The sequence below is a fragment of the Vigna umbellata genome, chromosome 1 (genome assembly GCF_029865625.1).
Source record: "Vigna umbellata cultivar VRB3 chromosome 1, Vumbellata_1.0, whole genome shotgun sequence".
In the NCBI taxonomy this organism is placed as follows: domain Eukaryota; kingdom Viridiplantae; phylum Streptophyta; class Magnoliopsida; order Fabales; family Fabaceae; genus Vigna; species Vigna umbellata.
Window position 1 is genome coordinate 37,166,460 of NC_142165.1, and position 72,089 is coordinate 37,238,548.

At 38.1% G+C, this 72,089-nt stretch overlaps 2 protein-coding genes across 2 annotated transcripts; one reads left to right on the forward strand and one right to left on the reverse strand.

The window, feature by feature from the left end:
* The first annotated feature begins 18,408 nt into the window (after positions 1-18,408).
* LOC124841097 (uncharacterized) lies at positions 18,409-45,295 on the forward strand. The gene is made up of 4 exons (XM_088104140.1): positions 18,409-19,246; positions 19,502-19,925; positions 20,016-20,408; positions 45,139-45,295. Exons 1-4 carry the CDS (start codon positions 18,409-18,411, stop codon positions 45,293-45,295), a joined length of 1,812 nt encoding a protein of 603 aa, XP_087960266.1.
* A 191-nt stretch (positions 45,296-45,486) lies between these two features.
* On the reverse strand, positions 45,487-49,991 carry LOC148205274 (uncharacterized). The gene is made up of 4 exons (XM_088104143.1): positions 48,491-49,991; positions 47,744-48,181; positions 46,648-47,659; positions 45,487-45,547 (listed from the first exon to the last, which is right to left on the reverse strand). Exons 1-4 carry the CDS (start codon positions 49,989-49,991, stop codon positions 45,487-45,489), a joined length of 3,012 nt encoding a protein of 1,003 aa, XP_087960269.1.
* Positions 49,992-72,089: the final 22,098 nt, after the last annotated feature.

Consider the following 72,089-nt stretch of genomic DNA (forward strand, 5'->3'; position numbering starts at 1 on the left):
TCAACAGCTTGAAGAATTAACTATGAAACTTTCTCAAATACCACAGGAAATACAACAGGTCTCAATGGTTCAAGTGCAACAACCAAAATGGCAGATGCAATGTACTCCAGTTGAGAAAACAACAAAGCTTGAAGAGACTTTCCAAAGATTCTTGAAGACGAATGCGTCTTATTGTCATAATGTAGATGTTCCATTTAAAAAAATGGAGGTTTATGTTGAGAGAATAGTTGACGAGATGAAACATGATAATCTGGGAAAGGAGTGTAAAACTATTGTGACTAGAAGTGGTAGAGTGTTAGAGGAGAAACAAAAAGAAAGAGAAGGGTAAGAAAATGAGAGTGAGAGTGAAAAAGAAACATGTGAGTGGAAAGAAAGAGTTGAGAGAGAGAAAAAGGAAAAAGAAGAAGAGGAGAGGAGAGAAAAAAAAGAGAGAGAAGAGAGACAGAAAGAAAAAGAGTATGAAAAGCCACTTCCTTATCCAAAGAGTTATTCGAGGAAGGAGAAAGAAAAGCAGTTGGAAAGATTCATGGAATTGTTTAAGAAGTTGGAGATCACTATACCATTCTCTAAAGCATTGCAACAGATGCCAGCATATGCGAAATTTTTGAAGGAACTCCTCACAAAGAAACACAAGTACATTGAGAAGGAAACTATCAATATACAGGGCAACTGCAGTGCAATCATACAGAAACTACCTCCTAAACTTAAAGATCCAGGAAGCTTCACTATTCCATGCACCATAGGAGATGTGAAAGTTGGAAGAGCATTGATTGATTTGGGAGCTAGCATTAATCTAATGCCGCTATCCATGTGCAGAACAATTCAGGGGCTGGAAATTAAACCAACCAGAATGGCTCTTCAATTGGCAGACAGGTCTCTTAAGTATCCATATGGAGTTGTTGAAGATGTTCTAGTGAAGGTTGACAAATTTGTATTCCCAGTGGATTTTATTGTGATGGAGATGGAAGGAACTAGTGATGTTCCTCTTATTCTTGGGAGACCTTTTATGAAGACTGCTAGAGTTTTGATTGATGTAGAGAATGGTAAGCTTAAATTGAGAGTTGACGATGAAGAAGTCACTTTTGACGTATCCAAGGCCATGACATATCCAAATGATGACAAAGCATGTTTTCAATTTGATGAACTTGACGAAGTTTGTATGGTGCAAGAAAGGATGGTGCGAAATATTTCTCCATTGGAAAAAACTCTCATTGATGCGTGTGAAGATTTAGATGAAGAAGAAGAGAAATTGATTGATGAATGTCTGATGGACTTGGAAACATTGAAAAAGAGTCCAGAGGAAGATCCAAGATTTGAAATAATTGATAAGGAAGAAACAGTCAAAACACAGACACCAGAATTAAAAAGATTGCCATCACATCTGAAATATGTGTTTCTAGAAGAAGATGGAACAAAGCCAGTTATCATCAATAATTCTTTATCTCTACAAGAAGAAGAGCAATTGATAGAAATTCTGAAAGCCAACAAAGAAGCAATTGGGTGGTCAATATCAGATCTCAAAGGTATTAGCCCAACTTACTGCATGCACAAAATTTTTATGGAAGAAGATTATAAACCAAGTGCTCAACCACAGAGAAGATTAAATCCTGTTATGAAGGAGGTTGTCAGAAAAGAAGTGTTGAAACTGTTAGAAGCTGGTATCATCTATCCAATCTCTGATAGTGAATGGGTGAGTCCAGTACAGGTGGTTCCAAAGAAAGGTGGTATGACAGTAATTTATAATGATAAGAATGAACTTATTCCTACTCGGACAGTTACTGGTTGGCGTATGTGCATTGATTACAGGAAGCTGAATAAAGCTACTAGGAAAGATCATTTTCCTCTTCCTTTCATGGATCAGATGCTAGAAAGGTTATCAGGGCAGGCTTTTTATTGTTTTCTAGATGGATATTCTGGATATAATCAAATTGTGGTGGATCCAAAAGACCAGGAGAAGACGGCTTTTACTTGTCCTTTTGGTATCTTTGCGTATAGAAAGATGCCTTTTGGATTATGTAATGCTCCAGCTACGTTTCAGAGGTGTATGCAGGCAATTTTTGCGGATCTTTTAGAAAAATGCATTGAAGTATTCATGGATGATTTCTCAGTTTTTGGAAATTCTTTCCAAAGATGTTTGGCTAATTTGAACACTGTCCTCAAAAGATGTGTTCAGACAAATCTTGTTTTGAATTGGGAAAAATGTCATTTCATGGTAACTGAAGGAATTGTATTGGGGCACAAAATCTCTGCTAAAGGAATTGAGGTAGACAAAGCTAAAGTAGAAGTCATTGAGAAACTACCTCCACCAACAAATGTAAAAGGGATTAGAAGTTTTCTTGGTCATGCTGGGTTCTATAGAAGATTCATCAAGGACTTCTCAAAAATTGCTAAACCATTGAGTAATCTTTTGATGAAGGATGCACCTTTTGTGATGAATGAAGATTGCTTGAAAGCTTTTGACACATTGAAGAAGAAGTTAGTGTCAGCTCCAGTAATTGTAGCACCAGATTGGAATCAAAACTTTGAATTAATGTGTGATGCAAGTGATTATGCAATAGGAGTTGTCCTTGGTCAGCGGAAAGAACAAAAGTTTCATCCAATCTATTATGCTAGCAAGGTTCTGAATGATGCTCAATTGAATTATGCTACAACTGAGAAAGAATTTCTTGCTATTGTGTATGCTTTAGAGAAATTTAGACCTTATCTTATTGGATCCAAGGTAACTGTCTATACAGATCATGCAGCTATCAAATATTTGTTGACAAAACCAGATTCTAAGCCACGTCTGATTAGATGGGTTTTACTATTGCAAGAATTTGATGTAGACATCCGTGATAAAAAAGGAAGTGAAAACTTAATTGCTGATCATTTGTCACGGTTAGTCAATAATGAAGTCACTAGTAAGGAGTCTGAAATCTGGGAATCTTTTTCAGATGAATCACTTATGTATATTCAGCAGAGACCCTGGTTTGCTGATATGGCTAATTTCAAAGCTGCAAGGGTTATGCCGGAAGACTTAACTTGGCAACAAAGAAAGAAATTTTTGCATGATGCCAAGCAGTTTGTTTGGGATGATCCTTATTTGTTCAAAATTGGAGCAGATAATCTTTTGAGGAGATGTGTTACAAATGAAGAAGCAGAAGGAATTCTCTGGCATTGTCATGATTCACCTTATGGAGGACATTTTATTGTCATGATTCACCTTATGGAGGACATTTTAATGGAGAAAGAACAGCAGCAAAAGTCCTTCAATCAGGATTTTATTGGCCAACTTTGTTTAAAGATGCTCATAATCATGCTAAAAATTGTGACAAATGTCAAAGAGCGGGGACAATCACTAAACGTCATGAGATGCCTTTACAAGGTATTTTAGAGGTTGAGGTTTTTGATTGTTGGGGTATTGACTTTGTTGGACCCTTCCCTCCATCTTTCAACAATAAATATATTCTGGTAGCAGTGGATTATGTGAGTAAATGGGTGGAAGCATTAGCTTGTCCTAAAAATGATGCTAGCACGGTAATTAAATTCCTGAAGAGGCAGATATTCTCACGTTTTGGCACTCCAAGAGTGTTGATCAGTGATGGAGGATCTCATTTTTGCAATTATCAGCTAGAGAAAGTACTCAAACACTATGGAGTAAAACATAAAGTAGCTGCACCTTATCATCCACAAACCAATGGACAAGCTGAGGTATCTAACAGGGAGATAAAACGGATCCTGGAAAAAACAGTGACTTCATCAAGAAAGGATTGGTCTCTCAAATTGGATGATGCTCTTTGGGCTTATAGGACAGCAATGAAGACGTCTATGGGATTATCACCATTTCAATTAGTCTATGGGAAAGCATGCCATTTGCCTGTAGAATTGGAGCATAAAGCATTATGGGCTTTGAAATTCTTGAATTTCGATCCTTATGAAACTAAATGCACACGCAGACGGCAGATTTTGGAGCTTGAAGAAATGCGATTACATGCATATGATTCATCCAAGGCTTACAAAGAAAAAATTAAATTTTATCATGACAGAAAGTTGGTGAACAGAGTTTTCAATCCAGGACAACAGGTATTATTGTTCAATTCAAGATTGAAGATATTTCCTGGGAAGCTGAAGTCAAAATGGTCAGGACCATATGTGATAAAAGAAGTGCATCCGCATGGAGCAATTGAAATATTTAATCCAGTTGCTGCTGATCCACAAAAGAGTTGGGTGGTGAATGGTCAACGTCTCAAACCTTATCTAGGGGGAGAGGTGCAACAATTTTCCACAATGATGTTGTTGGTTGATCCTTGAAAGTTTTGGTCAGGCTCGTGACGTTAAACAAGCGCTCACTGGGAGGCAACCCAGAGTTTTGTAAGTATTTTCTGTTTTTAGATTAGGGCTGATGTACTCTATTTTGAAACCTGGTTTCTTGTGATGGTTTGCTATTAACTGTGATGTTGTGATAAGTAATTCTGAATGATGCTTATGATTAACTGATGTTGAGATGATGTGCACATTAAAATGCTTATACAGGTGATTCACAAGCTTTGTGAACAAATGCATGATATCATGATTGTGATTGTGAAATTAAGCAGGATATGTATGTTAAATGTGAATGAGCTTATGTGTGAGATTTTGAGCTCCAGAGTTGTTATTGTTGAATGCTATTACTTTGAAAGCATGAATGATTTTGCCCAGGTTTTCTATGATTGAATCAATTGCTTGTTTTGCATCACATGATCAAGGCCATTTGTTGAAAACCTTTTTATTGGCCAAATTTGTAAAAAATTAGCCCACTAAAAGAGAACACTTTGTGTTCTATCCTTTGAACCCTTAGCCTTGAATATACACTGAAAACCCTTAGTTGAAAATCTTTACCTTGAGTTAAGTAGAAGATCTTGTGTGGTATTTTTTAAATGTTCAAGTTTGGGGTTGTTGGGAAAACATGAAAAGCATTGAGCTAAGAGTTAAAAAAAAAAAAAAAAAAAAATATGCAAAGAAAAAGAAAAGAAAAGAAAAAGAAGCAAAGCTCAATGCAAAGGCAAAAGAAAGTTGGGAATGAATAAGATGATTGTGTTGTTATGATTTTATTAACTCAAGGATTTTGTGATCCAGAAAAACCAATTTTCTTGTTAGCCCAGCCACATTATAAGCCATTGAAAAGTCCTTGTGATGGTGCATGCTTGTGAATGTTTTTGATTGTGGTAAAATGAAAGGCAAAGTTGATTCATGTAACATTGTGATAGTAGAGTGAATGAGTGATCATCTCTTATACACTTGAGTGTGAGTGAAACACTTGACTTAGTGAGGAAATATCACATGAACACATGAACATCCATGTTTAATTGATTGATCATTCATGAAAATAGCATTTGTTGGAATTTAAATGACTTTGTGAACACTAAAGCATGTGCACATCTTGATTGAACTCTTGGTCATAAGTTTGAGTGAAGTTTTTGCTTATCTTGAAAAGAAGATTTTTGAATGAAGTGAATCATCATATGAATTGGTTGAAGATAGAGTTACATCTTATTTGCTTGAGGACAAGCAAAGTTTTAAGTTTGGGGTTGTGATAACAGTTGAAAAACTGTTATTTTCATGATTAAAATTGACACTAAAAGCAACCTTCACACTTAGAAATTAGCTTGAAATCATGTTTTTCTGTATATTTTTAGAAATAAGAGAGTTGGACAGGTTTATGCTTGATTTCAGTGTTTTTGTGCAGGTTTTAAGGTGAATTTGGTAAAAGAAGTGAAGAAGGAGAGAGATGAAATCAGAAAAGACAACAAAAAGTGCAAAAGGAGAAGCCGAAGTCACCGCTCAGCGGCAGTTTACCGCTGAGCGGCACTCAGGAGTTTGCGGGAGGTCCGCTGAGGGGCAAATTGGCCGCTGAGGGGAGAAAACAAGTCACGCACTCACCGCTGAGCGGTATTTTACCGCTGAGCGGTATTTTACCGCTGAGCGGTACTCTGGAGGTCACGGGAGATCCGCTGAGGGGCAAAATGGCCGCTGAGGGGAGAAAACAAGTCACGCAATCACCGCTGAGCGGTAGTTTACCGCTGAGCGGCACTTTAATGGGCTTGGACTTGACTTTTTGTAATTTACGAATGATACATAAGCTTTAGGGTTTCCTAGGGTTAGGTATCTCTGGCTGGAACGAGGCAAACACTCTCTCTACCACCCCTTTGAAGGAGGATCTTGGATGCTGAGGCTTCCGCTTCACCTTTTTAGGGTTTATTCTTTCATTCTTTCATTGTAATTCAGTTAGGTTCACCATGAATATGGTGAACTAACCTCTTTATGTTTGTTGGGGAATCAATGTAGTCTTGTGAAACTCTCATATATGGAATCTGTGTTTACATCTTTTAATTAAGACTTATGCTTTCTTTCATCATTAGTTAGGGTTTTTCCTCTTTGTTTAATGCTTGCATGGTTTAACTCATTCGATGCATGATTATTGGTTTTGTCGATACGGGAACGTACGGGGAAGTCTAGATCCGGGGAATTTCTCCCAATTTTATATTGGTTGTCGTTAAGCTCCTGAACTTATGAACTAATCATTAGGAATGCTAGGAATTGTATGAACTCGTGATTAGGGAGAAGCCTTCTGGAAAGGTACATTAGAGAGTGGCATTAACAATGGTGATTTGATCGTTGAATTCCTAAAATATATGAGAGTGGATAAGATGAAATTGAACCCCAACAACATATCCATACATAAATTTCATTGAAAGTGTTTATCTCTTGTTTTGCCATTGATCACAATTCATGCATACATGTTTATTTTCTGTCTTGCATTTTAAACCCCAATTAATTCGTTTGTAAGTCTTAGTTAATTAAGAAATCACATAACTAAACTAGGCCGTGAGTCCTTTGGGAAGAACGATACTTGGTCTTACCAAGTTTTATTACTTGAACGATTCGGTCATACTTGCCGATTGAAAACAAGTTTGTGACATCATAATTTGGTGTTCATAAATTTGTCCATCAGATACCTAACCCTAGGAAACCCTAAAGCTTGATAAACAAATTTTTAATCCCCGGCAACAGCGCCAAAAACTTGTTAACCATCGCCAAGTGTAACCGAATCGTATCAAGTAATAAAACCGGTAAGACCAAGTATCGTTTTCCTAAAGGACTCACGACCTAGACAGTTATGTGATTTGTTGATTATCTAAGACTTGTAAAACCAATTCTTTGAGATTTTAAATCCAAATTACTAAAAAGTAAATATGAATGCATGTACTGATCAATGGAAAAGAAGAAGCAAACCACATGATTTGAATTAAATGAATGATTATGTTGTTGGGGTTTATCAATTTCATCCTATCCACTCTCATGTATTCAAGAATTCACCTTTCTTCATTAATGTTAATGCACTTTCTAATTTACCTTAAACCCGATGTCTCGGCGAAGAAAGCCTAATCTTAATCACTAGTTTACAATGTCTTGTTTCCCTAGCAATTATTCAGGCATTATATAGCACAAACGCTTAAAGGCAACCAACCATCATATTCCTATGTCTAGGTTTATACTACTATTGAGAGAGATTCCCCAAATCTAGATTTCCCCGTTTGTGTCCATATCGACAAAATCAGTAATCATGCAATAAAATGAGTTAAATAAAGCATGCACTCAGCAAAGAGGAAAAACCCTAACAATTAATGAAAGAAAGCATATATTATAAAGAACCAATTCAGTACATGAGAGTTTCAAAGGATTACATTGATTCCCCAACAACAATAAAAGTTTAGTTCACCATATTCGTGGTGAAACTAGATGAAAACAATGAAAGAATGAAAGATAGAACCCTAGAATTCGAAGAGTGGAGCTTGAGCATCCAAAATCCTCCTCCAAGGGGTGAAAAAGTGTGTTTCTGCTTCGTTCCAGCCAAAGAAGTCTAACCTAGGTCGACTAAAACCTTATATAGATTTCTAAAAATCACAGAAAAGTGGCCCAAGGCCCATTAAAATGCCGCTCAGCGGTAATTATCGCTCAACAGTAAGTGCGGTACTTCAAATTGACGCTCAGCTGCAGTTTTGCCCCACAGCAATGATTTCGGCACTTCAAAACTAGCGTCGAACGGTAATTACCGCTCAGTGCAACTTTTTCTGGACTCTAGTTGACTTTTCTGCATCTGGTTGACTGGTTGAGTTTTTTGGTTGACTTGTTGAGTTTTCTGGTTGACTGGTTGACTGGTTGGCTTTTCTGGTTTCTGGTTGACTTTTCTACATTCCAACCAGTCGGTACTTTAACTCTTCATTCAAATCATTCAATTAGCCTACAAAATCAAGGGAATCTATCAGAAAACCATTAAATTCACCTTCAACTCTCTTATTCACAAAACTAAAGCAAAAACATGAGTTCAAGCAAGCTTCTAAGTAAAAAAGGATTGATTGATTATCAAAATTAAGTATAAAAATAACGGTTTTTCAATCGTTATCATCCATCACTGAAACATCTGAGCATCTGACACATATGAACATCTGTGCACACCATACGGCATCGGTTAACTAAGACCTGGTGTATAAAGTTGCTCTACTACCTCGGTCAGCTGGGGACCTGAGGCGAGAGGTGATGTCCGTCATTGACACATCTGAACGTGGGCATGAAATAGATCTTTATGCCTCGGGTGATTGGTAAATTGAGGCTTATAACTTGTTTTTAGGGGCATATTGGCATCGGTTATTGGGAGAACTGATGCATATAGTGATTTACTGCCCCGTTTTTAGGTTAACCAAGGTAGTAGAGGTGCTTTATCTTACCTCAAGACGCGTAAAAACACTTTTACTCTACTGTTGTTCCTCTTTCTTCTCCCCGCAAAACTTGTCTTTCTTCTTCAGTCACCGCCACCGCAACCACTGCACCGCTAGACCGCGCCGCCACCGCCACCGCTACATCGCTGCCACGACGTTCTCTGTTCTTCTTGGTAAGTTTTCTTAAAACTGCTTCCTTTGAAGTTCCATTACCGCCATGTTCTTTATGACTGTGTTGGGTGAGAAAGAATTATTTTTAGTTTTAGATTAGGAATGAGAGATAAATTGTAGCATGACAGGAAGATTCTTTATATTTGTGGATAGCGACGATGCCTATGGATTTTTGGAGTATTTGCCATTAGGCATTGGAAGCTTGGGAGGGGAAGGGAAGGGTAAGAGAAAACAGGAGAAGAAGGTGGAAGAAGATGAAAGGTAGAAGAAGAAGGTATTTGTTTTGTATAATTGGAGTAAGTTTGTTTTGTTGTTGCTATTTATAGATAGACATTTTGAAGTTATTGATAAGTGTTAAAGGAAAAATAAAATGAAACTGTTGGATGCAATATTTTTGGAAGTGTGGTTTTTGAGAGTTTGTTGTGGTGTTGTTACTATGGCAGAACTACAATGTGATTGGTTATGATGAGAAAGTGATGGATGGGTTTTATGATGTGTTTAGGGTTACCTCGAATTTGGTTGACCGAGGGAAGATTCCATTGTTGGTGGATCTACAGACGGCTCCTGTCTCCGGAGATGTCGATTGTGAGGTGATTTTGGTGAACCATGTTGTAGATCTTGAGCTTCATCAGCTTGAGAGGAAGGCGTGTAGTTTGGTTGAGGAGTGTTGTGTTTCTGAACTGGGGTTGATTTTGAATGGCTTGCTTCAGAAGCTCGCGGATGTTGTTGTTAATAGAATGGGTGGACCTGTTACTAATGCTGAGAAACTTACTAAGGCTCTTGGTTCACTTGAATGGATTTGGGGGAGAGTTATTGAGGAGATTTGAGAGAATTTGAAGGTAAATTTTGTTGTTGTTTATTTGAGTGGATTTGGAGGTAAATGAGAATGGATTTGGAAGTAAAGTTTGTGAGAATTAGTACAGGATTTGATTGATGTGACAGATTAAAGAAATTTACTTTCAAATTTACTCTCATTTACCTCCAAATCCACTCAAATAACAAAAAAATCTACGCCTTATTAAGATATTTTAATGTTTGAACATGTTTAATTTTGAATGAGATCATGCTACATATAAAAATAAAAACTTTATTTCTCGTGAATGGTATAGTTTGCCATAAAATAACTCAATGAAATTCTCATTTTTTTTAAAATGAATAATTTAATCATATACTAATATAAATAAATCAACTTCCAAAAATAATGACATACAGTAGTATTGCTGGGGTTGAATTATTATAATAAAATTGTTATAATTAAATAAACAAAATTAATATTGTTATAATTAAATTGAATTTTAGGATTGAATTGGTGATGAAATAAATTTTATGGTTAGAAATCATTAAACTAACTAATGTGTTCTTTGCTTTTTTGTGTAGATATTATATTTTTGTGATGAGATATTATACGCGGACATTTGGTGAGATATTATTCTTAATACTTGACCGACTTTCACGCTCCCAGGTTCATATTCTTAAAATTGTTTGCTTGGATATGTTGCATGTTGCATATGTAATTATTTATTTGCTTGAATATATATTGTTGTTGTGAATTAGCCTTAGTTTCCCGTTTGAGATTCAATACAAAAGTTATTTACTATCTCCAGATTTTTTGAACAAACTTACTTTTTACAAATGAAAATAGAGGAGATGGTAATAATAATTTACAAGTATTGAATCTTCAATTGTCCAGTTGGACAGTTTAAGAAGAGTAATAACTTTTTCATAGTTTATTATAACATATCAATTTTAATATACATGTCTTAAATTTCATGAAATCTTGCAGTTGTGTTTTGTATAAATGTATTCTAAAGTAATTTTTTTTAATAGTTCCCTTGCAATACATATGATGTTATCTGAGAGATCTACTGCTACAACTAAAAATCTTGCATGGGTTGCCCTTAAGGTTTGGTATTTTAGTCCATACTTTGTTACATTTGGTTCCATTCAAATGATGTTACTTAACATTTTATAATTATGATGATATATTGTAGTGTAATAGACAAACGAGGTCATATGAATGTGGTTACTACATCATGTTTTGGATGATGACCATTATTCTTGCACATTACACTAGTGGATGGGAAACGGTAATATTTAGGTTTGAATTTTATTTTGTCTATAGTTTAGATTTCATTACACTAATTGAAATCATTGTGTTTTATGTAGAGATTCAATAGGATTGCTCCAATTCCAGAGAAGTCACTTCAACTCGTGAGGAAAGCATTGGCTAAATATGTAATTTAGTTATATAATAGTATCTAGTAGATATTAGGATATAGTAAGTTCTAAGTTTATGTTTCTAAGTTGTTTTATGCTTCTCTACATTATTATTAGTTTAACTTTGTACATTGCATTGATTTATGCTTCAAACTTGATTTATGATTACATTGGATTGATTTATGCTTCTAAGAAGTTGGTTTATGATTCCATTGAATGTATTTATGTTTTAATATAATTTTCATTCAAAATATACGTTTCTGGATTATTCTGGACTGTTCTAGCTGTAAATATATATGTAGGTTTGTTTCTGTAGTTGGGAATGTAGCAGAAACAAACCTCATTTAAAAAAAAAACAAGGGAATATGCCTCGGTTGAGGTCATAACCGAGGTAGAAAAGCCCCATATGGCCTCGGTTAAGGTCACACCCGATGCAGAAAGGCTGGCGGATGAAAAAAAAATATGGGCTTTACTGCCTCGGTTAGGGTTTCAACCGAGGCAATGATAACATTTGAAAAATTGTTACTTTTATACTTAAATTTGACCTTAAAGACAACCTTTATGACTTAGAAACTAGCTTGGAATCATGTTTTTGTTGAAGTTTTGGAAGTAAGAGAGTTGGACAGATTTTATGCTTGATTTCCTTGTTTTTGCAGGTTTTTGAGATGAATTGAGTGAAAGAAGTGAAGGAGCTAGGAGTTGGATTCAAAAAAGGAAGAAAAAGTGCATAAAAGGAAGAAGCCGCAAGTACCGCTCAGCACCATTTACCGCTGAGCAACACTATGAAGACCCGCAGTCACCGTTGAGGGCCAAAACTACAGCTGAGGGGCACAATAGAAGTCACGCACTTACTGCTGAACGGTATTTACTGTTGAGCGGCATTCTTATGGGCTTGGGCTTACTTTTCTTTAATTTTGAGAATACTATATAAGGTTTTAGTGAATCTAGGTCAGTCATCTTTGGCTGGAACGAAGCAGAAACACACTCTTTCACCCCTTGGAGGAGGATTTTGGATGCTACAGCTCCTTTCTCACCTTTCTAGGGTTTTATCTTTCACTCTTTCATTGTATTTCATGTAGTTTCACCATGAATATGGTGAACTAAACCTTTATTGTTGTTGGGGAATCAGTATAATCCTTTGATAATCAACAAATCACATAACTATCTAGGTCGTGAGTCCTTTGGGAGAATGATAATTGGTCTTACCAGTTTTATTATTTGATACGATTCGGTTACACTTGCTGAGGGTTTAACAGGCAATAGAGGGGGACCTACTGCCTCGGTTCAGAAGGAACCGAGGCATAAAGTCCTACGAAAAAAAAACCAAAACATCTACTGCTTCGGTTAATGCTGAACTGAGGCCAAATCCTCCCCTTTTATGTCTCGGTTCGCACCCGAGGCAAAAGGTAGACTTTTTTCCTCGCTTGGATATGCCTCGGTTCGGGAACCGCTGCCTATTGGCAATAATAACCGCTGTCATTTCCCCTGACTGCACTAGTGAGTCATTCAATTGCATGATGATTGATGTTATCTATATCGACACATATAGGTAAATCTAGAACTGGGGAAATTCTCCCCGAAGCAATATTACCTAGACATAGGAATAGGAGGATCGGTTGTCTTTAAGCTTCTGTGAGAATGTAATGCATGAATAATTGCTAGGGAGACAAGACATTGTAAACTAGTGATTAGGAGTAGACTTTCTTCACCGAGACATCGGGGTTAAGGTAAATTAGAAAATGACATTAACATTAATGAAGAAAGATGAATTCGTGAATACATGAGACACTAGTGCAGAAAGGGCTTTAGACGTCCGTTCTTTGGGCTTTTTCACGTCCGACCTCCAACGGACGTTTATGCGGGTGACGTCTATGTAGACGTCCGTTGTGTCAGGCCGGACGTCTATATAGACGTCCGTTGTGTCAGGCCGAACGTCTATATAGACGTCCGCTGTGAACCTCTCGGACGTCTATACACTACTGCAGAAAGGGCTTTATTAGACGGGTTATTTAGGATTACGGGTTTTGGACGTTTGTTTGTGCACTGCAACACGTCTGAAGAGCAGATTCGAAATGAAAATGGAGGGAGATAGAGGAGTAAACGACCTAAAACGTAGGCCAAAAAACGCCGCCCAAGAACACGCAACAAACTGCACCAAAATGCACCGAAAACGATTTTTAATCGGTTTAAATGAAAGATATTTCATCACTGAACAATTTAATCGGAATAAAAGTAAGATTAAATGATCCAAAACAGATAAAAACAAACCTGGAAATGCAAGGCGCAGAGAGAACTCTCACGGGTTCGCATACCTCCTCGCGGGTTCGCGTTTCGGTGTGTATGTCCTTATTTTAAACGTCTTTTGAACGTCCGTTGTGGCGAGGGCCGGATGTCTATAATATAGTAGACGTCCCGCCCCCTCCAGGACGGACGTTCAAGAGGCTGACAGGGTAGTTGAACCCGTCAGCCTCTTGAACGTCCATCTTGGAGGGGGACGGACGTGTACTGTATATAGACGTCCGTCCCCCTCCAGGACAGACGTTCAAAAGGCTGAATGGTGGAGTTGAAGAGTTGATTGCTTCAGACTTTTGAACGTCCGTCCTGGAGGGGGACAGACGTCTATATATAGTACACGTCCGTCCCCCTCTAGGACGGACGTTCAAGAGGCTGACGACTTCAACATACCCTGTCAGCCTCTTGAACGTCTGTCCTGGAGGGGGACGGACGTACACTGTATATAGACGTCCGTCCCCCTCCAGGACGGACGTTCAAAAGGCTGAAGCAATCAACTCTTTAACTCCACCAGTCAGCCTTGTGAACGTCCGTCCTGGAGGGGGACGGACGTCTATATATAGTACACGTCCGTCCCCCTCCAGGACGGACGTTCAAGAGGCTGACGGGTTCAACTACCCTGTCAGCCTCTTGAACGTCCGTCCTGGAGGGGGCGGGACGTCTACTATATTATAGACATCCGGCCCTCGCCACAACGGAGGTTCAAAAGACGTTTAAAATAAGGACATACACACCGAAACGCGAACCCGCGAGGAGGTATGCGAACCCGTGAGAGTTCTCTCTGCGCCTTGCATTTCCAGGTTTGTTTTTATCTGTTTTGGATCATTTAATCTTACTTTTATTCCGATTAAATTGTTCAGTGATGAAATATCTTTCATTTAAACCGATTAAAAATCGTTTTCGGTGCATTTTGGTGCAGTTTGTTGCGTGTTCTTGGGCGGCGTTTTTTGGCCTACGTTTTAGGTCGTTTACTCCTCTATCTCCCTCCATTTTCATTTCGAATCTGCTCTTCAGACGTGTTGCAGTGCACAAACAAACGTCCAAAACCCTGTCAGCCTATTGAACGTCCGTCCTTGAGGGGGACGGACGTGTACTATATATAGACGTCCGTCCCCCTCCAGGACGGACGTTCAAAAGGCTGAATCTTCAACTCTCCTGTCAGCCTTTTGAACGTCCGTTAGAGGGGCCGGACGTCTACTATATTATAGACGTCCGGCGCCCTCCAGGATAGACGTTTCCACAGTCAATTATTTACCTTTATGCCACCGGTCAATTATTTACGTTGGAGTTTTGGTGGACGGACGTCTATGGGGTGACGTTAAAGATCAATTCTGCACTAGTGAGAGTGGATAGGATAAATCGGAAACCCCAACAACATCATCATTCCATATTTTACATCAATCTCTTTTGCTTCTTTCAATCCAATTGATCAAAAACTTGCATTCATGTTTATTTTTCGCAACTCAAACACAATGATTTTGTTTACAAGTCTAATTTAATCAAGAAATCACATAATTGTCTAGGCCGTGAGTCCTTTGGAAAACGATACTTGGTCTTACCATTATTACTTGATACGATTCGATACGCTTGTCGAGTGTTAACAACCACCCCTAACCAACCATTGTAGGACCCACAGTATTCAATGCTCATGAATTTAACCTATTCCCCCTTCTCTCTCCCTCACGGTCATGCAACCCCATCCTCGCTACTTCCCCTTTTTCATTTCTTTATTCACTTAAATACTAGGCATCATACCCTTCTTCCATTTATTTTTTCTTCTTCTCCATAGAAATTTAAAACACATTTATCTCCTGCAACCCAAGATTTCACATCCTACCCCCTTACTCTCCCCCATGCTCCTTTTTATTGAAAGCCTAATATTACTTACCCCGTACCCCTACTCAACCGAAAACCCCTTTTCTTTATTCCACCCCCTGCATCTTATAAATAACATATTCACTCAACTCACGCGGGACCTGTCAGACCTCATTAAAACGCACCCAAAAACCCCTCTACGCGGACGCCAGGTGTCAAGCAACGAGGATCAGAAATCAGATAGTGGAAGGCAGGTGTCGGCAGATGAGCGGACGCTCGTTTTGACGTGGGAAGAAAACTGATTTTTTGAAACTTCCGTCCCACTCTCTTCTGCATGCACCCTTCTTCCCAAACTCTGAAATTCTCATTTTTCTCCTCCTTCTCTCTAGAAGCTCTCCCTTCTCTCTACCAAAACTCACCCTTTGTCTTCTCCGATCACCGTTCAGGCACCGTAGGAGCACTCCCGGCATCCCAAACTTCAAATTGAACCGAACAGTTTCGAGTTCTGAAACTGGTAAGTTCCTTATCCTTAGTCGTTCGTTCACTGGTACACGCAAATCAAGTATCGGTTGCATGCTGTTATCTTGTCTGAACCACTTTTGGTTTTTTTGGCTGTTTGGTTAGTTTAAAGAGTTGTGGAACGTAAGGGTAGAAGGAAATCCAGTCAGGCGAAACGTATTTTGTCTTTAGGACGTTTGTTCACGCTCCAAGGTAAGGGAAGCTTATTAATTTAATTTATATGATTATGTGTTGCATGAACGCCGTTGATTTTATTGGATATGAAAAATGATTGTGCTAGGTTATGATGCATGAAATGTATGAAATTTCTATGTTTGGATGGTATGAGATATGAAAAATTGATTATTGTATGAATGTATAAAGGTGTGAAAGTATATGTTAAGAACTGAATTTGAATAATAATGATTCTGGTAAGAAATTCCCCTAAGAAAGTGTACGTACGTTACTGAACGGTCCTTGACCGATCGGTTTTCTAGTGAATTTGGATTTGTAGTGGATTCTTTTATTTGGGAAGAATCCTAGTCGAGGACGAGCGTCTACACTTCGAAATACTGTGCTTGAGCGTTCGGCCAAGCATAGTTATGTTTTGATATCCTGGTATAAATTTAAGTATATATATATATATATATATATATATATATATATATATATATATATATATATATATATAAAATTATATATTTTAGTTATGCTTAAATACAACCCCAATAGTATCTTAGCATAATTATCAAGCCTCTTTTATATAAGTTAGTAACACCTGGTCTTATACCAAGTGTTCGTCCTAATAAAGTGTTTGGTCTTACACCGGGCACTCTTTCTATCCCCTTAAACAAAATTTTCTAATACTAGCGTTCGTTCAAACCACTAAGGTTCACTCCCTATAGTGTTCAGTCTTTAACTAACATTCGTATTACTTAATACTAAATCTAAATGATCTAAGTCCTCATAAACGCTCGGTTTATTCATCAGAATTCCTCTATGTATTATTCTTTGAATCTCTTAGAGTGTCTGTGTCTATTGGCTTCGGCCTGGAGCTTTGGTGCTGAGTATGGTTTTCTTTTTAGATGCTCGGTTAAGGTTCTTAAGAGTCAATTCATCTAATTGACTCATTTTGCAAGTTACGTTCGTTCCATTCATTGGTAGTGATATTAGATTGTACTTTGTTTCTTTCTCAAACCGATAGTAAACCTCTTGGTCTAAATTCATTCTGGAATTGGATGCCCTCGGTCTCGCTCCAAATTGTTCAGTCTCGTTCTGAGTCAGAGTTGAACATTCGGTAAATGGTCTCCGAACGGGTCTTGTTGTGAAATGGTTAAGTAAGATGATTATTAAAGAAAAATGAAGATAATGAGATATGGAAAGGTTGTGGTTTTTGGACGAGCGTTCCGGGGAGGAACGACTCATGCTTGAATATTGAAATTGGTAAAGTATGACTGTGGGCATGCTAAGTTGGCTGTTCATCCTGATGTTCCGTGGGTACTCGTCTTCACGTAGAGGAGGGTAGGTCATGTGTGGGAACGGTAGGAGGTCCTAGTCCTTAGGGGTACTTTGGATAGATAGGGCTAACCTCGGGTGGCAGCTGTTGAGTGCATCCTAGTTACTACATCACACGGGTGCACGAACGCCTGTAGCTACACAAATTTCATACAGTCCGGACAGTCAGTCTAGTAATAGGCTTTGTATGATTCGTATGATGAAATTTATCTCGTGTGTTGGATTGTTTGAAATGTATGTGTACGTATGAATTAAATTACATAAGCTTACCCTGTGTTTTTCTTGTGTTGTCTCGTCTTGTACGTTCGTCTTGTCGTTGCAATGATCATCCGTGTGGATGTGAGCAGAAGGAGAAGCACTGTTGGAAGATACGCTGGAAGAAGAAAATTTGGTAGAAGTAGAAGTAAAGACCGAACAATAGGACGTTCGGTCAGTAGTTTAGTTTTCGTAGTAAGGTGGTCGTTCGATCACTTTCCCTTTTGTTTATATTTGACCGTTCGGTAGATCCTTTTGTAAACCGTTCGGTCAAACTTGTACTGCTGTATAGTTTCAAATGGTAACTCTTTCTGTAAGGCCGTTCGACCATGCGCGTACGTTCTCTTAGTGTAAGACTGAACTGAAATATTATTAATTGTAATTATTCTATAATATAGTATATTGCTGTATTTTTGGGATGTTACATTAGTGGTATCAGAGCAGTTTTGTTCCTTAAGGAACACTGTAGGTTATGAGTACACCATGTTTTTGTTGTGTGCTTAACGTTCGTTTGATGAGTATTTTAAACTCTTTGAACTTAACTAATGATTGCTTTCTCTGCTTCTCAGAGAACTAATGACACCCAGACCTCCTCCTCAACCTATCGACCGTGATGTGTCCGACAACACAAGACTGTTGGAATCAGTGATAGAAGCACTCCAACAACAGAACGCTGCCGTGGTGCAGCAGAACACTACCGCTTTGCTGAGTCTGGAAGTCGCACGTGCCAACTCTGAAGCGACTCAAAGGCAATTGATGGAGATTATAGCAACCACTAGGAACAGCGGGAACGTCCACTTCTTCTGGAAATCATCAGATCGAATGGTGTTTGGAGAATTTTCTACAACATCACCCAGCCAAATTCAATGGGAAGTGCCTTCCTGATGAGGCAGATCCGTGGCTTCGTGATATGGAGCGGATCTACAATGCCAAGAGGTGTCCGGACGACAATCGATTGGCATTCACGGAGTATCTACTAACCGGAGAGGCTAGTCATTGGTGGACTAGTATGAAAATGATCTTAGCGGACGCTCAGAGTCCCATGATGTGGGAAGTCTTTGGGAGCAAGTTCTATGAGGAGTATTTCCCTGATAGCGTCCGTTTTGCTAAGGAAGTGGAATTTCTCCAGTTGGTGCAAGGCGGGATGTTCGTATCAGAGTATACGAGCAAGTTCAAACACTTGGTTCGTTTCAACACCATGGCTACGAGCGAGGAGTGGCAGTGCAGGAAGTTTGAGAATGGGCTGATAAGTGATTTGAAGTTGTTGATTTCCAGCTTGTGCATAAAGTCTTTTCCTGCCATGGTTCAGAGAGCTAAAGTATTGGAGAAGAACGTGGCAGAGGTGGAACAACAGAAGAAACAGCTGCAACAGGCATCTAGAGGGCCAATATCTTCCAGAAACAATGTGAATTCGAGAAGGGCACCTTATGCTCGTCTAGCCTTACCATCTACTTCTGGTGGGTCTCAGTCTCAATCGTTAGTGGCTGCCAGTAGGTCTGGACAACAAGGGACCGTGACTTGCTTTCAGTGTGAAGGACCCCACTACCGTTCATCGTGTTCTCAGTTGGCGGGAGGAAAATATGGCACTCGCTGTAGAAGGAATGGTCATCTGGAGAGTGAGTGTAACATGGGAGGACGAGCGGTCATGAGACCACCAAATGTTGGAAGAGTTCAACAAGGGAGAGGTGGTCGAGCACAAGCAGTTGGGCGAGTTTATGCTATAACGGGCGCGAAAGCAGCAAGCTCAGGTACCCTTATCACCAGCACTTGCTTGTTGTATGGAATATCTTGTTGTGTGTTGTATGATTCGGGGGCAACACACTCCTTCATCTCGAAGGCGTGCGTTGATGAACTGGGGTTAGCTGAGAGCGAGATGCAGTTTGACTTGGTGGTGTCAACCCCAGCGGCTGATGAGGTTAGGACGTCTACAGTTTGTGTTAGATGTCCTATTGAGGTTGAGGGACGTAGATATAAGGTGAACCTCATTTGCTTACCTCTTCAAGGTTTGGAAGTGATTCTAGGAATGGATTGGTTGGCTGTCAATCGCATTCTTATAGATTGTGGTGAGAAGAAGTTAGTGTTTCCGAGTGAAGAAGAAGAAGAGTGTCCTGTGACGCTCGGTCAGCTAAAGGAAGACATCATGGAGGGCGCTAGTTGTTTTCTGATCATGACGCATTCAGATGAAGAGTTTGAAGACTCAAGTCATGGACGATCGTCCAGTAATAAACTGAGTGGAGGACGATCGATCGTAGATGAATTCCCAGACGTATTTCTGGATGAAGTACCTGGACTACCTCCTCCACGCGAGGTAGAATTTACAATCGACTTGGTGTCGACAGCAGGGCCCATCTCTATTGCACCATATCGAATGTCACCAGCAGAGTTAATAGAACTCAAGAAGCAGATTAAAGAGTTGATGGACAAGCAGTTCATCAGACCAAGCGCATCACCTTGGGGAGCGCCTGTTCTCTTAGTGAAGAAGAAGGATGGCAGCTTTCGGCTTTGTGTTGACTACAGACAGTTAAACAAGCTGACCATCAAAAACAAGTATCTCCTGCCTCGGATTGACGATCTGCTGGACCAACTACACGGTGCTACCGTATTCTCGAAGATTGATTTGAGATCCGGTTATCACCAAATTCGGGTTAAGGAAGAGGACGTCCACAAGACTGCTTTCAGGTCTCGTTACGGACACTATGAGTATGTAGTGATGCCATTCGGTGTAACGAACGCACCAGCGTTATTCATGGATTACATGAATCGTATCTTTAGGCCGTACTTGCACAAGTTTGTGGTCGTCTTCATTGACGATATCCTCATCTACTCCAAGAACTGTGAAGAGCATGAAGAACACTTGAGGATAGTGCTGGACGTTTTAAGAGAAAAAGAGTTGTACGCCAAGTTATCCAAGTGTGAGTTTTGGATGAAGGACTGATAACGGTTGAAAAACCGTTATTTTTATGCTTAAATTTGATACCAAAAGCAACCTTTAAGACTTAGAAACTAGCTTGAACTCATATTTTTGCTTTAGTTTTGAGAATAAGAGAGTTGAAAGTGAATTTAATGGTTTTTTGCAAGATTCCCTTCATTTTGTAGGCTAATTGAATGATTTGAAAGAAGAATTGAAATACCGAATGATTGGAGTGCTGAAAAGTCAACCAGAAACCAGAAAAGTCAACCAGTCAACCAGAAAAGTCAACCAGTCAACCAGAAAAGTCAACCAGTCAACCAGAATGCTGAAAAACCAACCAGAACGCAGAAAAAGTCTGACCGAGTGGCGCTGAGCGGAAATTTGGCGCTGAGCGGCAGTTTTCAGGTGCCGAAATCACCGCTGAGGGGCAAAACAGCAGCTGGGGGGCAAAATGGATCAACCGCTAGTACCGCTCAGCGGTAAAATACCGCTGAGCGCCATTCTAAATGGGCTTGGACTGGTTTTTTGGCACTTTTATGGGCTTGGGCCTAATTTTTCTGTATTTTTGGAATAGTATATAAGCTTTAGGACGTCCTAGGGTTTGTATCTCTGGCTGGAACGAAGAAAGCACTCTCTGTTCCACCCCTTTGAAGGAGGATCTTGGATGCTGAGGCTTCCTCTTCACCTTTTTAGGGTTTATTCTTTCATTCTTTCATTGTAATTCACTTAGGTTCACCATGAATATGGTGAACTAAACTCTGTATGTTTGTTGGGGAATCAATGTAGTCTTGTGAAACTCTCATATATGGAATCTGTTTTTACATCTTTTAATTAAGACTTATGCTTTCTTTCATCATTAGTTAGGGTTTTTCCTCTTTGCTTAATGCTTGCATTGTTTAACTCATTCGATGCATGATCATTGGTTTTGTCGATACGGGCACGTACGGGGAAGTCTAGATCCGGGGAATTTCTCCCAATTTTATATTGGTTGTCGTTAAGCTCCTGTACTTATGAACTGATCATTAGGAATGCTAGGAATTGTATGAACTCGTGATTAGGGAGAAGCCTTCTGGAAAGGTACATTAGAGAGTGGCATTAACAATGATGATTTGATTGTTGAATTCCTTAAAATATATGAGAGTGGATAAGATGAAATTGAACCCCAACAACATATTCATATCTACATTTCATTGAAAGTGTTTATCCTTTGATTTTTGCCATTGATCAAAATTCATGCATACATGTTTATTTTCTGTCTTGCATTTTAAACCCCGAATATTTCGTTTGTAAGTCTTAGTTAATCAAGAAACCACATAACTAAACTAGGTCGTGAGTCCTTTGGGAAGAACGATACTTGGTCTTACCAAGTTTTATTACTTGAACGATTCGGTCATACTTGCCGATTGAAAACAAGTTTGTGACATCATAATTTGGTGTTCATAAATTTGTCCATCAAGTTTTTGGCGCCGTTGCCGGGGACTCGTGGTTTAACTGGTTAATTTGTGTGATTATTGATTATCTTTGACTTATTTTTTTATTTTATTTTTAAATTTCGAATTTATTTTATTTTATTTTTTTTTTTGTTTTCTGTTTTTCTGTTTTCTGTCTTTATTTTCTGAATATTATATTTTCTTTTATATCTTTTTGTGCTAACCAAATCTTCTAGGGTTTTGTGTTCTTGTGTATGCAGGAGGCAATTCGAACTAGGAGCAAGAAAACAACAGAACCGCTGCTTGAAGGATTAGAAGACAGTAGACGGAGGAGAAGAATCAGAACATCTAGAGAACTTTTCCCTCCTCCGGAAACTCTGTTGCAACCATCACCACAAGGTTCTGACAATAGCATAGAAAATATGGAGAATAATAATATCAGAAGAACTCTTGCTGATTACACCAATGTAGCTGGACCTCAACATTTTAACAGCATAGCTAGACCTAGAGTCAATGCAGCCAATATGGAGGTCAAACCAGCATTGATCCAACTGGTGAAGAGTAATCAATTCAATGGGTTATCTCATGAAAGCCCATATGAGCACCTTACTACATTTAATGAAATTTGCAACACAGTGAAAATCAATGGGGTGCCAGACGAAGCAATCAAACTTAGTTTGTTTCCTTTCTCATTGGGAGGCAATGCTAAGCTTTGGTTGAACTCTTTTCCAGAAGGAAGTTTCACAGAGTGGGAAGCAGTGGTAACAAAGTTTTTGAACAAGTACTTTCCACAATCAAAGGTGACAAAAGGCAAGCAAGAGATATCTTCATTTAAGCAGGGCATGGAAGAATCACTGGGGCATGCATGGGATAGATACAAAAGTCTGCTAAGAAAAACACCCACGCATGGCTTTGAAGAACAGGAAGTAGTCTTAACTTTCCTTGGGGGGCTTGGTTCACAAACCAAGATGATGCTTGATGCCTCAGCAGGAGGCAATATTAAATGGAAAACTCCAGAGGAAGCTATAGAAATCATTGACAACATGGCTACTAGTGATAATGAGCTCAACAGTGAAAGAGGAGTTCCTATGCAACAAAAAGGGGTTCTCCAATTACAGACCCATGATGCCTTGCTAGCTCAAAATAAAATTCTAACTCAACAGCTGGAGACTCTGACTAAAACTCTTGCACAATTACCTAAAGAGTTGAAAACTGCTGCACAGGTACAAACCCAGTTGTGCGAACTATGTGGAGGTGATCATATCAATGGTCAATGTGCTTTTCCAGTGGAGGCCTTGGAGGATGTTAACTTCATGGCTAATCAATTTCCATACCTTCAAGGGAATTACAATCAAGGGTGGAAACCACATCCAAGCATTGGTCAAGGACAAACTGGGCAAGCAAATCAATATAATAAGCAGCAGCAGCAACCAATCTTTTGGCAACAGTTATCTATGCTTAATGAAAAATCAACAAGGTTGGAAGAAACTCTTCAGCAATTCATACAGAAAACCGAATCTTCTCAAAAGAGCACTGAAGCTGCTATAAAGAATTTGGAGATTCAAATGGGTCAGATTACCAAGCAATTGGAAGAAAGGCCAAATAGAAATTTTGGGGCTAATACTGAGGTTAACCCTAGAGAAGAGTGCAAAGTGGTAAAGAGTGTGAATGAAGAGATAATTGAGTTAGAAGAAGAAGAAACAGAAGAAAGAAGAGAAATAGAGAGCAAAAACAATTTTCCTTTTCCAATAAATCAAGAGAAACAAATGGATTTCACAGAATTATTCAGAATGGTGGATAATAAAGCACCTTGGGAACAGATTTTACAGAAAATTGCAGTTTACACAAAATCTGATGAAGAAATTTCTACAAAGAAGAGACGTAGAGATGATGAGGCAAAAAAGTGTATAACTGTTAAGAAAGAGTCATTCCCTCCTAAAGCGTCAGATCTAGGCAGTTTTTCTATCCCTTGTACTATAGGGAAGAAAAAGGTAAAGAAAGCTCTCCTTGATTTAGGTTCAAGCGTTAACTTGATACCTTATTCTTTACTGGAGCAAATCGGCAATGTTAAAATGAAACATGCAAAGATTAAAATAGTAATGGCCGATGGATCTTCAAAAGAGCCATGTGGGATTGTAGAGGACATTATAGTTTGTGTTGGCAAACTTCAGTTCTTGGCAGACTTTGTGGTGATGAAGATGGAGACTGAGAAGATACCTATCATACTTGGAAGACCGTTTATGAAAACGGCCAGGGCTATCATAGATGTAAATGAAGGTATAGTGGTGCTCCAGGATAGAGAGGAGAGAGTGGTGGTAGATGTTTTCAAAGATGAGATGCAAGCAAAGGAGGAAGAAGCTAGTTATAAAGCTGCATTTCGAGATGCACCCATGACTAGCCGTAAAGATGAAAATCTTGAGGTTTCAGGTAACCATTGTTTGTTGTTTCAGGTACCCAAGGAAGAAGAGATTGGAAGAGGAGAAGAAATTCCTAGAGACTGGAAGAAAAGAAGACTCCAACTTGGCACACCTGTTAGAATCAAGAACAAGTTGTGGGTTGTGAAGGGCTTTAAAGAGAAGGAGATGATAGAGATAGAGTCTCCATATTCTAGAAGAACCAAAACAGTTCAAAGGAAACAGCTGAGGAGTTGGTGGAAAGACAACATCAACTACAAAGAAGATGGAACTTGAACTTTATTGGGTCAAGCTAATGACATTAAAAGAGCGCTTGCTGGGAGGCAACCCAGTGAATTTAAAAACTTTTGATTTGGTTTTGTAATTTGTAATTTGTGAACATTATTTTTGTAATTATTTTGTTGGATATAGCATCTACTGAAGGATGCTAGGTGGTTAAGTATCTACTGAAGGATACAATGGTTGTAACACCTACTGATGGGTGTTGGTGGATTTTGGGTCAGGCTCGTGACGTTAAACAAGCGCTACCTGGGAGGCAACCCAGTTGATTGAATATTTCTGTTTGTTTGTTTAGTTAGGGTTTGCATAAGCATTTTGAACATTGAATTGCAGGGAGCCAGTGAGGGGCATGTCTAGGAGGCACGTAGGTTAAGAAAAGAAGGAGAAGAGCACTTCACGAAAGTGCCGCTGAGCGGTACTTTACCGCTGAGCGGTACTCTCGCAGAATAGGGTTTTAGCTCCCCTTAGCGGAACCCGAGCCCATTAGGGTATTTTTATACCCTAAGTCACGCTTTGGCCTCTATTTTTAGATTCTTCTCTGCACACACACTCCTAAACATTTTTCCAAAGGTTCTCTACATTTTTCCTTTCATTCCTCTTTAGAAAATCTCCCTTCCACTCACTGTCTCACTAGTTTTCCATCTAAGTTTGGGGTTGGGAGAGAGCATCATTGATGGGGCTGAGTTTTTCAAAGCACTAGAGCAGGATTTCTTTTATCAATCACTTATGTTTGTAGAATAGGGTTTGATGTACTCAATTGGAAATTTTGTCTATTATGATGGTTTGCTTATGATTGTTTTTTGATAAGTAATGCCTGATGTTGCTTTGATATTGATTGATGTTGAGAATGTGCACATTATATGCTTATATAAGTGGTTCACAAGCATTGTGAACAAATGCAAGATGTTATGATTGTGATTATGATTCTAAGCAGGATGTTATATGTGGAATGTGAATGAGCTTATATGTGAGGTTTTGAGCTCCAGAGTTGTTATTGTTGAATACTATTACTGTGAAAGCATGAATGACTTTGCCCAGGTTTTCTATGATTGAATTACTTGCTTGTTTGCATCATATGATCAAGGCCATTTGTTGATAACCCTTCTATTAGCCAAATTCATAAATTGAGCCCACTAAAAGAGAACACTATGTGTTATATCCTTTGAACCTCTAGCCTTGAACATGATTTGAAAACCCTTGTTGAAAAGCTTTACCTTGAGTTAAGTAGAAAATATTTTGTGGTATTGACAAATGTTCAAGTTTGGGGTTGTTGGAAAATAGAAAGGGAAATTGAAAGCATTGAGCTAAGGGCTAATAATTAAGTATGTGAAAAGAAAAAGAAAAAGAGAAAGAAAAGAAAAGAAAAAACAAAGCTCAATGCAAAAGAAAGTTGGGAATAAGTAAGAATGGTTTGTGTTTATATGATTCTCTTAACTCAAGGGTTTTGTGATCTAGAAAAACCAATTTTCTTGTTAGCCCAGCCACATTATAAGCCATAGAAAAGTCCTTGTGATGATGCTTGCTTTTAAGTGTTTTTGATTATGGTTAAATGAAAGGCAAAGTTGATTCATGTGACATTGTGATAGTAGAGTGAATGAGTGAATACCTCTTATACACTTGTGTGTTTGAGTGAAACACTTTATCTAGTGAGGAAAGATTCCATGAAAATATAAGAACATCTTTGCTTAGTTGATTGATCATTCATGAAAGGTAGCATTTGTTGGATAGTATGTGATTGTGTGAACATTAAAGCATGTGCATGTCTGATAACAGTTGAAAAACTGTTATTTTCATGCTTAAAAGTGATACTAAAAGCAACCTTTAGACTTAGAAACTAGCTTGAAATCATGCATTTTGTTTATATTTTCAGAAATAAGAGAGCTGGACAGGTTTATGCTTGATTTGAGTGTTTTTGTGCAGGTTTTGAGGTGAATTTGGTGAAAGAAGTGAAGAATGAGAGAGAGGACATTAGAAAAGACAAGAAAGAGTGCAAAAAGAGAAGTCGAAGGCACCGCTCAGCGGCAAACTACCGCTGAGCGGCACTCAAGAGGTGGCGTTGGAACCGCTGAGGGGCAAATGGCCGCTGAGGGGAAGAAAGAAGACGCGTAACCACCGCTGAGCGGTAAATGGCGCTGAGCGGCACTTTTTGGGCTTGGGCTTTTGTAATCTTTTGTAACTCTAGATTAGTATATAAGGGCTTGCACGTCCTTTAGTTAGAGATCTTTGGCAGAAACGAGGCAAACACTCTCTCTTTCACCCCTTTGAAGGAGGATCTTGGATGCTCAGGCTACCTCTTCACCTTTATTGGGTTTATTCTTTCATACTTTCATTGTTATTCATCTAGGTTCACCATGAATATGGTGAACTAAACCTTGTATGTTTGTTGGGGAATCAATGTAATCTCTTGAAGCTCTCATATATGGATTTGTTGAATACATCTTTGAATTAAGACATATGCTTTCTTTTCATCATTAGTTAGGGTTTTTCCTCTTTGCTCAATGCTTGCATTGTTTAACTCATTCTAATGCATGATTATTGGTTTTGTTGATACGGACACGTACGGGGAAATCTAGATCCGGGGAATTTCTCCCAATATTTTACTGACAACATTATATTGGTTGCCTTAAGCTCCTGCACTCATGAACTAATCATTAGGAATGCTAGGAATTGTATGAACTATTTGATTAGGGAGAAGCCATCTAGAATGGTACATTAGAGAGTGGCATTAACAATGATGATTTGAAAGAGGAATTCCTAAAATATATGAGAGTGGATGAGATGAAATTGACCCCCAACAACATATTCATTCATTTAATCCATTGAAAGTGTTTATCTTATGTCTTTGCCATTGATCAATTCATGCATACATGTTTATTTTCGTCTTGCATATTAAAATTTCAATCATTGTTTTCTTAAGTCTTAGCTAATCAAGAAATCACATAACTAAACTAGGCCGTGAGTCCTTTGGGAAGAACGATACTTGGTCTTACCAAGTTTTATTACTTGAACGATTCGGTCATACTTGCCGATTGTGAAACAAGTTTGTGACATCATATTTTGGTGCTTACAAATTTGTCCATCAAGTTTTTGGCGCCGTTGCCGGGGACTCGTGGTTTAACTGGTTAATTTGTGTGATTATTGATTACCTTTGACTTTAATTTTGAATTGCTGTTTTTATTTTTTCTGTTTTGATTAGATTTTATTTTTTTTAGATTTGATTTTTATCTTTTAGGTTAGATTTTATTTTTATCTTTTTAGATTAGATTTTATTTTAATTTCGAATTTTTATTTTATTTTTCTGTTTTCTGTTTTTCTGTTTTCTGTTTTTTATTTTTCGGTTTTTATTAGATTCTATTTTTTTTTAGGTTAGATTTTATTAGATTTTATTTTTATCTTTTAGGTTAGATTTTATTTTTATCTTTTTAGATTAGATTTTATTTTATTTTATCTTTTAGATTAGATTTTATTTTTTTAGATTAGGTTTTATTATATTTTATTTGATTCTATCTTCTAAATCTTTTATCTTCTTATATCTTTTCAATCTTTATTTTCTTCTATATCTTTTTGTGCTAACAAATCTTTTCTAGGGTTTTGTTTTCTTGTGCATGTAGAAGGCAATTCGAACTAGAAGTAAGAAAACAACAGAACCACTACTTGAAGGACTAGACGAGAGTAGAAGGAGGAGAAGAATCAGAACGTCCAGAGAACTTTTCCCTTCTCCTGAAACTCTCCTACAATCATCACCACAAGGTTCTGTTCACAGCACAGGGAGTATGGAGAACAATAATAATGCTAGAAGAACTCTTGCAGATTACACTAATCTTGTTGGACCTCAGCACTTCAATAGCATAGCTCGGCCTAGAGTCAATGCAGCCAACATGGAGGTCAAACCAGCATTAATTCAATTGGTAAAGAGTAATCAATTTAATGGGTTATCACATGAAAGCCCATATGAGCACCTTACAACATTTAATGAGATTTGTAACACGGTCAAGATCAATGGGGTGCCAGACGAAGCTATCAAACTTAGCTTGTTTCCTTTCTCATTGGGGGGCAATGCTAAGCTTTGGTTGAACTCTTTTCCAGAAGAAAGTTTCACGGAGTGGGAAGCAGTGGTTACAAAGTTTCTAAGCAAATACTTCCCACAATCTAAAGTGACTAAAGGAAAGCAAGAGATATCTTCATTCAAGCAGGGCATGGAGGAATCACTGGGACATGCATGGGACAGGTATAAAAGCTTGTTACGTAAAACTCCCACGCATGGCTTTGAAGATCAAGAAATAGTCCTAACTTTCCTTGGAGGGCTTGGTTCACAAACCAAGATGATGTTGGATGCCTCAGCTGGAGGCAATATCAAATGGAAGACTCCAGAGGAAGCAACTGAAATTATTGAAAATATGGCTACAAGTGATAATGAGCTTCACAATGAAAGAGGAGCCCCTATGCAACAGAAAGGGGTTCTTCAATTACAAACCCATGATGCTCTGCTAGCACAGAATAAGATTCTAACTCAACAGCTGGAAACTCTGACCAAAACTCTTGCTTCACTACCTAAAGAGTTAAAATCTGCTGCACAGGTACAAACCCAGTTGTGCGAACTATGTGGAGGTGATCACATCAATGGCCAGTGTGCTTTTCCAGTGGAGGCCTTGGAGGATGTTAACTTCATGGCTAATCAGTTTCCATACCGTCAAGGGAATTATAATCAGGGTTGGAAACCACATCCAAGCATTGGCCAAGGACAAACTGGGCAGGCTAATCAGTTTAATAAGCAGCAGCAGCAACCAACCTTGTGGCAACAATTATCTATGCTTAATGACAGATCAACAAAGTTGGAAGAAACTCTTCAGCAATTCATCCAGAAAACTGAATCTTCTCAAAAGAGCACTGAAGCTGCTATAAAGAATCTGGAGATTCAGATGGGTCAGATCACCAAGCAATTGGAAGAAAGACCCAACAGAAACTTTGGGGCTAATACTGAGGTTAACCCCAGAGAAGAGTGCAAAGTGGTCAAGAGTGTAAATGAAGAGATCATTGAGTTGGAAGAAGATGAAACAGAAGAGAGAAGAGAAGAAGAAAGAAAGGACACTTTTCCTTTTCTAACAAATCAGGAGAAACCAATGGATTTCACAGATTTATTCAAAATGGTTGATAATGAAGCTCCTTGGGAACAAATTCTACAGAAAATAGCAGTTTACACCAAATCAGATGAAGGAACCTCTACAAAAAGAAGACGTAGAGAGGATGAGGAAGAAAAGTGTATAACTGTTAAGAAAGAATCATTCCCACCAAAAGCAGCAGATCCAGGCAGTTTTTCTATCCCTTGCATTATAGGGAAGAAAAAGGTAAAGAAAGCTCTCCTTGATTTAGGCTCAAGTGTTAACTTGATGCCTTATTCTCTATTGGAGCAAATTGGCCATGTTGAAATAAAACCTGTAAAGGTTAATCTTGTAATGGCTGATGGATCTTCAAAGGAGCCATGTGGGATTGCAGAAGACATTGTAGTTTGTGTTGGCAAACTTCAGTTCTTGGCAGACTTTGTGGTGATGAAGATGGAAACTGAGAAAATACCTTTCATACTTGGAAGGCCGTTTATGAAAACGGCTAGGGCTATCATTGATGTGAATGAAGGTATAGTGGTTCTCCAAGACAGAGAGGAGAGAGTGGTGGTGGATGTGTTCAAAGATGAGATACAAGCAAAGGAGGAAGAAGCCAGTTATAAAGCTGCATTTCGAGATGCACCCATAACTAGAGGTAAAAATAAAAATCTTAAGGTTTCTGATAACCATTGTTTGTATTTTCAGGCACCCAAGGTAGAAGAGATTGGAAAAGGAGAAGAAGTTCCTAGAGACTGGAAAAAATTAAGACTCCAACTTGGCACACCTGTAAGACTCAAGAACAAGTTGTGGGTTATTAAAGGCTTTAAAGAGAAGGAGATGATAGAGATAGAGTCTCCATATTCTAGAGAATCTAAGACAGTCCAAAGGAAGCAGTTGAGAAGTTGGTGGAAAGACATCATCAATTATAAAGAAGATGGAACGTGAGCTTTAACAGGGTCAAGCTAGTGACGTTAAAGAAGCGCTTGCTGGGAGGCAACCCAGTGGATTTACAAACTTTTGATTTGGTTTTATAATTTGTAATTTGTGAACATCATTCTGGACATTATTTTGTTGGATTTAGCATCTACTGAAGGATGCTAGGTGGTTAAGTATCTACTGAAGGATACTAAGTTTGTAACACCTACTGATGGGTGTTGGTAAGAAGATTTTGCACCTACTGATGGGTGCTGGTAAGTTTGAAACACCTACTGATGGGTGTTGGTGGATTTTGGGTCAGGCTCGTGACGTTAAACAAGCGCTACCTGGGAGGCAACCCAGTTGATAGATTGTTTTCTGTTTGTTTATTTTAGTTAGGGTTTGCATAAGCATTTTTAACATTGAATTGCAGGGAACCAGTGAGGGGTATGTCTAGGAGGCACGTAGGTAAAGAAAAGAAGGAGAAGAGCACATCACGCAAGTGCCGCTGAGCGGTATTTTACCGCTGAGCGGTACTCTCGCAGAATGGGCTTTAGTTCCCCTTAGCGGGACCCGAGCCCATTAGGGTATTTTTATACCCTAAGCTGCGCATAAGCTTCTATTTTCAGGCCCTTCTATGCACACACACTCCCACATACCTTTTCCAAGGTTCTCCACATCTTTTCCCTATTCCCTCTTAAGAAAATCTCCCTTTCACTCACTTTCTCACTAGTTTTCCATCTAAGTTTGGGGTTGGGAGAGAGCATCATTGAAGGGGATGATTTCTTCATTGTGGTTTACTAATGCTTAACAATGTATCTGTTGGTTTTGTGAATTATGTTTGATGCAGGGATGGCCTCCTCATCGGGCAAAAAGAATCAAGACTATAAGATCCAAGAAGAGGAAGAGGAAGATACAGAGAGCTCGGACTGATGAGGAGCTGAGATAGCATTTACTGATGAATGCTATCATATGATTATGCTTTTGTGGTTTAAGTTTTCTGAACTTATTTGTTTTTGTTTTTAGATTAAGGTTTGATGTACTCTATTGAACACCTGGTTCCTTATGATGGTTTGCTATTAACTGTGATTGTGTGATAAGTAATGATTGAATGATGATTATTGATTGATTGATGTTGAGGTGATGTGCACATTAAAATGCTTATACAGGTGATTCACAAGCTTTGTGAACAAATGCATAATATCATGATTGTGATTGTGAAATTAAGCAGGATGTGCATGTCAAATGTGAATGAGCTTATATGTGAGGTTTTGAGCTCCAGAGTTGTTATTGTTGAATGCTATTACTTTGAAAGCATGAATGACTTTGCCCAGGTTTTCTATGATTGAATAAATTGCTTGTTTTGCATCATATGATCAAAGGCCGTGTTTTTGAAACCCTTTTTATTGGCCAAATTCATAAAGTTAGCCTTCTAAAAGAGAACACGTTGTGTTCTATCCTTTGAACCCTTAGCCTTAAATATACACTGAACACCCTAGATTGAAAATCTTTACCTTGAGTTAAGTAGAAGATCTTGTGTGGTATTGTCAAATGTTCAAGTTTGGGGTTATTGGGGAAACATGAAAAAGGAAAAAGCATTGAGCTAACAGCTAAAAAGTAAGAATATGCAAAGAAAAGAAAAGAAAAAGAAGCAAAGCTCAATGCAAATGCAAAAGCAAAGGCAAAAGAAAGTTGGGAATGAATAAGAAGATTGTGTTGTCATGACTCTCTTAACTCAAGGATTTTGTGATCCAGAAAAACCAATTTTCTTGTTAGCCCAGCCACATTATAAGCCATTGAAAAGTCCTTGTGATGATGCATGCTTGTGAATGTATTTGATTGTGGTAAAATGAAAGGCAAAGCTGATTCATGTGACATTGTGATAGTGGAGTGAATGAGTGAAACAATTTACCTCTTATACACTTGTGTGTTGAGTGAAACACTTTACCTAGTGAGGAAAGATTCCATAAGCACATGAACATCCATGCTTAATTGATTGATCATTCATGAAAAATAGCATTTGTTGGAACTTAAATGACTTTGTGAACACTAAAGCATGTGCACATCTTGAATTAACTCTTGGTCATAAGTTTGAGTGAAGTTATTACTTATCTTGAAAAGAGGATTTTGAATGAGTGAACCATCATATGAATTGGTTGGAGATGGAGTTACATTTTGTTTGCTTGAGGACAAGCAAAGTTCTAAGTTTGGGGTTGTGATAACAGTTGAAAAACTGTTATTTTCATGCTTAAAAGTGATACTAAAAGCAACCTTTAGACTTAGAAACTAGCTTGAAATCATGCATTTTGTTTATATTTTCAGAAATAAGAGAGCTGGACAGGTTTATGCTTGATTTGAGTGTTTTTGTGCAGGTTTTGAGGTGAATTTGGTGAAAGAAGTGAAGAATGAGAGAGAGGACATTAGAAAAGACAAGAAAGAGTGCAAAAAGAGAAGTCGAAGGCACCGCTCAGCGGCAAACTACCGCTGAGCGGCACTCAAGAGGTGGCGTTGGAACCGCTGAGGGGCAAATGGCCGCTGAGGGGAAGAAAGAAGACGCGTAACCACCGCTGAGCGGTAAATGGCGCTGAGCGGCACTTTTTGGGCTTGGGCTTTTGTAATCTTTTGTAACTCTAGATTAGTATATAAGGGCTTGCACGTCCTTTAGTTAGAGATCTTTGGCAGAAACGAGGCAAACACTCTCTCTTTCACCCCTTTGAAGGAGGATCTTGGATGCTCAGGCTACCTCTTCACCTTTATTGGGTTTATTCTTTCATACTTTCATTGTTATTCATCTAGGTTCACCATGAATATGGTGAACTAAACCTTGTATGTTTGTTGGGGAATCAATGTAATCTCTTGAAGCTCTCATATATGGATTTGTTGAATACATCTTTGAATTAAGACATATGCTTTCTTTTCATCATTAGTTAGGGTTTTTCCTCTTTGCTCAATGCTTGCATTGTTTAACTCATTCTAATGCATGATTATTGGTTTTGTTGATACGGACACGTACGGGGAAATCTAGATCCGGGGAATTTCTCCCAATATTTTACTGACAACATTATATTGGTTGCCTTAAGCTCCTGCACTCATGAACTAATCATTAGGAATGCTAGGAATTGTATGAACTATTTGATTAGGGAGAAGCCATCTAGAATGGTACATTAGAGAGTGGCATTAACAATGATGATTTGAAAGAGGAATTCCTAAAATATATGAGAGTGGATGAGATGAAATTGACCCCCAACAACATATTCATTCATTTAATCCATTGAAAGTGTTTATCTTATGTCTTTGCCATTGATCAATTCATGCATACATGTTTATTTTCGTCTTGCATATTAAAATTTCAATCATTGTTTTCTTAAGTCTTAGCTAATCAAGAAATCACATAACTAAACTAGGCCGTGAGTCCTTTGGGAAGAACGATACTTGGTCTTACCAAGTTTTATTACTTGAACGATTCGGTCATACTTGCCGATTGTGAAACAAGTTTGTGACATCATATTTTGGTGCTTACAAATTTGTCCATCAATGTCTTGATTGAAATCTTTGAAATGAGCTGAATTGAGCACTTACTTATCTTGAAAGAAGGATTTTTGAATGTGGTGAACCATTATATGGATTGATGGAAGATTGAGTTACATCTTGTTTGCTTGAGGACAAGCAAAGTTTTAAGTTTGGGGTTGTGATAACGGTTGAAAAACCGTTATTTTTATGCTTAAATTTGATACCAAAAGCAACCTTTAAGACTTAGAAACTAGCTTGAACTCATATTTTTGCTTTAGTTTTGAGAATAAGAGAGTTGAAAGTGAATTTAATGGTTTTGTGCAAGATTCCCTTCATTTTGTAGGCTAATTGAATGATTTGAAAGAAGAATTGAAATACCGAATGATTGGAGTGCTGAAAAGTCAACCAGAAACCAGAAAAGTCAACCAGTCAACCAGAAAAGTCAACCAGTCAACCAGAATGCTGAAAAACCAACCAGAACGCAGAAAAAGTCTGACCGAGTGGCGCTGAGCGGAAATTTGGCGCTGAGCGGCAGTTTTCAGGTGCCGAAATCACCGCTGAGGGGCAAAACAGCAGCTGGGGGGCAAAATGGATCAACCGCTAGTACCGCTCAGCGGTAAAATACCGCTGAGCGCCATTCTAAATGGGCTTGGACTGGTTTTTTGGCACTTTTATGGGCTTGGGCCTAATTTTTCTGTATTTTTGGAATAGTATATAAGCTTTAGGATGTCCTAGGGTTTGTATCTCTGGCTGGAACGAAGAAAGCACTCTTTGTTCCACCCCTTTGAAGGAGGATCTTGGATGCTGAGGCTTCCTCTTCACCTTTTTAGGGTTTATTCTTTCATTCTTTCATTGTAATTCACTTAGGTTCACCATGAATATGGTGAACTAAACTCTGTATGTTTGTTGGGGAATCAATGTAGTCTTGTGAAACTCTCATATATGGAATCTGTTTTTACATCTTTTAATTAAGACTTATGGTTTCTTTCATCATTAGTTAGGGTTTTTCCTCTTTGCTTAATGCTTGCATTGTTTAACTCATTCGATGCATGATCATTGGTTTTGTCGATACGGGCACGTACGGGGAAGTCTAGATCCGGGGAATTTCTCCCAATTTTATATTGGTTGTCGTTAAGCTCCTGTACTTATGAACTGATCATTAGGAATGCTAGGAATTGTATGAACTCGTGATTAGGGAGAAGCCTTCTGGAAAGGTACATTAGAGAGTGGCATTAACAATGATGATTTGATTGTTGAATTCCTTAAAATATATGAGAGTGGATAAGATGAAATTGAACCCCAACAACATATTCATATCTACATTTCATTGAAAGTGTTTATCCTTTGATTTTTGCCATTGATCAAAATTCATGCATACATGTTTATTTTCTGTCTTGCATTTTAAACCCTGAATATTTCGTTTGTAAGTCTTAGTTAATCAAGAAACCACATAACTAAACTAGGCCGTGAGTCCTTTGGGAAGAACGATACTTGGTCTTACCAAGTTTTATTACTTGAACGATTCGGTCATACTTACCGATTGAAAACAAGTTTGTGACATCATAATTTGGTGTTCATAAATTTGTCCATCAAGGACGTACAGTTCTTGGGGCACGTAGTTTCTGCTGAAGGCATCTCAGTAGATCCGGCCAAGGTGTGAGCGGTGTTGGATTGGGAGAGTTCGCGTTCGGTCACTGAGGTCAGAAGTTTCGTGGGGCTTGCGGGCTACTATAGGCGCTTTATTGAAGGATTTTCCAAAATAGTAGCTCCGCTAACTCAGCTGACCAGAAAAGATCACCCATTCGCTTGGACCGATCGGTGTGAATCTAGTTTCCAAGAACTGAAGAGGAAGTTGACGAGCGCTCCAGTATTGGTCATTCCTGACACGGCCAAACCATTCGAAGTCTACTATGATGCATCTCATAAAGGTTTGGGCTATGTGCTTATGCAAGAAAGAAGGGCGGTCGCGTACGCTTCTCGACAGTTGAAAATCCACGAGAAGAACTATCCGACGCACGACCTGGAATTGGCGGCGATCGTCTTCGCGTTGAGGATTTGGAGGCACTGATAACAGTTGAAAAACTGTTATTTTAATGCTTGAAATTGATACTAAAAGCAACCTTTAACACTTAGAAACTAGCTTGAAATCATGCTTTTATTCATATTTTCAGAAATAAGAGAGCTGGACAGGTTTATGCTTGATTTCAATGTTTTTGTGCAGGTTTTAAGGTGAATTTGGTAAAAGAAGTGAAGAAGGAGAGAGATGAAATCAGAAAAGACATAAAAAAGTGCAAAAGGAGAAGCCGCAACTGCCGCTCAGCGGCAGTTTACCGCTGAGCGGCACTCAGAAGCTCACGGGGGATCCGCTGAGGGGTAAAATGGCCGCTGAGGGGAAGAAACCAACTCACGCACTTACCGCTGAGCGGCACACTTATGGGCTTGGGCCTAAATTTTCTGTAATTTTAGAATATTATATAAGCTTTAGGACGTCCTAGGGTTTGTATCTTTGGCAGAAACTGATAGACGGGGCCCAAGCCCAATTAGTTTAGTGTCGTATTTCTTTTACTTTTATTAAAGCATGTGTAAAAGGTGTTAGACATGTGCTAGATAGGAGGGACTTTTAGTCCTAAATATAGACATGTCACCACCTCTAGGAGGACACTTTTGAGAATAATGAATTAAACTTTCTGTAGAGAGAACTCCAGAATTTAGTTCCCTTGAAAGTCAAGGCTAGAGAATCCCAAAGGATCTCCTCTAGCCACCTTCCATTTCACACTATCATTCTCTCATTTTCCATCATCAGATTCTCTCTCCTCCGTAGCATCCATCTCACACCACTCTCACCAATTACTAGCGTCCTCGTGGCTTGCGTCAGGTCTACTACCACGCGTGCCTTGTCTCTCACGAGATTCCATCCGCATAGCTTCCATATCCTCATTTCGCGTCTTCACCTACGTTTTCTCTATCGAAAACTCTTCAACCACAAATCTCCTCCTCATCATCGCTGGACCTTCACCGTGGTGACTCTCATCGCCAATCAGGTTCCTCGCTTCAGTTTGTCGTCGATCCAACCTTCGAACTACATCCATTCGAGCCTTTTCACCGAACATCATCAGGAGCCTAGGGTTTCTTCCGCCTCTAGGCTATGTCTTAGATTTCCTTCAGTTCCATTGGTTAGATCTTCTTCTCCACCGATCAAATCCTCCCTTACCTTCCACCCTAGAGTTTTCACCGATTAAACCTCTAAACCTAGGGTTCTTAGGTCTTCTGCTGTTTCCGCTGTTTCATTTGGTTCCTCTGCTTCTTTCCGCTGCGCATCGATGTCAAGGAGGCCTCGAGGAGTCCAGATCTCTCAAGTTACGTTTCTCCTCGGAGTGTCGCCTATCATGTGGTAATCAGAGCTCAGGTTCTCCGCGCTTCGAAAGCTAAGTATCTTTCCATTGATTCGCGTCTCTGATCTGAGTTAAGTTTCTTGCGTTGTTATGAAATTCACGAGTTGTTTCGATTCTGTCTTGATCTTATTCATTCGTGTTGAATCTCTTCAATATTCGTGTTGTTCATTATGATTCCTTCTCTGTCTTGTGTTGATTCATGTGTTTTTGGTATTGATCTGTTCATTAGGTTTCTGCTTGAGTCATTTCTTGTATGCTAACCTTGTTTTGGTTGTGTCTTTCATCATCTTAATCGGTCCAAATTTTTGTTGAGAAATTTTCATTGATGAATCATATTCTGTCATGTTTACAGTCATGTTTAATTGCTTAAAATGTCATAAATTTTGTGTTCAAAGCTATGTTGAGTTTTTTTTTGAGATTCTGGAATATATGATCAGTGGCTATACACCATATGAGCTATGATACATTCATTGTGAGCTCGGGTGCATGCAAAAGTGACCGTAATCTCAGATTTAACGTACTGTTGATGTGTATTTTGATTTGCGTTTATTGTCATGGCCAATACATATTATTTTGGTGATAAAATGCTTGAATGAGTTAGTATCAGGTGCACACCACTTAAGCCATGAATTGCTGAAGCAAATAGCTTGGTGGCATCTTGTGAACACTCCAATAGTATCAAAGTTGCAGTTGACAGATCTGCATTGTCTTGTTTGAGTCTAGTTTTTTGTTTTAAAATCTGTTCTAGCATATAGATCTTGCTGGAAATCTTACATTAATTTCCTCGTGTCGTGTTCAAGTTTCAGATTGCTGTTTTAAAGTCATTTTCATCAATAATTTGTCAATTGACTCAATGAAACTTAAAACTGGTGGTGTGGTTGACCTGTTTGATTGCATAATTGGCTATTGCAAGTTCAATTTTCGAATTACTATGTTCTGCATCCAATTTTAATGCAAAACAAGTTTGTTTTGATGTTTTAAACATGTTGAGATAGTTAATTCGAGTTATATCAGCCTTTGTGCGTTTTTCACCTTTGAAACCACCATTTTAAGTCAATTTTTTTATGAAGCAAGTATAGTGCAGTACTGAAATTTTGATTTGTGCCTTTAGGATTCAATTGGATTGTAGTAAGAGCTAGGGTCTGTTGAATGAAATCAAAACAGGTGAAAAAGAATATCTATACAAGTTTAAAAAGCATTCAGACCTTGTACAATCCAAATAAGTGAAGCTCCAAAATCAGAAACTGAAAACATTATCAGTTATGAACTAATTTTGTTGGGGCATTTTATCAAACGCTTTTGTAAAATTTAGTACTGGAGTCATTTAACTGTTTATGCCCTAACTTGCTTGTTTTTCTTGCTTTCTTAATCCCTTCTAGAGCAATTCTTAGGTTCATTTTTGAGTACTTTCCTTTTTTGATAGCTTTGTTTCTTGCTTGTCTTTGTTGGTTATCTGGTTTTGTTTGCAATGCATGTGAAATCTATTCTGCCAATCTTTAATTGAAGCTTTTAATTGCTTATTTCATCTGGTCTAGAGTTTCCTGGGTTAGAGTCTGCTCTGCTGTTTGAGTGGTTGTCCTGTTTGTCCATCACTTTGCCTCTGATTTGAGAAATCTGATCCCATTCTGGTTTTTGGGATTTGAAAGAAGGTAAGTGTGAATGGTAGCATATTAGGTGGTGGTGATCCATAGGATTCTCTGGCCTAGACTGAAAATTTCTCTTTTAAACTTTTCATTTGAGTGTTTAAATTTTTAAAAAGAAACCTCAGTGCTGTGAGCTTAGTAAGGCTAATTTAGCCTAAAATTCCTTGGCATTTGCAAGAGAGTTCAGTTTCATTTAACCATTTGTTGATTGTTCATTGTGCAGGAAACGAAAATGAGATGATCAGAGTGGAGAGTTGTGACTGTTTAAGAAGTTATTGAAATCAATTTAGTTCATAAACTGTTTGATGAAGTCAGTGAGATATTAAATGCTTGAATGTGATTGCTGATTTGCTAGTGATGCTAATTGTGCTTGTGAATGTTTAAACTGTCATTGCACTCACTTTATTGTCAAACATTGCCTGCTGAATTAATTGATCTACTCACTGTTTGACAGTGAAATGTTGATTTCATGGTTTAATTAGGCATGTTGAATGCTGATGTTGATTTGGTAAGATTTCTTTGACTTGTTAGATGCATAGGAATTGCAAATAATGTGCTGATGGTTTTATGAGCATTTCTGGAATTGCAAGAATACTGTTTTAAAACTGCCAATTTCTGATTTGCCTCACATTACTCTGTCCATTGATTTGATTAGCATGGTCCACTGATTTCTGAATTAGTTAGGACATTGTTCTTGACTAGTGTGGTCCAATTGTTTCTACCCAGTGTAATTCACTGAGTTGCTGCAAAGGCTGCTCTTGTCATAATCAGTTGTGCATCAATCTGTTTTTAATTGCCAATGTATCATCCAGTTTTAAGAAGTGATTAAAGCACCTAAATTCCAGTTCTGACTTGGTGATTGAATTAATTAGGTGGTTAGTTTCTGCAGTGAATTACATCCAATCTAAATCTAGTTCACTGTCCATTTGCACTTGCTGGATTTTGTTTAGATTTATGTGTGCAGAGTTGATGTTTGAGAGTTTAGTTTGAGCAGAAGTTTACTAAGAAAACATCAACCTAAGCACTTCATGTGGAAGCTTTGAACTAAAGGGAGTTTTCTTTTACCTTAAATGGCTTATGTTTTGATTGAACTGTTCTTGTCATGATTTGTAATTACTTGTAATGTGTGAATTGTTGATGTTGGTCTGAATATCTGTGCAGGTTTTCTCTGTGCAACAAATTGTAATGGACAGTCAATAGGAACCTTTCTCTGCATCAAGTGTACAAACCCAAGAAAGGGAAGGCTCATTTAAGTGTAATTTCCCTCTTCCAATATGTTCGTTAATAGCTCTCTGATCCAGCTTTGTACATTTGTGATTGTAGAGTTGAACCCAAGAGCTAGGAGACTCCAACGTTGTCCAGAAGCAACCAAAAAGTGGAGCACTAGATCCTTCATGCGGATTTGAATCAGGACCAGGATTGAAGCATAGCTGTTATTTGTTTTTTTTAATTGTTTCTTCATCTGGTTTTGTAATAGGCTCTATTGTTAGTTTTCTTAATTTCATTGTAAAAGGCCATTCAAAGTCCAAGTGTCTTGGAAGAGTCCTTGGTGTTCTTTCAAATCTTGGCAAAACTTTTCTTGTGTTTAAATTTTTGGCGTCTTACATTTAGGTGTCCTTAGAGTCCGAAATTCTATGTTTGTTTGTGAGTCTGTGTACTTTGTTTCTAAAAGTAATTTTACTTTAAGGGGTATTTAGTCAGTAGCATAAGGCAATTCTGGCAAGGCAAAGACTTGGTATTTAAGTAGCCTCTTTAGGCTCACCTCTCTTACCTGGGATTTGTCAAGTGTGAAACCTATAAACCCTTTTGATTAAAAGAACTTTTAAGAACCAAATATGTCGTATTCTAGTTCATATAGGTATTCTAGGAATTTTAATAAGCAACTTAGTTACAAAGACATCAAAAGAGAACATGATAAAGCTAGAAGGAAGTCTTGTTCATCTTATGAATTTGATAGGATTGAAGATGATTTGTATAAACAAGCTAGTGAAAACATTCCATTCTTTGGTGATGATATTGGTGCATTAACATACCTAGCTTGGGAAAAGGAAATTGATAACATGCATTCATTCATGGTTAGAAAAAGTAAATCTGAATCCTTCTATTCTAGAGATAATGAATCTTATATTCTTAGTCTCTACACTTCTAGTTTTGAAAAGCATGCAAGAGAGTGGTGGGATGATAGACAATATCATGTTAAGATAGGTAGAAAATATCTCATCTATGATTGGAATGAATTGAAAGCTTGTATGAGAAGAAAGTTTGTGCCTCGAGAAATTGAAAGAAACTTAAAACTTATGAGAGAACTTATTAGAGAAGGTGAGTCATTCATTCAAAATTTAAGTGGGTTCGCTCGTAGGGAAAGTGAGTTTCTAGAAAAACTTAAGAGGCTATGCGAAGAGACAAGCAAATATCGAATTGAGAGATTAAAAAGAAGAGAGCAAGAGAGAAGAAAAGAGGAAGAAATAGAGAGAAGAGAAAAAGAAAGAAGAGAAGAAGAGAAAAGAAAAGAGCAAGAGAGAAGAGAGGAGGAAGAAAATGAGAGAAGAAAAGAGGAAGAAAAAGAGAGAAGAAAAGAGGAAGAGAGAGAGAAGAGACGAGGAAGGAAGAGAAGAAGAGAAAAGAAGAAAGAAAGAAAGAAAAGAAGCACAAAGAAGAGAAAAGGAAGAAGTTGAAAGGATAGAAATGGAAGAAAAGAAAAAAAGAGAGCAACTAAGGGCAACATATCCTCCTACACTAGAAGCTAGAATCTTAAGGGGAGGTTTTCTATCCTCTCACTTTTCTCCATTTATATTTGAATTTCCCAAATTTCACTTTTCTTTCAAAGAATTTGCCACTCAATCTTTAAAAATATTATCACTTTCAACACATGCAAAGTCACAACTTGGGTTATGGTTACCTTTATGGTTACCAATAACTCAAGATACAAATAAAATTTCAAATGAAGAAAGGTTTCTTTATTATATTAAAATTAAAAATTTCAAAATTAGGAAACCTTCTTCTACACATATTCTTTTATATATCTTATTGGGTCAAAGAAAACTAATTAGAGATATGTTTGATGCTTATTGCAGATGGATATTTGACCCAGGAGGAACCCTTGTGAAGCCAACAAAAATAAGTCTTCAGAAGCACCATCAGATTTGAGGACAAATCCTTTCCAAGGGGGAGGGGATGATAGACGGGGCCCAAGCCCAATTAGTTTAGTGTAGTATTTCTTTTACTTTTATTAAAGCATGTGTAAAAGGTGTTAGACATGTGCTAGATAGGAGGGACTTTTAGTCCTATATATAGACATGTCACCACCTCTTGTAGGACACTTTTGAGAATAATGAATTAAACTTTCTGTAGAGAGAACTCCAGAATTTAGTTCCCTTGAAAGACAAGGCTAGAGAATCCCAAAGGATCTCCTCTAGCCACCTTCCATTTCACACTATCATTCTCTCATTTTCCATCATCAGATTCTCTCTCCTCCGTAGCATCCATCTCACACCACTCTCACCAATTACTAGCGTCCTCGTGGCTTGCGTCAGGTCTACTACCACGCGTGCCTTGTCTCTCACGAGATTCCATCCGCATAGCTTCCATATCCTCATTTCGCGTCTTCACCTACGTTTTCTCTATCGAAAACTCTTCAACCACAAATCTCCTCCTCATCATCGCTGGACCTTCACCGTGGTGACTCTCATCGCCAATCAGGTTCCTCGCTTCAGTTTGTCGTCGATCCAACCTTCGAACTACATCCATTCGAGCCTTTTCACCGAACATCATCAGGAGCCTAGGGTTTCTTCCGCCTCTAGGCTATGTCTTAGATTTCCTTCAGTTCCATTGGTTAGATCTTCTTCTCCACCGATCAAATCCTCCCTTACCTTCCACCCTAGAGTTTTCACCGATTAAACCTCTAAACCTAGGGTTCTTAGTTCTTCTGCTGTTTCCGCTGTTTCATTTGCTTCCTCTGCTTCTTTCCGCTGCGCATCGATGTCAAGGAGGCCTCGAGGAGTCCAGATCTCTCAAGTTACGTTTCTCCTCGGAGTGTCGCCTATCAGAAAGCAAACACTCTCTCTTCCACCCCCTCTGAAGGAGGATCTTGGATGCTCAGGCTACCTCTTCACCTTTCTAGGGTTTTATCTTTCATTCTTTCATTATTATTCATCTAGTTTCACCATGAATATGGTGAACTAAACCTTGTATTGTTGTTGGGGAATCAATGTAGTCTTGTGAAACTCTCATATATGGAATTTGTTTTTACATCTTATATTTAAGACCTATGCTTTCTTTCATCATTAGTTAGGGTTTTTCCTCTTTGCTCAATGCTTGCTTTGTTTAACTCATTCAATGCATGATTATTGATTTTGTCGATACGGGAACGTACGGGGAAGTCTAGATCTGGGGAATTTCTCCCAATAGTATATTGGTTGCCGTTAAGCTCCTGCACTAAAATAACTAATTATTAGGAATGCTAGGAATTGTATGAACTCGTAATTAGGGATAGGCCTTCTTGCAAGGTAATTTAGAGAGTGGCATTAACAATGATGAAAAGAATGTTGAATTCCTAAAGTATATGAGAGTGGATAAGATGAAATTGATAACCCCAACAACATACTCATCCATATAATCCATTGAAGTGTTTATATTTTGTTTTAGCCATTGATCACATTCATGCATACATGTTTATTTTCTGTTTTGCATATTAAACTTCACTTATTTCGTTCTTAAGTCTTAAATAATCAACAAATCACATAATTAAACTAGGCCGTGAGTCCTTTGGGAGAACGATACTTGGTCTTACCGAGTTTATTACTTGATACGATTCGGTCACACTTGCCAATTGTTCAACAAGTTTGTGGCGCCGTTTTTCGGTGTTCATAAATTTGTCATCAAGTTTTTGGCGCTGTTGCTGGGGACTCGTGGTTTAACTGGTTAATTTGTGTGATTATTGATTATCTTTGACTTTAATTTTGAATTTCTGTTTTTATTTTTTCTGTTTTTGTTTTGTTTTATTTTATTTTATTTTATTTTATTCTCTGAATCTTATATCTTCTCCTATATCTTTTTGTGCTAACCAAATATTCTAGGGTTTTGTGTTCTTGTGTATGCAGGAGGCAATTCGAACTAGGAGGAAGATTACTGCAGAACATTTTCTTGAAGGTTTAGACGAGAGTAGACGGAGGAGAAGAATCCGAACATCTAGAGAACTTTTCCCTCCTCCGGAAACTCTGTTGCAACCATCACCACAAGGTTCTGACCATAGCATAGAAAATATGGAGAACAATAATATAAGAAGAACTCTTGCTGATTACACCAATACAGCTGGACCTCAACACTTTAACAGTATAGCTAGACCTAGAGTCAATGCAGCTAACATGGAGGTCAAACCAGCATTGATCCAACTGGTGAAGAGCAATCAATTCAATGGGTTATCTCATGAAAGCCCATATGAGCACCTCACTACATTTAATGAGATCTGCAACACAGTGAAAATCAATGGGGTGCCAGATGAAGCGATCAAACTTAGCTTGTTTCCTTTCTCATTAGGAGGCAATGCTAAGCTTTGGTTAAATTCTTTTCCAGAGGGAAGTTTCACAGAGTGGGAAGCAGTGGTAACTAAGTTTCTAAATACATACTTCCCACAATCAAAGGTGAACAAAGGCAAGCAAGAGATTTCTTCATTCAGGCAGGGTGATGGAAGCAGCTCCATGACGTGTAGAAGGATGCTTCAAGACGCAGAGAAGTGGCAGCGGATTGAGAGAATGCAGTGGAGTTTCTGGATGCACGGAAGGTGTTTGATAAGATGCTGGAAGTGTTTGAGTAGTTGTGTTTGGTAGAATTCTAGCTCAGCAAGCTTTCCAAAGGGGAAAGAAGCTAGAGGAGGTGCAAGATAACAAAGCACAAGGTTGAACTTGAGAGTGAAAGCTGAAAATTGGCAGCATTTCTTTACTACAAATCAAGTTACCTTTACAATTGATGAAGCTCTCTATTTATAGAAGAAGGAGAGCTTCTAAAACATATTGTGCAAGTTATTTAAATGTGCACATGTTGTAAAACAGATATAGGAAGCTTGGGCAGCAAGCTATAAGTGCCAACTCAGCAAAGCAATTGAAGAAGATTGAGTTGTTGTCTTTGGTGTTGAACGTAATGCAAAGCCATGGGCACCAACCATCCATTTGTGCTTCTTTTGCTTTACTTACGTGGCAGCCCTTTTAAGTTGCATAGACATGGTTCCTCCCTTTTATTAATATTCTACAAAAGCAATGTAAAAGTATTTAGCAAAGAGAAAGAGAACTTAGTAAGTAATACTCCATAAGAGTAAGGTATTGAGTGCTCCCTCTTCCTCTTGGATTCTCTTGGACATGGCTCTTGTTAAAGGTCCTATGTGAAGCTTAGATGGTCCTCCATCAGTCCCTCCCTCTTGAAAAAGATCTGTCCTCAGATCTTGGGAATCCTGTTGGGCATCTCCTGTGAAAGGAATTAAATCACAAATGTTAAAAGTAGGACTGACGCCATAACTTTCAGGAAGGTCTAATTGAAATGCATTATCATTTATTTTCTTGACCACTTTAAAAGGACCATCACCTCTTGGGCTTAATTTGGATTTACGTTGAGAAGGAAATCTTTCCTTTCTCAAGTGAAGCCAAACTAAGTCTCCCTCTTTAAAGATTACTTGTTTTCTCCCTTTGTTGTTGTAGTCAGAATATTTTTGAGTTTGTTTTTAAATATGGGTTTTAACCTTTTCATGTAACTTTTTGATAAACTCCGCTTTAGAAATACCTTCTTTATGAAGAAAAAAAGATGAATCTGGAAAAGGAAGTAAATCAAGCGGTGTGATAGGGTTAAAACCATAAACAACCTCAAAAGGAGAAAGTTTAGTAGTCTTATGAACTACTCTATTATAAGCAAACTCTATATGAGGTAGATGATCATCCCAATTTTTAATATTGCCCTTTAACATTACCCTTAATAGAATTGATAGAGATCTATTTACTACTTCTGTTTGCCCATCAGTTTGTGGGTGACATGTAGTAGAAAATAGTAGTTTAGTTCCTAGCTTGGCCCAAAGTGTTTTCCAAAAGTAGCTAAGGAACTTAACATCTCTATCAGAAACTATAGTTTTGGGTAAACCATGTAATTTGACTACTTCTTTGAAGAAAAGTTTTGCTATATAGCTAGCATCATCTACTTTGTGGCAAGGTATGAAATGAGCCATTTTACTAAATCTATCAACCACCACAAAGATTGAATCAAACCCCTTTTGAGTTCTTGGTAGACCTAGGACAAAATCCATACTAATGTCCTCCCAAGGGGTGCTAGCTATTGGAAGAGGAAGATAGAGTCCATGAGGCATGACCTTAGATTTAGCTTGTAAACAAGCTATGCAACTAGAACAATGCTTTTGGACATCTATTCTCATGTGTGGCCAATAAAATTTGCTTTTTAAAGTATGAAGAGTTTTATCAACTCCATGATGGCCCATGAGTCCTCCTCCATGACTTTCCTTGATAAGAAGCTTTCGAATGGATCCTTGGGGTATGCATAATTTTCCTTTATTAAAAAGATACCCCTCAGAAAGATAGAATCCGTCGAATGGCTTCTTAAGACAAGATGCATATGTGGATGCAAATGTAGGATCAGTTTCATAAAGTTGCTTAATGTCATCAAAACCTAGTATTTGTGATCCTAACGTAACTAACAATGCATGACGTCTAGATAGAGCATCTGCAACAACATTAGTACTTCCCTTTTTGTGTTTGATGACATATTGAAACTGCTCGAGATATTCTATCCACTTGGCATGTCTTTTGTTCAGCTTTCCTTGCCCTTTAATATACTTGAGAGATTCATGGTCAGTATTGATAATAAATTCTCTAGACACCAAGTAATGCTCCCAAGTTTGCAATGCTCGAATAAGGGCATATAGTTCTTTGTCATAGGTAGGATAATTCAATGTAGGTCCCCTGAGTTTTTCACTAAAATAAGCTATGGGGTGACCTTCTTGTATAAGGACAGCTCCTATTCCCACCCCAGATGCATCACATTCAACTTGAAAAGCTTTAGAAAAATCAGGTAAATGTAGAATGGGTGCATGTGTTAACTTATGCTTCAATGTCTCAAAGGCTAGACTTTGCTTTTCATCCCACTTGAATGAAACATCTTTCTTTAAAAGTTCATTGAGGGGAGCAGCAATAGTAGAGAAATTTTCTACAAATCGTCTATAGAAACCTGCTAGACCTAGAAAACTTCTTACTTCTCCCACTGTTTTCAAGACAGGCCACTCTTGGATAGCATTGATTTTGCTAGGATCAACATGTACACCTTCTTTCCCAACTTTGAATCCCAGAAAAATGACACTTTCTTGACAAAAGGTACATTTGTCAAAGTTGGCAAATAAGTGATGTTGTCTAAGTAAAATCAAAACTTTCCTCACATGGTGAAGATGTTCTTTAAGACCTTTGCTATAGATTAGAATGTCATCAAAGTAGACTACAACAAAGCTGCCGATGTATTCCTGAAGGACATGATTCATTAGTCGCATGAATGTACTAGGAGCATTGGTTAAGCCAAAAGGCATGACTAACCATTCATAGAGGCCAAATTTGGTCTTAAAAGCGGTTTTCCATTCATCTCCGTCTTTGATTCTTATTTGATGATATCCACTTTTAAGATCAATCTTGGTGAACATGTTTGCTCCATGTAACTCATCTAACATATCGTCCAACCGAGGAATAGGGTGCCTATACTTGACTGTAATGTTGTTGATAGCCCTACAATCTGTACACATTCGCCAAGAACCATCTTTCTTTGGGACTAACAACACTGGCACGGCACAAGGGCTAAGACTTTTTTGTATCCACCCTTTTTCCAATAAATCATGGACTTGCCTCTCTATCTCTTTGGTTTCTGTAGGGTTAGTCCTATAAGCTGGTCTATTGGGAAGACTAGCTCCAGGGATCAAATCAATCTGATGTTCAATTCCTCTAAGAGGTGGTAAACTACTTGGAACCTCTTTAGGAAATAAATCATCAAATTCTTTCAAAAGCTTTTGTAACCCTTTGGGAAGAGAATCAAGTGGATGATTTATGGAAACAAGTGCCTCTTTGCAATAGAGTAGAAAGTGAGGTTGTCCAAGAAAAAGATTTTTAGATTGTTTTGTTGGGACAACTACATTGATTGAGGCACTTTCTAACAAACTCAAATTCTTCTCTTTTGAAACTGTTTTATTTTTGAGCTTTTTCTCACCATCCAATTTTTTTTTAAGTATTATTTGATCCTCTCGTACTTGTGATGGTGGAAGAGGGCTCAAGATAATCTTTTTGCCTTTGTGTTGGATGGTGATCTTGTTGGTGACCCCATCATGCAAAGCTTGTTTGTCATATTGCCAAGGTCGCCCAAGTAAGATGTGACCTGCTTCCATTGGAACAATATCACAAATGATTTGATCTTCATACTTGCCTATGGAAATTGGTACACTTACTTGTTCCTTAACAACTATTCCTTCATCCTCTTTTATCCATTGAAGTTTGTAAGGGTTAGGATGAGGAGTAGGAGTTAAGCCTAGCTTTTCCACCATTCTAAAGCTACAACAATTACAACAAGAACCACTATCCACAATCATAGAACAAGTTTTATCAAAAACTTTGCAGCGTGTGTGGAATAGGTTTTCGCGTTGAGATTGTTCTAACTCCACATGCTTTGCTTCAAGGAGTCTCCTAACCATAAGAAGATCTCCATCACAAGGGGGAGCTTCATGTTCCTCTTCAGATGAGGACAACTCAGACGCACTGGAGGTTGATACCTCACTATGATTTTCATGCTCAAGGATATAGGTTGACTTTTTGAAGTGACACTCAGTTGAATAGTGTCCTCGAGCCCCACATTTAAAACATCTAGTCTCCCTACCCTTGGAATCTCTAGTTTGCTCTCTTGGAGACCGTTGTTCCTTTCCTTGAGAGTTCTCTTTTTCTTTTCTTAGCACTCTATCCTTGCTTTTGATCTTATCTTTCTCTCGTTCACGCTCTCTCTCTTTTGATTCTTCATATCTTGGAAAACTACCCTCCCTCTTAAAATCTTTCCTATATGAAGAGGAGGTAGCATAAGGTCTCTTTGTGGAAGCTTTTCTTCTATTTTGTTCTTCCACTCTCACACATAGCTGGACAAAGTCATTGAGATCTAAGTAAGGTAAGAGTTCTACCTTATCTCTAATCTCATAGTTCAATCCACTCTGGAATCTAGCTATGGTGAATCTCTCCTCCTCTTTGATTCCCGCTCTCAACATGAGTAACTCTAATTTTTGCCTATATTCTTCAACACTCATGTTTCTTTGTTGAAGTCTATGGAGCTTGTCCATGACTTCTCTAGCATAATAGGCTGGGACATGTCGCCTGTGTAAGGCTGCTTTCAACTCATTCCAATATTGGATTTTGTAGTCGCCATTCATCCTTTGGTCCCTTATGATGGATGTCCACCAATAAAGGGCTGCACCTTGAAAGGTTAAGGTGGCTAGGGTCACTCTCCTCCTATCATCTATGTTGTAGCATTCAAAAATTTGTTCAACCTTCATCTCCCACTCAAAGTATTCTTCAACATTATCTCTACCATAGAAAGGAGGAAGGTCAAGCTTAGGTTCTACATGATGTTCTCTATGGTTGTGATGTCGCCTAGGAGGGTGTTGATAGTGATCATAAGGTTGGTAAGTATGGTGATCACTATGGTGGGAATGATCATCTTGATCATAATTTTGCCTATGAGAGTGATTTCCCTGTGTGTGCCTGCTTTGATTGATAGTAAGAGTGGCGACTATTTGCCTTAGCTCATTCAACTCAGTCTTGGTTCTATTGAGCTCTTCTCGCAACTCTATGTTCTCTTGATCTTGAGTGACATTACCTTGAACACTAGAGTGACTCATGCTTGTGAAGTAGAGAAATTGTTTTCACAATGATTTGAAAACCTTGCACAAGTATGAATCAAAACTTTTGAAAAGAGAATTTGAGGTGTTTTTGGTGAATGACTTCTATAGAGATTCTAAAGGTGAAGAAACCGAATAGCTCCCAGGAAGGAGAGGTGAGTCACAATGGACAAGCTTAGAAACCTTGTCCTTCCTTAGCCAGAGTGTCTCCTGACGTTTCTTACCCAAGTTTCTAGATAGAAGTCTTTCAAAACCTTTTTGGAATGTAACGATGTTATGCCCCTAATAAACCAAACGAAGGTTTGTCTATATGGTAGCGCACCTAGCTATCACGGAGACGTAGAACACAAATATTCAACAAGCAAAAGAAAGAAAGTATGAAATGAATGGAAAAAAAGAAAAAAAACGGCCCTAAGTGAAAGTGCAAATGACACTGGGAGCCACTTGACACACTTCCACACTAAGATGCGCAACTAGACTATTACAATGTTTAATGGAGTACTGGGAATTGCTTGATAAGCATTTTCCCCAAGTAACTCAAGTTTCAAAAGCAAAGAAGAATATACTACAAAGGTTCCGTGATAGAAAGCCAAATATACAATGAAATGTAGAACTATTTAAACAAAGCCAAGTGTGGCTGCAAAAGCAAAGTAAATGAGCTGAAATGGAACTTTAAAATGGTGTTTTTCTGCTGCAAAGAAGTGTTGGACAGCCAATGTAAATTCCTCTTGAAGTTCCCTTGTAGCAACGTTAGCAAGACCTCCACTCCTTAAGATGCTACCCCTTTGATAAGGCTTAGCTGGATGTTAAAACTCCACCACCAAATGATATTCCAGCACACCAAAATTCACAAAACCCGTGAGTGATGAAAAGCAAGGTGCATCCAATTTAAATGCAGAATTAATATGACAGCAGATATGGAAGTAAAGAAAAGGTGATTTCTAAACAGTTTGGGGCTGGAATAAAGGCTAGCACACAAAAGGAACCTAAGATAGGGTCTAGAACAGATTAGAAAAGCAAGAAAAAACTCGAAACAAAGAGCAAATTCAAGTGCAGTGAAAGTGTTTGATGAAAATGCCAAACTGTTTGACAAAATGCCACAAAGAACAGCAGATTTTGGTGTTTTCTGGTTTTGGATTCATGAACACTGGATTGCAGGGGTTATTTGCTTTTTGATGCTTTGAATTCACTTGTATAATTATTCAAAAAGGGTTGGAACAGAATCCCCTAGCTTTTGCCAATCCAAATTTCAAATTGAAACTTTTAAAGTATAGAAAACAGCAAAGAAATGCATACTGCACCAAAAATGTGGCTGGAAAATTGGAACAGCAGTGTGCAAAACAAATGGCAGTGTATCAAAGGCTCCAATGATATGTCAAACAAGTTTATATCATCAATTTTGATGTTGACAAACACTTAGACAGCAAAGAATCACACTACAGCAGCTAATCAGTAGTGCACTTCCCAATTTAGGCAAATTTGATGTTTTAGAAAGTGTTTTGGCACAAAGGTTTAAAAGTGACCAAATGAACAGTAAAGATGAACTTTGATGCACCAAATGTATGTATATAGACAACCAAAATGTGCCAAAAACCACTGAAGCAGAATATAACTAGTTGAGTTCCAAATTGGAAGCAAAAATGGGAAGTCAAACTATGATTTTGCAGATTTAAGGAAAATGGACCAAGGAAACAGTTTACACAAGTTTCAAATGGTGAAATACACTTGCACAAATGTTTAAATTGCACTGTAATATGCAGATTCACCAAAACACAGTTGCAGTTGCTAAAAATGTAGAAGAAATAAACCAGAACTGCAGCAGATTTGGAAATTCCTGTAAATCAAAGCTGGCTGGAGCAAGAAACATGTAAGAAAAGTCCTAAGCAACTAGATCTAGCTTGAAAATTTGAGCTAGCAGATGTTATATGACCTAAGACATGGCAAGGATTCAAGCACGGTGCAAAAACTTGTGGAGAATACTGTGACAGTTTTGGAAACCAGATTTTGATCAACTCAACTACTGTTTTTGAAATTCTGTGATTAAAAGGAGTTGTTAGACTTCCAGCACTGCTGAACAACACCAAGGAAACTTGTTCAAAGCTTAAGAACCAAAATCTGGTCTGAAACAGCTTATAGCCAATGCACCAGATTTGGAAATATTGTGCAGAATTTGGAAAACAGATTATGAAGAACTCAACCACTCATTTTGGAATGCAATGTGTATTACGGATTGTTAACACTTGAAACATATGTGAAAGCAACAAACAAACTTGTTTCAAGCTTTAGAATCCAAAAATCTGGACAAAAACAGATTATAGTAAAGCAAACCAGAAAATGAGTTTTTCTGCAGAATGTGGACTGGAAAACAGTGTACCATGCTTGTGAGCTCAAATGATCAAAGCTGACTTTATGTCATTGCTTTATAGATCAACATATAGCTAGCAAGTGCACTGGATTCACTTAAACAACAAAGAAATAATGCTGGAACAGTAGCAAATACTAGACAGAATTAAAACTGCAGTAAATTCTGCACATGACTGACAAAAACAGAAAATGATTATTAAGCTAGATTCAAACGAAAATTAAAGAAGTTGCACCGATTAAAATGGAAAACAAACACTAAGGAACAGTGAATGAGGACAAACATCCACTACAATCACGAAATCAAACAATAGAAGTGAGAAAGAAAGAAAAAAAAATTCAGACAGTGGCAAATACTGGAACAGCACATGACAGAAGTGAGAGATGACTGAAAAAGTGACTTATCTCTTGGAGACTTGCGTGGAGAACCTGGCTCTTGATGCCAAATGATGGAAGCAGCTCCATGACGTGTAGAAGGATGCTTCAAGACGCAGAGAAGTGGCAGCGGATTGAGAGAATGCAGTGGAGTTTCTGGATGCACGGAAGGTGTTTGATAAGATGCTGGAAGTGTTTGAGTAGTTGTGTTTGGTAGAATTCTAGCTCAGCAAGCTTTCCAAAGGGGAAAGAAGCTAGAGGAGGTGCAAGATAACAAAGCACAAGGTTGAACTTGAGAGTGAAAGCTGAAAATTGGCAGCATTTCTTTACTACAAATCAAGTTACCTTTACAAGTGATGAAGCTCTCTATTTATAGAAGAAGGAGAGCTTCTAAAACATATTGTGCAAGTTATTTAAATGTGCACATGCTGTAAAACAGATATAGGAAGCTTGGGCAGCAAGCTATAAGTGCCAACTCAGCAAAGCAATTGAAGAAGATTGAGTTGTTGTCTTTGGTGTTGAACGTAATGCAAAGCCATGGGCACCAACCATCCATTTGTGATTCTTTTGCTTTACTTACGTGGCAGCCCTTTTAAGTTGCATAGACATGGTTCCTCCCTTTTATTAATATTCTACAAAAGCAATGTAAAAGTATTTAGCAAAGAGAAAGAGAACTTAGTAAGTAATACTCCATAAGAGTAAGGTATTGAGTGCTCCCTCTTCCTCTTGGATTCTCTTGGACATGGCTCTTGTTAAAGGTCCTATGTGAAGCTTAGATGGTCCTCCATCACAGGGCATGGAAGAATCACTGGGTCATGCATGGGATAGATACAAAAGCTTGTTACGAAAAACACCCATGCATGGATTCAAAGAAGAGGAAGTAGTCCTAACCTTCCTTGGAGGTGTTGGTTCACAAATCAAGATGATGCTTGATGTCTCAGTGATGAGTCAATATTTTCTCAATTTCACTTAGCTTATTGTACCGAATTTAATCGGGGAATTGTGCTTAATTGTCCGGTATTTTTCCGTTTTTGCTAATTGTGCTTAATTTGACCAAAAATTCTTATTTTAATTAATTTGAATTATTTGAGCTAATTATTTGCATTATTAATTGTAGGGAAATTGTTGGATAATATTTGGGACATTTGGAGGTGAAAAGAAATGCCACATCAATTATATTTTAAAATAAAAAGAGAAAGGAGGTGCAGATTTCATTTTTTGGGGGTGCACACGGAGATGGACTTAATTGGAAAAGCTTCTTTTAAAATGAAGAAGTGGTGCTGGATGGGAATAAAAGGAAGCAGCACACGATGCACTCATTTGCTTAGGAGGAGGAGGTTTTATTTTGGAGAAAGAAAGTGATTCATTGCTGGAAGAAAAAGGGATGTCGTGGCCCACAATTGAAAAAAAGAATGATAATGCTCCAGCACGGTCACGGCCCACACCTTCTTCCGCCCAACAGCAGCCACGTTGAGGGGTGCACTCGGTCCAACATCAATGAAGAGCTACGTCCAGCAGGCGGCCCAGTAGCATGAGAAGGGGAGCGTGGACAGCAACACACGGCCCACACTTGGTGCATCCAGTAAGCAGCTTCAACACGCGTCAAAGAAGTGGAAAAAAGAAAGCCTTCACGTCCAACAGCAGAAGCACGCAAGCAATGGGCTGGAGGGTCCAGGAAGCTTGGAGAGGGGGCTGGACACGCTGACAGCAAGAAAGATCTCCACGGGTCATTCAACCTTCAAATAGGTCCTGGAATTGGCAAGTAGGGAGGCATTGAGAGCGTAGGCAAGCCGCCACGCAGGAGGGAGAACGGAGATTGAGATATGGAAGGCTACGGTTGAGGAGAGAATGCACATTTGATTTTTGCTGGGAGCAGCACCTTCATTTTGGATGTTTTTCTTTTAACATGTTGGAGAACAGTGGGAGCCGCCAACCTTACTCGGTCTCTCCCTTAACGTTTCATTTTTAATAGAAGGGTAGCAACGCTGTTATGAGGAGAAAAGAAGCTTTATTTTATTTTTATGCTGCTGATCACACATTTCCCTTTTCATTTTTTTTGGCTCGAACATTTCGTTTTTATTGATGTTTTCAGTCTATCAATGAATGGAGCATTTTACTGTGCACGCTTATTTTTATTCCTGCAGCTCTCGTTTTTTTTCGGTTCTAGTAGCTTTTAGTTTTTATTCCAGCAGCTGCCACCTCCGTTTACTTCTTCAAGCATTTAAGTGTTCTTCACGCATTTAGCTTTTCTCTTTCCGCCTCCATTTTCTCGGTAGAAATTAAACTTTTAGCTAGAAGTTACATCTCCAATTAGTTCATACGCTTTTGGTTTGAATTTATATTCCAGCCATGTGCATTTCTGCTTTAGCTTACAGCGTTTCAATTAATAGCATTGGATGCATATTTTTTTTTTCCTTTTTCAGCTGAATGAATTTGGTTTTCCACGTTTCGGTGATGGAGTGGTAGATTCATTAGATTTAGGTGTATTTAATTTGGTCAAGTGTAGTTTTTTTTTATTCCAGCCACAACATGCATTTTCTTTTTTTTCATTGTGTACAAGTTGTACAAGGAATTGATAAGTTAATTTTTCTTGCTGCATTACGCTTCTACGCGTTGCCTTTAATTAATGGAAGATGCATTTCTGATTTAGCAATTTCAATTGAAGTGAGTCATGCAAGTTTTCTTTAATTTAGTTGAAATGTTAGCTTAAGTGACCAAATGTCTTAATTTTGTGTTTACATCTGTGTTTATGTTCGTGTTTTAATTTAGTTCAAATTGCATTCACAAGCCTTTCACAAACGCCCCCACTACGTGTTTGATCTGAGACTGAACCACAAATTGGTCCTTGAGAGACGACCTAGGAGTCACTTCCTAGTCTATACTGCATTCTTTTATGCACAACTTTTGTTGGGAGGTGCGACCCGCTCATCACTCAGTAGGAGGAAACATTAAATGGAAAACTCCAGAGGAAGCAACAGAAATTATTGAAAATATGGCTACTAGTGACAACGAACTTAATATTGAAAGAGGATATCTTAGTCAGAAGGAGTTGTTACAATCAAATGATGCTTTGCTTATTCAAAATAGAATTATCTCTCAACAGTTGGAAGAAGTAATTATGAAGCTTTCTCAAATACCACAAGAAATACAACAGGTCTCAATGGTTCAAGGGCAACAACAAAAATGGCAAATGCAATCTACTCCATCTGAGAAGACAACAAAACTTGACGAGAGTTTCCAACGATTCTTGAAGACGAATGCATCTTATTGTCAGAATGTGGATGCTGCATTTAAACATATGGAGATCTATGTTTAGCGAATAGTTGACAAGATGAAACATGATAATCTCAAAAAGGAGTGTAAAACTGTTGTGACCAGAAGTGGTAAAGTGTTAGAGGAGAGAAAAAAAGAAAAAGAGGAGAAAAAAAATGAGAGTGAGAGTGAAAAAGAAACATGTGAGTGGAAAGAAAGGGTTGAGAGAGAGAAAAAGAAAAAAAATGAAGATGAGAGGAGAGAAAAAAAAAGAGAGAGAAGAGAGAGAGGAGAGACAAAAAGAAAAAGAGGGTGAAAAGCCACTTCCTTATCCAAAGAGTTATTCAAGGAAGGAGAAAGAAAAGCAGTTGGAAAGATTCATGGAGTTGTTTAAGAAGATGGAGATCACTATACCATTCTCTGAAGCATTGCAACAGATGCCAGCATATGCAAAGTTTTTGAAGGAACTTCTTACAAAGAAAAACAAGTACATTGAAAAGGAAACTATCAATGTACAGGGTAACTGCAGTGCAATCATACAGAAACTACCTCCTAAACTTAAAGATCCAGGAAGCTTCACTATTCCATGCACCATAGGAGATTTGAAAGTTGGAAGAGCATTAATTGATTTAGGAGCTAGCATTAATTTAATGTCGCTATCCATGTGCAGAACAATTCAGGGTTTGGAAATCAAACCGACCAGAATGGCTCTTCAACTGGCGGACAGGTCTCTTAAATATCCATATGGAGTGGTTGAAGATGTTCTAGTGAAGGTTGATAAATTTGTATTCCCAGTGGATTTTATTGTGATGGAGATGGAAGGAAATAGTGATGTTCCTCTTATTCTTGGGAGACCTTTTATGAAGACAGCTAGAGTTTTAATTGATGTAGAAAATGGTAAGCTTAAATTGAGAGTTGATGATGAAGAAGTCCCTTTTGACGTATCCAAGGCCATGACATATCCAAATGATGACAAAGCATGTTTTCAATTTGATGAACTTGATGAAGTTTGTATCGTGCAAGAAAGGATGGTGCAAAATATTTCTCCATTAGAGAAAACTCTCATTGATGCTTGTGAAGATTTAGATGAAGAAGAAGAGAAATTAATTGATGAATGTCTTATGGACTTGGAAACATTGAAAAAGAGTCTAGTGGAAGATCCAATCTTTGAAATAATTGATAAGGAAGAAGAAGTCAAAGCAAAGACGCCAGAATTAAAAAGATTGCCATCACATCTGAAATATGTTTTTCTAGAAGAAGATGGAACAAAGTCAGTCATCATCAATAACTCTTTATCTCTACAAGAAGAAGAGCAGTTGATAGAAATTTTGAAAGCCAACAAAGAAGCAATTGGGTGGTTGATGCACAAATTTACGATCACCAAAATATGATGTTACAAACTTGTTTAACAATCGGCAAGTATGACCGAATCGTTTCAAGTAATAAACTCGGTAAGACCAAGTATCGTTCTCCCAAAGGACTCACGGCCTAGTTTAGTTATGTGATTTGTTGATTAGCTAAGACTTAAGAACAAAATAAGTGGAGTTTAATATTCAAAAGACGAAAATAAACATGTATGCATGAGGTTGATCAATGGCTAAAACAAAAGACAAGCACTTTCAATGAAATATATTGATGAATATGTTGTTGGGGGTCAATTTCATCTTATCCACTCTCATATGTTTTAGGAATTCAACATTCAAGTCATCATTGTTAATGCCACTCTCTAAATTACCTTTCAAGAAGGCTTCTCCCTAATTACGAGTTCATACGATTCCTAGCATTCCTAATAATTAGTTTTTTTAGCACAGGAGCTTAAGGCAACCAATATACTATTGGGAGAAATTCCCCGGATCTAGACTTCCCCGTACGTTCCCGTATCGACAAAATCAATAATCATGCATTGAATGAGTTAAACAAAGCAAGCATTGAACAAAGAGGAAAAACCCTAACTAATGATGAAAGAAAGCATAAGTCTTAGATTAAGATGCAAGCACAAATTCCATATATGAGAGCTTCAAAAGATTACATTGATTCCCCAACAAACATACAAGGTTTAGTTCACCATATTCGTGGTGAACCTAGATGAACAATAATGAAAGAATGAAGGATAAAACCCTAGAAAGGTGAAGAGGTAGCCTGAGCATCCAAGATCCTCCTTCAAAGGGGTGGAAGAGAGAGTGTTTGCTTCGTTTCTGCCAAAGATACAAACCCTAAGACGTCCTAAAGCTTATATACTATTCTAAAATTACAGAAAATCTAGGCCCAAGCCCATAAGTGTGCCGCTCAGCGGTAAAGTGACGCTCAGCGGTAAGTGCGTGAGTAGTTTCTTCCCCTCAGCGGCCATTTTGCCCCTCAGCGATTCCAACGTGAACTCCTGAGTGCCGCTCAGCGGTAAACTGCCGCTGAGCGGCAGTTGCGGCTTCTCCTTTTGCACTTTTTGATGTCTTTTCTGATTCCATCTCTCTCCTTCTTCACTTCTTTCACCAAATTCACCTTAAAACCTGCACAAAAACACTGAAATCAAGCATAAACCTGTCCAGCTCTCTTATTTATGAAAATATGAATAAAAGCATGATTTCAAGCCAGTTTCTAAGTGTTAAAGGTTGCTTTTAGTATCAATTTAAGCATGAAAATAACAGCTTTTCAACTGTTATCACAAACCCAAACTTAGAACTTTGCTTGTCCTCAAGCAAATAAGATGTAACTCAATCTTCAACCAATTCATATGATGGTTCACTTATTCAAAGATCCTTTTTTTCAAGATAAGTAAAAACTTCAATCAAACTTATGACCAAGAGTTCAATCAAGATGTGCACATGCTTTAGTGTTCACAAAGTCATTTAAATTCCAATAAATGCTATTTTTCATGAATGATCAATCAATTAAGCATGGATGTTCATGTGTTCATGGAATATTTCCTCACTAGGTAAAGTGTTTCACTCACACACAAGTGTATAAGAGGTAATCACTCATTCACTCTACTATCACAATGTCACATGAATCAACTTTGCCTTTCATTTTACCACAATCAAAAACATTCACAAGCATGCATCATCACAAGGACTTTTCAATGGCTTATAATGTGGCTGGGCTAACAAGAAAATTGGTTTTTCTGGATCACAAAATCTTTGAGTTAAGAGAATCATAATCAACACAATTATTCTTATTTTTCCCAACTTGCCTTTTGCATTTGCATTGAGCTTTGCTTCTTTTTTTTTTTCTTTTCTTTTCTTTTTCTTTGCATATTCTTACTTTTTAGCTCTTAGCTCAATGCTTTTCCTTTTTCATGTTTTCCCAACAACCCGAAACTTGAACATTTAACAATACCACACAATATCTTCTACTTAACTCAAGGTAAAGATTTTCAATCAAGGGTTTTCAATTTATGTTCAAGGCTAAGGGTTCAAAGGATAGAACACAAAGTATTCTCTTTTAGTGGGCTAACTTTATGAATTTGGCCAATAAAAAGGGTTCCAACAAACGGCCTTGATCATATGATGCAAAACAAGCAATTGATTCAATCATAGAAAACCTGGGCAAAGTCATTCATGCTTTCAAAGTAATAGCATTTAACAATAACAACTCTGCAGCTCAAAACCTCACATATAAGCTCATTCACATTTGACATACACATCCTGCTTAATTTCACAATCACAATCATAATATCCTGCATTTGTTCACAAAGCTTGTGAATCTCCTGTATAAGCATTTAATGTGCACATCATCTCAACATCAATCAATCAATAAGCATCATCAAGCATTACTTATCAAACAATCACAGTTAATAGCAAACCATCATAACAAACCAGGTGTCCAATAGAGTACATCAAATCCTATTCTAAAAACAAAAATGATTGATAAAACAAATCCTACTCTAGTGCTTTGAAAAACTCAGACCCATCAATGATGCTCTCTCCCAACCCCAAACTTAGATGGAAAACTAGTGAGAAAGTGAGTGGAAGGGAGATTTTCTAAAGAGGAATGAAAGGAAAAATGTAGAGAACCTTTGGAAAAATGTTTAGGAGTGTGTGTGCAGAGAAGAATCTAAAAATAGAGGCCAAAGCGTGACTTAGGGTATAAAAATACCCCAATGGGCTCGGGTTCCGCTAAGGGGCAACCTAAGCCCCTTTTATGATACCACCGCTCAGCGGCACTTTCGTGTTGTGCTTTTCTTCTTCCTAGCTTACCCTAGGTGCCTTCTACTCGTGCCCCTCACTGGTTCCCTACAATTCAATTCTTAAAATACTTATGCAAAACCCTATTATGCAACTAAAATGAAACAAACAAAAACAATTAATCAACTGGGTTGCCTCCCAGGGAGCGCTTGTTTAACGTCACGAGCCTGACCCAAAATCCACCAACACCCTTCAGTAGGTGTTACAAACTTACCAGCACCCATCAATAGGTGTTTCAAATTTACCAGCACCCATTAGTAGGTGCAAAATTTTCTCACTAACACCCATCAGTAGGTGTTACAACTTAGCATCCTTCAGTAGATGCTATATCCAGCAAAATGTTTACACAATAATGTTCAACAGATTTACAAATTACAAACCAAAATAAAATTTAAAAGTTATAGATTCAACTGGGTTGCCTCCCAGCAAGCGCTCTTTTAATGTCATTAGCTTGACCCAGTAAAGCTCAAGTTCCTTCTTCATAGTTGATGTTGTTATCCCACCAACTCCTCAGCTGTTTCTTGTGAACTGTTTTGATTATTCTAAGATGTGGAGATTCTATCTCTATCATCTCCTTCTCTTTAAAGCCTTTCACAACCCACAACTTGTTTTTGATTCTCACAGGTGTACCAAGTTGGGGTCTTCTTTTCTCCCAGTCATCAGGAATTTCTCCTCCTCTTCCAATCTTTTCTTCCTTTTTCACCTGAAACAACAAAAATGGTTACCTGCAACCTTGGGATTTTCATCTTTATGGCTAGTCATGTGTGCATCTTGAAATGCAGCTTTATAACTAGCTTCTTCCTCCTGTGTTTGCGTCTCATCTTTAAAGACGTCTACAACCACTCTCTCCTCTCGGTTTTGGAGCACCACTATACCTTGATTTACATCAATGATAGCTCTGGCCGTTTTCATAAACGGTCTTCCAAGTATGATAGGTATCTTCTCTGTCTCCATCTTCATCACCACAAAGTCTGCCAAGAACTGAAGTTTGCCAACACAAACTATAATGTCCTCTGCAATCCCACATGGCTCCTTTGAAGATCCATCGGCCATTACTAGATTAACCTTTACAGGTTTCACATTAACATTGCCGATTTGTTCCAGTAAAGAGTAAGGTATCAAGTTAACACTTGAACCTAAATCAAGAAGAGCTTTCTTAACCCTTTTCTTCCCTATGGTACAAGGGATAGAAAAACTTCCTGGATCTGTTGCTTTAGGAGGGAATGGCTCTTTTTTAACAGTTATACACTCCTTTACCTCATCATCTCTACGTCTTTTCTTTGTAGAGATGTTTTCATCAGATTTCATGTAAACTGTGATTTGTTGTAGAATCTGTTCCCAAGGTGCATCATTATCCACCATTTTGAATAATTCAGTGAAATCCAGTTGTTTCCCTTGATGTATTGGAAAAGGAAAAGTGCTTTTGCTCTCTATTTCTCTTCTCTCTTCTGTATCTAACTCAACTTTCTCATCATCAACACTCTCTACCACCTTGCACTCTTCTCTGGGGTTAACCTCAGTATTAGCCCCAAAATTTCTATTTGGCCTTTCTTCCACCTGCTTGGTGATCTGCCCCATCTGAGTTTCCAAATTTTTTATAGCAGCTTCAGTGCTCTTTTGGGTAGACTCAGTTTTCTGTATGAAATTGTTAAGAGTTTCCTCCATCCTCATGGACCTTTCCTTAAGCATAGATATCTGCTGCCATAAGGTGGGTTGCTGCTGCTGCTTATTAAATTGACCAGCTTGCCCAGTTTGTCCTTGACCAATGCTTGGGTGTGGTTTCCACCCTTGATTATAGTTCCCTTAACGGTATTGATTGGTCATGTAGTTTACATCCTCTACGGCTTCTATTGGAAAGGCACATTGACCATTAATATGGTCACCTCCACACAATTCGCACAACTGGGATTGTACCTGTGCAGCAGTCTTCAACTCTTTGGGTAATTGTGCAAGAGTTTTAGTAAGAGTCTCCAGCTGTTGAGTTAGAATTTTGTTTTGAGCTAGCAAGGCATCATGTGTCTGTAATTGGAGAACTCCTTTTTGTTGCATAGGAGCTCCTCTCACACTATGCAGCTCATTATCACTAGTAGCCATGTTTTCTATAATTTCTGTGGCTTCCTCTGGAGTTTTCCATTTAATATTGCCTCTTGTTGAGGCATCAAGCATCATCTTGGTTTGTGAACCAAGCCCTCCATGGAAAGTTAAGACTACTTCCTGTTCTTCAAAGCCATGCGTGGGTGTTTTTCTTAGCAAATTTTGTATCTATCCCATGCATGCCCCAGTGATTCTTCCATGCCTTGCCTAAATGAAGAAATCTCTTGCTTGCCCTTTTGTCACCTTTGATTGTGGGAAGTACTTGTTTAAAAACTTTGTTACCACTGCTTCCCACTCTGTGAAACTTCCTTCTGGGAAAGAATTCAACCAAAGTTTAGCATTGCCTCCCAATGAGAAAGGAAACAAGCTAAGTTTGATCGCTTCATCTGGCACCCCATTAATCTTCACTGTATTGCAAATCTCATTGAATGTAGTTAGGTGCTCATATGGGCTTTCATGAGATAACCCATTGAATTGGTTGCTTTTCACCAGTTGGATCAGTGCTGGTTTGACCTCCATATTAGCTGCCTTGACTCTAGGTCTAGCTATACTGTTAAAGTGATGAGGTCCAGCTATATTGGTGTAATCAGCAAGAGTTCTTCTGACATTGTTGTTCTCCATATTTTCTGTGCTATAGTCAGAACCTTGTGGTGATGGTTGCAACAGAGTTTCCGGAGGAGGGAAAAGTTCTCTAGATGTTCGGATTCTTCTCCTCCGTCTACTCTCGTCTAAACCTTCAAGAAGAGGTTCTGCAATTATCTTGCTCCTAGTTCGAATTGCCTCCTGCATACACAAGAACACAAAACCCTAGAATATTTGGTTAGCACAAAAAGATATAGGAGAAGATATAAGATCTGAGATGAGAAGATAAAAACAGAAAACAGAAAAATAAAAATAAAAACAGAAAATAAAATAAAATAAAATAAAATAAAATAAAATAAAATATAAACAGAAAAAATAAAAACAGAAATTCAAAATTAAAGTCAAAGATAATCAATAATCACACAAATTACCTAGTTAAACCAGAGTCCCCGGCAACGGCCCCAAAAACTTGATGCACAAATTTATGATCACCAAAATATGATGTCACAAACTTGTTTAACAATCGGCAAGTATGACCGAATGATTTCAAGTAATAAACTCGGTAAGACCAAGTATCGTTCTCCCAAAGGACTCACGGCCTAGTTTAGTTATGTGATTTGTTGATTAGCTAAGACTTAAGAACAAAATAAGTGGAGTTTAATATTCAAAAGACGAAAATAAACATGTATGCATGAGGTTGATTGATAAGTGTGAAAAAGAGTTGTTTTTATACTTATAAATGAACTCAATCTTGTAATTATTCATGTTGTTCCTCATTGAAAAGTTGTAATAGGTAGTAGATTGTTATGTAAAATATTGTACAGGGAATGGTGTATTATTTAGATTCTGTCAGCCAATTTTCGCAAAGCGAAAGCCAAAATTTTCACACTGCCAGGAAATGAAAATTCGCATAGCGCACCATTACTTGTGCGCTGTGCGAATAACATCAGTTGAGAGGCAGCGGTTACACAAAATTCGCATAGCGCACCAATACATGTGCGCTAAGCGAATTAATGAATTTAAGTGGCTTTAAAAGACGTGACAGAGCGACAGAAACATTCTCTTCTTCAAAAAAAGAAGTTCCAGACAAAAGGAAGAAACGAAAACATCTCAGGAACTTCCGGAGACTACTTCAAGGCATCAAGACACCATTTTTTGCAAGGGATTGCTTCAAATGTGTACGTTTAGATGACTAGGAGTAGTTTTTCTTTCGTTGGAATTGGATGTAATGAACTTACTCTGATGTAATTTTCCTGTTCAATATATTGTTCTTCGTTCATATGCTCTTTCTTGAATTTACTATCATTGTATGGAAATATAATGTTATTTGAATGTTTCTGATTACTGGAAAGTAACTTTGAACATGGACGTAGATAGAGCACTTAAGTGATTTGGGATCTAGGAATAGACTCAATAACTTGATCATTCCTAACATTGGACTTAATGCAAATTGTATATTAAATTGACTAAGGGATTAGCATTTTAATATATTAATTTAGAACTAGTTGCTAAGGGATTAGGACTAGTATGCCTTGATGTGAATGTTTGAATGAAGTAATGAAATATTGAACAGAGTTTTATATTCATATGATTCATGAAACCCAATTCCAACGAAGTTTCTTTTAAATATAATTCCTTGCACACTAACTGTTTGATAAAAATACCAAAAAGAGTTTCTTGTGTTTTTCTGTACACTTTGATGTCTAATTGAGTTATAAAAGGAAGAATTGTCATGTGTTGCACAAGTCCCTTGGGAGAACGATACTTTTACTTATTCACTGTATTACTTGGAACGATTTGGTATACTTGCCAAAAAGTTATCATTGATCAATGGCTAAAACAAAAGACAAGCACTTTCAATGAAATATATTGATGAATATGTTGTTGGGGGTCAATTTCATCTTATCCACTCTCATATGTTTTAGGAATTCAACATTCAAGTCATCATTGTTAATGCCACTCTCTAAATTACCTTTCAAGAAGGCTTCTCCCTAATTACGAGTTCATACGATTCCTAGCATTCCTAATAATTAGTTTTTTTAGCACAGGAGCTTAAGGCAACCAATATACTATTGGGAGAAATTCCCCGAATCTAGACTTCACCGTACGTTCCCATATCGACAAAATCAATAATCATGCATTGAATGAGTTAAACAAAGCAAGCATTGAGCAAAGAGGAAAAACCCTAACTAATGATGAAAGAAAGCATAAGTCTTAGATTAAGATGCAAGCACAAATTCCATATATGAGAGCTTCAAAAGATTACATTGATTCCCCAACAAACATACAAGGTTTAGTTCACCATATTCATGGTGAACCTAGATGAACAATAATGAAAGAATGAAGGATAAAACCCTAGAAAGGTGAAGAGGTAGCCTGAGCATCCAAGATCCTCCTTCAAAGGGGTGGAAGAGAGAGTGTTTGCTTCATTTCTGCCAAAGATACAAACCCTAGGACGTCCTAAAGCTTATATACTATTCTAAAATTACAGAAAATCTAGGCCCAAGCCCATAAGTGTGCCGCTCAGCGGTAAAGTGCCGCTCAGCGGTAAGTGCGTGAGTAGTTTCTTCCCCTCAGCGGCCATTTTGCCCCTCAGCGGTTCCAACATGAACTCCTGAGTGTCGCTCAGCGGTAAACTGCCGCTGAGCGGCAGTTGCGGCTTCTCCTTTTGCACTTTTTGATGTCTTTTCTGATTCCATCTCTCTCCTTCTTCACTTCTTTCACCAAATTCACCTTAAAACCTGCACAAAAACACTGAAATCAAGCATAAACCTGTCCAGCTCTCTTATTTATGAAAATATGAATAAAAGCATGATTTCAAGCTAGTTTCTAAGTGTTAAAGGTTGCTTTTAGTATCAATTTAAGCATGAAAATAACAGTTTTTCAACTGTTATCAGTGGTCAATATCAGATCTTAAAGGTATTAGCCGAACTTATTGCATGCACAAGATTTTTATGGAAGAATATTATAAACCAAGTGCTCAACCACAGAGAAGGTTAAATCCTGTTATGAAGGAAGTGGTTAGAAAAGAAGTGTTGAAACTACTAGAAGCTGGTATCAAAGAAAGGTGAATGGTGGGATGACAATAATTCATAATGATAAAAATGAACTTATTCCTACTCGTACAGTTACTGGCTGGCGTATGTGCATTGATTACAGGAAGCTGAATAAAGCTACTAGAAAGGATCATTTTCCTCTTCCTTTCATGGACCAGATGTTAGAAAGATTATCAGGTCAATCTTTCTATTGTTTTCTAGATGGATATTCTGGATACAATTAAATTGTGGTAGATCCAAAAGACCAAGAGAAGACGGCTTTTACTTGTCCTTTTGGTATCTTTGCATATAGAAAGATGCCATTTGGATTATGTAATGCTCCAGCCACATTTCAAAGGTGTATGCAGGCAATTTTTGCAGATCTCTTAGAAAAATGTATTGAAGTGTTCATGGATGATTTCTCAGTTTTTGGAAATTCTTTCCAAAGATGTTTGGCTAATTTGAACACTGTTCTCAAAAGATGTGTTCAGACAAATCTTGTTCTTAATTGGGAGAAATGTCATTTCATGGTAACTGAAGGAATTGTGCTGGGGCATAAAATCTCTGCTAAAGGAATTGAGGTAGATAAAGCTAAAGCAGAAGTCATTGAGAAACTGCCTCCACCAACAAATGTAAGGGGGATTAGGAGTTTTCTCGGTCATGCTGGGTTTTATAGAAGATTCATCAAAGATTTCTCAAAAATTGCTAAACCATTGAGTAATCTTTTGATGAAGGATGCTCCTTTTGTGATGAATGAAGACTGTTTGAAAGCTTTTGACACATTGAAGAATAAATTAGTGTCAGCTCCAGTAATTGTAGCGCCAGATTGGAATCAAAATTTTGAATTAATGTGTGATGCAAGTGATTATGCAATAGGAGTTGTTCTTGGCCAGCGAAAAGAACAAAAGTTTCATCCAATTTATTATGCTAGCAAGGTTCTGAATGATGCTCAACTGAATTATGCTACCACAGAAAAAGAATTCCTGGCTATTGTGTATGCTTTAGAGAAATTTCGACCTTATCTTATTGGATCTAAGGTGACTGTCTATACAGATCATGCAGCTATCAAATATTTGTTGACAAAGCCAGATTCTAAGCCACGTCTGATTAGATGGGTACTACTGTTGCAAGAATTTGATGTAGAAATTCGTGATAAGAAAGGAAGTGAGAACTTGATTGCTGATCATTTGTCACGGTTAGTTAACAATGAGGTCACTAGCAAGGAATCTGAAATCTGGGAATCTTTTTCAGATGAAACACTCATGTATATTCAGCAGAGGCCCTGGTTTGCTGATATGGCTAATTTCAAAGTTGCAAGGGTCATGCCAGAAGACTTAACTTGGCAACAAAGAAAATTTTTTTTGCATGATGCCAAGCAGTTTGTTTGGGATGATCCTTATTTGTTCAAGATTGGAGCAGATAATCTTCTGAGGAGATGTGTGACAAATGAAGAAGCATAAGGAATTCTCTGGCATTGTCATGATTCACCTTATAGAGGACATTTTAATGGAGAAAGAACAGCAGCAAAAGTCCTTCAATCAGGATTTTATTGGCCAACTTTATTTAGAGATGCCCATAATCATGCCAGAAATTGTGATAAATGTCAAAGAGCAGGGACGATCACTGAACGTCATGAGATGCCATTACAAGGCATTTTAGAGGTTGAGGTTTTTGATTGCTGGGGTATTGACTTTGTTGGACCCTTTCCTCCATCTTTCAACAATGAATATATTCTGGTAGCAGTGGATTATGTGAGTAAATGGGTGGAAGCATTAGCTTGTCCTAAAAATGATGCTAGCACGATAATTAAATTCTTGAAGAAGCAGATATTCTCACGTTTTGGCACTCCAAGAGTGTTGATTAGTGATGGAGGATCTCATTTTTGCAATTATCAGCTAGAAAAAGTACTCAAACACTATGGAGTGAAACATAATGTAGTTGCACCTTATCATCCACAAACCAATGGACAAGCTGAGGTGTCTAACAGGGAGATAAAAAGGATCCTGGAAAAAACAGTGACTTCATAAAGAAAGGATTGGTCTCTCAAATTGGATGATGCTCTTTGGGCTTATAGGACGGCAATGAAGACGTCTATGGGATTATCACCATTTCAATTAGTCTATGGGAAAGCATGTCATTTGCCAGTAGAATTGGAGCATAGAGCGTTATGGGCTTTGAAATTCTTGAATTTTGATCCTTATGAAACTCAATGCACACGTAGAAGGCAGATTTTGGAGCTTGAAGAAATGCGATTACATGCATATGATTCATCCAAGGCTTCCAAAGACAAGATCAAATTTTATCACGATAGGAAGTTGGTGAATAAAGTTTTCAATCCAGGACAACAGGTACTATTGTTCAATTCAAGATTGAAGATATTTCCTGGGAAGCTGAAGTCAAAATGGTCAGTACCATTTGTGATAAAAGAAGTGCCACCGCATGGAGCAATTGAAATATTTAATCCAGCTGCTGATGATCCACAGAAAAGTTGGGTGGTGAATGGGCAACGTCTCAAGCCCTATTTAGGGGGAGAGGTACAACAATTGTCCACAATGATGCTGTTGGTTGATCCTTGAAAGTTTGGGTCAGGCTCGTGACGTTAAACAAGCGCTTACTGGGAGGCAACCCAGTGTTTTGTACGTATTTATTTTTCTTTTAGACTAGGGTTGATGTACTCTATTAGAAACCTGGTTTGTTATGATGGTTTGCTATTGACTGTGATTGTGTAATAAGTAATGCTTGATGATGATTATTGATTGATTGATGTTGAGATAGATGTGCACATTAAATGCTTATACAGGTGATTCACAAGCTTTGTGAACAAATGCAGGATATTATGATTGTGATTGTGAGATTAAGCAGGATGTGTATGTCAAATGTGAATGAGCCTATTTGTGAGGTTTTGAGCTCCAGAGTTTTTATTGATTCAATGCTATTACTTTGAAAGCATGAATGATTTTGCCCAGGTTTTCTATGATTGAATCAATTGCTTGTTTTGCATCATATGATCAAGGCCGTTTGTTGGAACCCTTTTTATTGGCCAAATTCATGAAGTTAGCCCACTAAAAGAGAACACTTTGTGTTCTATCCTTTGAACCCTTAGCCTTGAACATAAATTGAAAACCCTTGTTGAAAAGCTTTACCTTGAGTTAAGTAGAAAATCTTTTGTGGTATTGTTAAATGTTCAAGTTTGGGGTTGTTGGGAAAGCATGAAAAAGAAAAAGGAAAAGCATTGAGCTAAAAGTTAAGAATAAGAATGTGAAAAGAAAAGAAAAAGAGAAAGAAAAGAAAAGAAAAAGAAAAGCTCAATGTAAAGACAAGTTGGGAAAAATAAGAATAATTGTGTTGTTATGATTCTCTTAACTCAAGGATTTTGTGATCCAGAAAAACCAATTTTCTTGATTAGCCCAGCCACGTTATAAGCCATTGAAAAGTCCTTGTGATGATGCATGCTTGTAAATGTTTTGATTGTGGTTAAATGAAAGGCAAAGTTGATTCATGTGACATTGTGGTAGTGGAGTGAATGAGTGATTACCTCTTATACACTTGTGTGTGAGTGAAACACTTTACCTGGTGAGGAAGTATTCCATGAGCACATGAACATCCATGCTTAATTGATTGATTATTCATGAAAAATAGCATTTGTTTGATATTAACTGACTTTGTGAACACTAAAGCATGTGCACATCTTGATTGAAATCTTGGTCAAAAGTTTGATTGAAGTCTTTGCTTATCTTGAAAAGAAATTTTTGAATGAGTGAACCATCATATGAATTGGTAGAAGATTGAGTTACATCTTGTTTGCTTGAGGACAAGCAAAGTTCTAAGTTTGGGGTTGTGATAACAGTTGAAAAACTGTTATTTTCATGCTTGAAAGTGATACTAAAAGCAACCTTTAACACTTAGAAACTAGCTTGAAATCATGCTTTTATTCATATTTTCAGAAATAAGAGAGCTGGACAGGTGTATGCTTGATTTCAGTGTTTTTGTGCAGGTTTTAAGGTGAATTTGGTGAAAGAAGTGAAGAAGGAGAGATATGAAATCAGAAAAGACATCAAAAAGTGCAAAAGGAGAAGCCGCAACTGCCGCTCACGGGGGATCCGCTGAGGGGCAAAATGGCCGCTGAGGGGAAGAAACCAACTCACCCACTTACCGCTGAGCGGTACTTTACCGCTGAGCGGCACACTTATGGGCTTGGGCCTAAATTTTCTGTAATTTTAGAATAGTATATAAGCTTTAGGACGTCCTAGGGTTTGTATCTTTGGCAGAAACGAATCAAACACTCTCTCTTCCACCCCCTTTGAAGGAGGATCTTGGATGCTCAGGCTACCTCTTCACCTTTCTAGGGTTTTATCTTTCATTCTTTCATTATTATTCATCTAGTTTCACCATGAATATGGTGAACTAAACCTTGTATTGTTGTTGGGGAATCAATGTAGTCTTGTGAAACTCTCATATATGGAATTTGTTTTTACATCTTATATTTAAGACCTATGCTTTTTTCATCATTAGTTAGGGTTTTTCCTCTTTGCTCAATGCTTGCTTTGTTTAACTCATTCAATGCATGATTATTGATTTTGTCGATACGGGAACGTACGGGGAAGTCTAGATCCGGGGAATTTCTCCCAATAGTATATTGGTTGCCGTTAAGCTCCTGCACTAAAAGAACTAATTATTAGGAATGCTAGGAATTGTATGAACTCGTAATTAGGGATAGGCCTTCTTGCAAGGTAATTTAGAGAGTGACATTAACAATGATGAAAAGAATGTTGAATTCCTAAAGTATATGAGAGTGGATAAGATGAAATTGATAACCCCAACAACATACTCATCCATATAATCCATTGAAGTGTTTGTATTTTGTTTTAGCCATTGATCACATTCATGCATACATGTTTTTTTCTGTTTTGCATATTAAACTTCACTTATTTCGTTCTTAAGTCTTAAATAATCAACAAATCACATAACTAAACTAGGCCGTGAGTCCTTTGGGAGAACGATACTTGGTCTTACCGAGTTTATTACTTGATACGATTCGGTCACACTTGCCGATTGTTCAACAAGTTTGTGGTGCCGTTTTTCGGTGTTCATAAATTTGTCATCAGGCACTACTATTATGGATCAACCTTCCAAGTCTTCAGTGATCACAAGAGTCTCAAGTACCTCTTTGATTAGAAAGAGTTGAATATGAGGCAAAGGAGGTGGCTTGAGTTCTTGAAGGATTATGACTTCGAACTACTCTACCATCCAGGGAAAGGGAACATTGTAGCGGACGCTTTGAGCAGAAAGGTAGTTCATGTCTCATCCATGATGGTCAAAGAATTACGGTTGGTGGAGAGTTTTAGAGATCTAAGGTGCAGTTCGACTTATAACCGAACAGTATCAGATGCTTCAACCTAAGAATATCCAGTAGCGTCTTTGACCAAATCAGAGAGAAGCAGTCAACGAATGAAGACTTGGTGAAAATTTTGAGCGCGCTCAGTACAGATCAAGCCAAATTCTTCAACATTGGAACGGACAGTCTCTTACGCTACAGAGATAGAACGTGTGTTCCTAACGATGGCGAGCTAAAGCGGATCATTCTTGAGGAAGGACATCATAGTTGTCTTAGCATGCATCTTGGCATGACTAAGATGTATCAAGACCTCAGGAAGTCTTTCTGGTGGCCGAGAATGAAGAGTGATGTCGCTCGTTTTGTGGCATCATGTTTAACTTGTCAACGGGCTAAGGTAGAGCATCAGAGACCGGGCGGCCTGCTATAGCAGTTGGAGATTCCTGAATGGAAGTGGGATAGCATTTCCATGGACTTCGTAACCCACTTACCTCGTACGGTCAAGAATCACGATTCTATCTAAGAGCGCTCACTTCTTAGTGGTCAACTTGAAGATGTCCATGACGAAGCTTGCACAACTCACATCAACGAGATCATTCGGTTGCATGGAGTTCCGTCCAGTATCATCTCTGATCGAGACACAAGATTTACGTCTCAGTTTTGGCAGTCCCTGTAAAGTGAATTGGGTAGCAAACTGCAGATGAGTTCAGCTTATCATCCTCAAACGGACGGTCAATCTGAGAGAACCATCCAGACGCTTGAAGACTTACTGAGGACGTGCGTCCTAGATCACGTGGGCGTATGGGATGAAGTCTTACCAGTAGTGGAGTTCACCTACAACAACAGCTTCCAATCCAGCATCGGAATGGCTCCATTTGAAGCTCTTTAC

Coding starts and splice junctions, on each gene's coding strand:
- LOC124841097 (XM_088104140.1), top strand. CDS start 18,409: ATGGAGCGGATCTACAATGCCAAGAGGTGTCCGGACGACAATCGATTG. Junction 19,247..19,501: donor CGCGAAAGCAGCAAGCTCAG/GTACCCTTATCA, acceptor TACCTCTTCAAG/GTTTGGAAGTGATTCTAGGA. Junction 19,926..20,015: donor AAAGAGTTGATGGACAAGCA/GTTCATCAGACC, acceptor TGTTGACTACAG/ACAGTTAAACAAGCTGACCA.
- LOC148205274 (XM_088104143.1), bottom strand. CDS start 49,991: ATGAGTCACTCTAGTGTTCAAGGTAATGTCACTCAAGATCAAGAGAAC. Junction 47,660..47,743: donor CACCAAGATTGATCTTAAAA/GTGGATATCATC, acceptor ATGAATGGTTAG/TCATGCCTTTTGGCTTAACC. Junction 45,548..46,647: donor GGATTCTATCTTTCTGAGGG/GTATCTTTTTAA, acceptor TTCCTTTCACAG/GAGATGCCCAACAGGATTCC.